The sequence below is a fragment of the Diadema setosum genome, chromosome 5 (assembly GCF_964275005.1).
Source record: "Diadema setosum chromosome 5, eeDiaSeto1, whole genome shotgun sequence".
Lineage (NCBI taxonomy): Eukaryota > Metazoa > Echinodermata > Echinoidea > Diadematoida > Diadematidae > Diadema > Diadema setosum.
This window is the reverse complement of record NC_092689.1, coordinates 38056360-38123016: the sequence shown is the minus strand read 5'-3', so window position 1 is coordinate 38123016 and position 66657 is coordinate 38056360. Positions and strand designations below refer to the sequence as shown.

Genomic DNA, 66657 nt, shown 5'->3' with positions numbered 1-66657 from the left:
GAGTAGGGGACTGTGATGTGTGGGAGAGAATAGAGGGATGAGGCAGGCAGCCAGCCAAGAAGAGACTCTTTAGAGCTTGTACTAAAAACTGTCTAGGTTGTATATATATATATCTGTGTTTTGTGGTCGTCCTTTCATTGTTTTGTGTAAAGTCATAGACTTACAGCTCATTTCCACAGAAGGCTTGCAGTTTGCCATGAAGATGGGAGGGGTCTTAAATTGCGCCAAATACTGGAACCATCTCTCTCTCTTGCTCTGTCTCTCATTATTTTGTTTTCTTATCTGCGCACCAAAATTCATTCAACTGCCATATTTCCTTTTTGCTATGTGTGTGGTTCGTGAGGTGTGGTCAGCATACTGTTGACCAGATCTTGGACATCCAAGGGGTTTGAAAGTGTGATTAATTAACAAATTAGTTCTTCAAGTTAAGATGTTCTTGTTTTGTTTCCACTCGTTGCATTTCCTTTACCATGTCATTCGTTAGTGACCCCATGAAACAAAACCTGGGAAATGTCCTTTGGCACATTTTGAATTTCGCTACAATTTTCCTTGCTAGGGAACAGCGTAGGTGCAGTCTACGCACGCATCGTCCAAAGATTTGGGATAAAACCTGATCGCCTCAAAAGGGGAGGGAAGAGAGAAGTGGTAAAGCTGTTGGAGGTGACAATTTAAGTTGGGCATTGAGATGTTTGTGGCAAATCTAAAGCTCTTTGTGGGAATGAACTTGTATATCATATCCTTGATGGCTATCATTGGAAACGAGAAGAATAAAAATGTCAAGTCATATCTATGATGTTTCCAACTAGAAACAGTGATTACAAGACGTAATGAGCTAGTGATTAACATGTACATTTATTACCTATGTGAATAGAATTACTGTCTTTGTGTATGTATAAACAGAGTTTTGCCAGGCATGCTGGCGGAACTTGTGAAACTGTTGAAAATTGGAAAAGGAAAAAAAAAGACAAAACGAAACAGAAGTAATCATGGTGTGTTGCGTAATCAATATTCAACGTGTTCGTTATCATTTCTATAGCGTTGAGACTTTTTGACGAGAGAAGCAAATATCACAGTACAATAAAATTAAAATGTTGGAGGAAGAGAAGAAGATAATGGAGAAGAAATATTGTTCAAATGATAATAAATATGTTGGTGTTGATGGTAGAAAATTTGTGAATATTTGAGAAACAGATGATAAAGTTGTCAACACTGTGAAGAAGAGGTCCTAGCACTAATTGAATGCCATCCTAGTGCAGCCTCGATTTATTTTTATTTTTGAATGTGGCTTGAATTTGAAAAGAAAATGCCTTTTGCTGTGTCTAGATTGAACATGAAGCAGGGATGATATGATTGGAGTGGGAAAAGGGTCTTATAGGGTTTAATGATGAGGGGCATAACAGATTAGATTATTACATATTTCTTTGCAAAATATTGTTCTACTTTATCCCTTCCTTTTGTACACTGCTTATCATAGTATCCTAAGGGGTGGTGAGTGAAAAATATGATATATGGTCTTTAATGCAAGAATCGTGGAAGAATTATTGTTTTTAGATACCCTAAGTCTCCAGCATTTGTGTTGCATGGCAAGAACATTATAGAGTGAAATGTTAAATCTTTTTATATCCTTGGGGTGAAAACTAACTTGGATCTGATGAGCAGCACGTAGTGTTCTGCCCTGTCTTGGGCTAGTGCTTCAATCTCTGCCAGACTGCTGACAGTGAAATTTTGAAGGGAGGGGGTTTGTTAGAAAATTGGAAGCAACAGACCAGCAAGACCTTTTCTGAGCTGAAGACAAGATGATACAGGTCAGATTTGCTGCCATGCCTGGCAACTTCTGACCCGAGTTGTCAAGGCAGTGGGAAACCTCCATGTGGATCTTGGATAATGACTAACAAAAAGCATGTTAACTTTTTCTAACAATTATTTGAGTGGTAGAGTCAGGAAATGATATCAACAACTCGGGGTTTAGAGGGCCTGCCCAGTGGGACATTGTTGTCATTAATTGTTCATTTTTTATCAGTCTTGTCTTTGAAGGCATTCTCTTGACTCTGTCCTGATCCTCGAGGTATCTTACACCATGGCTGTCCCTGCTTCATCTTCAATCTTGACTCAATCATGTAAAACCTACTTAATTTTGTGAAAAGATAATATCTTCTCTACTTTTTCCTTTGCTTTCCTGCTTTTATCTCACTACTTTCCAATTATGTTTTTGAGACTTCATACGACACTCGTTTTTGAGTCCTAAACTTTTTTCTCTCTCTTGTTTTCATTTTTTCTCCCTTTTTCTCCCAAAGCCTATTCTATTCCTATTTCTTTGTTTTCTCCATACCTTCTTCTCTGTATAGTTTAACTCCTTTTATTTGCAAATTGAAGTTATCTATTTTTTCCAAGGTTTCATTTCCAGCTAACCTTGTAAAATGGATGTAGTGTTGTACAAAAAAAATACAGATTTCATCCTTTTTTGTAATTTATTGGTCGTATGTGAAATACTATGTTAATGTGGTGTCCATTATACTGTTCAAATAAAAACTTCAGTTATGAGACTTTATGTGCATTGATTGTTTGGTTCTGTACTTGTTGAACCATTTCAGTGGACAAAAATTTCCAAGACATAGATGTGATTAACAATGTCTTCTGATTTGCAGTGGTATGTGAAGCAATATGCTCTCAGATGTTCTATATTGTTATATATTTTTGTTTAATCACACACGCAACTGTATAGACACACACAGTGCTATGACACAGTGTCAACTCTAAGATCTGTATTATCTACGACTGATGATAGTCGGGTTCTGCTATGAGATACACTGTAAATAGTACGCTTAAACACTTAGTGAGTTTACTGAACAAAAACTGCAGCTTCTTATGCTATTTATTTTTCCAACAAAAATCCAATAACAAAAAATATATTTTTATAATACTTTCCCATGAAAAAAAAAAATCCTAATACCATTTCGTTCGTATTTACACAAAAAATTATAGAAACGTTCAGGAACAAATCAATGAAACAATTATACTAATAAATCCTAGACACTTCCTAAGCAAATCCTAGACTCATCTAAACCCGGGTTTAACCGAATACCTGTGGTTCCATACTCTATCCTGTGCACATGTGTGATTTCAAGTTATACTGTCTGACTAGGATGGGGGTGAAGCGGGTGATACAATGGTCCGTAACAATGCAGAGGTTGCCAAGATAATCGAGATGTCGCCGAGTTAACGAGGATGTCGTCCGGCTGGTGGGGATGTTGTCGTGTCGACAGGAATGCCACCGTGTGTACCGGAGGGCTACCGAGTTAACGGGAATTCTGTCCAGCTAGCGGGAATTGCCCTCACGCTAACGAGATGCCGTTGAAATAACGGTGATGCCGTCAAGACAACGCTGATGCCGTCGAAATAATGGTGATGCCGTTGATATAATGATGATGCCGTCGAGATAACTGTGCCATCGAGCCCAGCTCGTCGGTGTTGATGTTTGATTTGGTGTTCAGACCCTGAAGTAATGGTGAGGAGGAGACTGCAGCTGCTGTCAGTGCCTGCAACATGTCTTGGGCGTGCCCTGCCCTTATGCATGGGGCTGCTGTGCCATGACTCTCCTGCCTGAATTGCAGCGCTGCGTTTTAGGCCGATCAGCTACCTCTCTACTCTTAGCACCAGTGAGTTAGAAGAGCATGTCCTGCTCTGACAGATGTTCAGATCCAACTGATTTTTCCCTCCAAATTTACTTTCCTTGTCACCTTTAATATAACTCCACCCTATACAGTGCTTAAACTGGTTCCAACTAGCTTTCCCCTTTTTATTGCATGTCCCTTTTCTTTCCAACTAATTCTCCCTTTTTCTTTAAACCTATCTATCCCAACTATCTCCCCCTTTAGAAATAAGTTGTACCTGTTCTTTCCTACCAACTCTCCCTTTCTCAGTTAGCTATTCTACCCTGACTCCACTGAGCCTCCCTCTTTCTTCTACACTACCCTTTCTCACTGACTACTTCTCCCCACCTGGCTTGCCCTATTCTGAATTTCTATGCTGTTTGATTCTGCTGTCCCCATTTCCCACCTGATGGCTTGCCTGAACAAAAGAATCTCACACATCCCACACTCGCACTCTCAGTCACATCGTGACACACAGCTATATTTGAAACACAGGGCTATGCATTAGATACTTTTTGTATTTCATTTACTGTTCGTTGCAAAGAATTATTAGACATTAGTATATACATGTACACACAAATTTTTCAAACAAAATGCTGTTTGATACAATGTCGTGAGATGCGCATAGGGCAATTCAATACAGAGTGGTGTTTGATGAACACAGTTCAATTGAACGCTACATGAACATGTCAGTCTTTGTCACAAAGCTCTGTTCAATACACATTGCAAGTTTGATGCACTATACTACAAGGCATCACCTTTTTAAACAAAAAAACACATTGCTGTTCATTACAAATTGGTGTTTGAGACAAAGTGATGGTCGTACTTGGTGCTACTGAATGCACTATGCAGTTTGATGTGCAGATCTGTGTGGTGCTTTCAGAGACAAGGATTTCCTGTTTACATTTCCAATACCTAATAATGATTCTGAATACCCGGTATCAACATTTCTTTCTGTATGAAGTCTTATCCATGCTTTTTATCTATTTATAATTCATTAACATAAATGCGTACTTGAGTAGTATGTTTGTTAATACAGTAGTTGGTTGATATAATGGAAAAAAAAGGAGATGAGGTAAAACAGCAGAAGGAATAGAGGAAGAGATGGAAAATAGATGAAAAGATAGAAGACAGAGGAGGAAGAAGAGAAAGTTCAAGAATATGTAGAAACAAAGTGAATATTGAAGGAGGTGGACTAAAAGGTTATGAGGTCATATGGGGCAGAGTTAGATGACCTGTTAGTTTTTGACAGATACGCTGGTTACCTTGACGGGCGTCTGGTTGCATTGCTGAGAGGGGCCTGTAAAATCACGTGATCAAACATACCTGATATACAAAGTTTGGATAGTGATCATGAAATGGCGCCCTCGCCAATAAGGCCTAGCTACAAACTGGCTAAATAGTGAGTCGCGGTGCGTGGCTCCAGACTTAACTTTAAGAAAGGAATCTGCATGCGATGACCCACGTTATGTAAGACGCTATGGCGCCGAAAATGCGGGACAACATACAAAATTGTCGTCTGTCTTTCTCCACCGTGCTGTGCGCCATTTTCGTATGGCTTCTATGTCATAAAGATTATTAGAAGTAGTGCGGCTTTACTGTAATGTTTGACAACTCCGATCATGAATGAGGTACCTAATGTAATCTAGCTGACTACACATGTCCAGTCACCACGCGCGGGATCCTGTACAAGAAAGGCCACTGATATCCAATGGATCGATCTTGATCGTGATAACTCGATACTTGGCCGCGGCAAGAATGCCAAAACAACACAATCCTCCCACTGATTCACTTGATCAACTTTTGCATCATGACTGAGACTGAAGGGAACTAAGGGGGAAATGACAAATTACTTGGATTCAAACAATACTACATTCACATATTATTTTTATTACAATGCACATGAAGAATTTGCAAACACAGAAAATATGCACACTTCTTATATCAAGTCCAGTGTCGCCATTCATTTGTTTGCGCATGGGAAAAAAAAAAACAACACAAACATACAAACAATACTTCTCTGGTCGCATTGAGTCTCCCGTTCTGATTCTCCAATGATTTCTAGACAATATAAGTGTTACAGAATCTCATAGGTTATAAAGAAACATCGGTATTAAGCGCCTTATAAATGCATTGTATTATTATTATTATTATTATTATTATTAAAGCAAAACTTTTTGATATAGAACGGAGGAATACATCATCGACAAGTGTCCTTCATTTTCTTTAATTGTTATGTAATTCCCCTCTTGTATAAATTTATTTCCTCATCTATTTGCTGCTTTCTCTCAGTAGTTTTACCTTTCAATTTCTTTTCTTTTTTCCAATTCCTTTCTAGAGATCCCTGTATACCTTCTTGGTCGAAGATGCCAAGGGTAACTGATCAAAAAATACCAACTTGATATGTACATGACTACAAATAACACGAACACAACGAACATGTCATAAAAGCCCAACGTCTTTAACAGCTAAAAAGACCCATCATCGTATTTCTATCTTTCCCCTACAGAAGGTATAATTGAATGCTATCATTCCCACAGCGTTGTGTCTCATCATGATCAACGTCGTCATACAGCACCGTATACCATCGTCATCGTCGTCATAGTGGTCATCATTGTCAACATGGCATTTGTTTCATCATGATCATCATCAACACGGAAGTTGTGAGTCGTGATCATTATCGTGTCCACAACAATATGTGTCAGCTTGGTCATCATCGACAACATGGTGTTTGTGAGTAAACGTTATCACAGCGTCGACACGGCAATGTGTGTCATCTTGGTCATCATTGTCAACACGGTATTTGCATGCCATTTTGATTATCGCTGTCAACAAGGCACTGTGCATCTTTGTCATCATCGGCAGATGGGTGTATGTGTGACATCGCGATTATTACTGTATTGTGGCTCGTAGTCATGGCGTTGATTGTCACAGTGGTCATCATCGTCATCACAACATATTGTGTCATCGTGGTCATCATCGTCAACACGGCGTTTTTGTGTCATCACAATCATCGTTGTCAACACATTTTTGTGTCATCATGACCGTGATTTTTAACAGGGCAACTGTCTGCCATCCTAGTCATCATCGTCACCATAGCTTTGTGTGTCATCGTGATCACAGTCGTCACTGCGGCATTCATGAGCCATTATGTAGTCATATTCGCTCTGACACTGTTTTACTATGAGCCGTTTTGTCACCACGAAAGAATGCATCACTCAAGCTGTCATTTCGCACCAAGACAGTTTGCATCTTTGTGGTCATCTTTGTTCACACGACATTGTTGGTCTTCATTGTCATCGTCGTCACCAGGTGTTTGTGTGTCATCACGGTCATCGGCATCCATGGCATTGAATGCCACTGTTGTCATCCTCGTCACCATGGTACTGTGTGTCACCTTAGTCACCGTCGTCGCAACCATTGTCTGTCATTATGGTCATCATTACTCATCATGTAATCATGTCATTATTCGCATGTTATCAATACAATCATCGTTACCACGGCAACGTGATAGCTAGATAATCATCGTCACCACAGCATGCTGTGTTCTTGTAGCAATTATTGTCACCATATCTCATGGCATTGTGGTCGTCACCCCTCGAAAGTACGTAATCGTCGCCATCATCGCCACCTATGCCATTGAGTTTCTTTGTGGTCATCGTCGTCACGGTAATGTGCTTGAAATGTGGTCATTATTATCGTCACCTCGGTATGAATCCGTGCCAATATTGTCGAACTCGTCAACACATCATTATTATTCTGTCCCTGTGGCCATCATCGTCATCACGAAACTGCGTCACCGTGGTCCTAGCCGCTCAAAAGGATTATCGGGTTTTTTTTTCTTTTTTTTTTTGTAAACTTTATTGTCAACATGGCATTGTGTATTCACCTTCCATGCTGCGGCTGTTTGGCTAGCGATTCCTCTCGTCTGCCATTATATTTCTGAGAAATCACCATTTCTCGCCGAAGATATGTTGATGCTAGAAGCAATTTACATTCATGTTCAAGTGACTCACTGTATGAATACCGTATGTCCAATAGCACCAATAGCTTTAAAAACAGTGAATCAATCCACATATAATTTCAGGATGTGAAACTAACTTATTACTCACATTTTACAGAAAACTCCTTTCGATTTGCTTCAGTGGTCAAAGAGAAATTAGGATTTTTGTACAGCATGTTAGGAATCCCTCCCCTCCAAGTTCTTTCCATTGTGTTCACACATTAATATGTAGTTCCAAGGGCATCCAAATGTTAAACTTGGAAGAATCAGACCCATGGCCTGCTTTACAATGATCCACATTTCTCTGTGACCATTTAACGAAATTGAATAGAGTCTTCTGCAAAATAGAGCTACGAGGTTATATTTTAAACCCTGAAACAGCATGCAGATAGTTTAATCACATCGGAAGTTATTATGCGAATTTTGGTACATACTGTACAGTAAGATCAAGGGTAGTGAAAGAGAAACTTTTCTGGCAGTAGAATGATACTGCTATTAAAAAAAAAAAAAAAAAAAAAAAAATCGTGAAAATGTTTGGGTGCCAAAGCAGCGTCTAACAAATTTCACCAGCAAGTGCATTGTGTCACAAGCCCACACACTATCTGTATCACCCGGGGTATCACCCTTCTTCGAAAATGTGTGTCACATATTTCCCATATTGTTTCCGTTTCTGAATCAAGCATGTCCGCCGAATAATTACAGTATGTAGCCCTTGATTGGAACATCATGTGTATTGAAGTTTCGCACGTCTCATGGATCTACGTTCTTTTTCTCGTCTTCACACATCACGGCGTGGGATAAGATAGACGCGAGTCGTATGTTTCGCTGACACCTTTTCCGCTACATCGACTCTTCACGCTGCATCGAACAGTTGTCGAACACACCAATTGACAGTTGTCTATATATTGGCTATATTCTTGTAGCAGGAGGACTACATCGTTTCGAGGAGGAAATTGTTATCTTCTCGACACGATGCAGGCCTAGTGGTCATTCATTCTGTGGAATTGCACAGAAGAGTGGCGGAGAATCACTTAAACAAAGATCTAGTGTTCCTTGAAAGCTCGACGTAGCAGCTTCCATCACCACTGGATTGCATTGTGTGTGTTGGTATTCTTACCCTAATAATCTAGATTTTACTTTGGGGATTTTTTTTTTCCTCAATATCATACTCTCTATCTAGATTCGATACATAAATCAACCTCTGTTCACCTAGACATAAATGTTACTTTCAGGGCTCGTCATTAGCGGTAGCTCGTTTATGTCGGGCCACCAAGTTTCAGAAAAAAAAATCATCTTTTCGTGGCCCAATCGAAGAGCTAAAATTCAAAACGAAACCTTGCATTTCCTTTTATTTCGGGCCAGTTAGATCCTTTCGGGCCACCAAAGTTGCAGATTCAAAGATTTTAGTGGCCCGAACGGGCCATCGGAGATAATAGCCTATATATGGCATGTCAATGGAATGCAACGTAGGTTTTCTGTTAAACATTATCCTTTGGTTGTTGTTTTTCTTTCAATGCAAAGTGCATACATATCTTTGAATTTATTTTAAGTTTTTTTGCTTACCATGTTAGGTCAGTTTCCGATCACCTTAATCATGAAACCTGAAATGTAATGCACGAATTTTACTTTATGACAATGTCTTCAGTACTCTTCTGTGAATGCTTGGAATGACAAGAAATCATAAACACCGTGCTGTAATTATGGACTCTTAGCGATTCTTGAATCGATCTATACGCAAAGTCCCTCGATGTTATCACTCTTCCCAGTAACTGTTCCCGAGTATTATCGTCATTGACTTCACAGGTAAAACCTCTGCCCCGGTTTGTAATTCGCAGGGGCCAACGTGTAGACTCGTCCGAAGTCTGTTTTCAGTTATCTTTTCTTGTTCCTTCCATTATCGCCTACAGTTCCCTGCCAAGTGTTTTCCAGGAGCATCGACCCTTTGCCAGAAACCCCATATCTTCCACCACCGTCAGCCTTGTTTTTGCCAATTTTCCCCGAGTTGGCGAGGAAAGAAGGCTATCTCGTAATGATTCCCGGAAACTATGCATTTTTTACGATGCCGTTGAACCGGGCAAACCGGAGTCAACAAGGAAATGGGGAGACAAGGAGAAGCGAAGAAGCACTTTTGTTTACAATTATTCATTAGTGGAGTTGCTGTTCCAACTTGGCAGTGGTTTGGTCCCTTGGCGAAATGAAGAGGACATGCGAATTTGACCATCGGCAATATACGTGTCCATGCATAGGCCTACATGCGCCAAACAGTTCTTGGACCCGACAGGATATTTTGTTTTGTTTTGTTTTGTTTCGGTTCGGTTCGGGTTTCTTATGTTTGTATGTTTGTTTTTTGTCTTGTTTGTTTGATGTTTGTTTGCTTGTTTGATGTTTGTTTGTTTGTTTGTGTTTTGCTTTGTGTTGTTTTTGCTTTCGCTCGGTTACCTGTGTCCAATTGTAAGATGGCTTTTGGGTGAAAATGCTTACCTGCATTATTTTTCGTCAGGTAATGAACGTAAACTCCGCTCATAGACTGAAAGAGGGCAAGTCTAAAGTTTGCCAATCTGATCGCATGACATTTTCGGAGAATTTAATTGGCTTGTGCTACGAAGTGTATTAAGATAAATGGGGACTAACGTTTCAAGTTTGCATTCACATCTCGAGAGATTTGTCGACCTTTTTTGTTGGTGTTGTTGTGTTTTTTTAAACGACGCTCTATGCCATAAAGCCAATTTCATCTGGGTTGCAGTGATCGAAGGAGTCTTACTGCCTACCCAAAAATCAGATCAGATCGAAAGGGACTGGCTCTCTACCCTTCCATACACCCCCATACACATTATATACACACATGCACGCACCTTTATAGTGGCTCAAGTTTTCATACGAACATGTTTGGCATGGATTACGCAAAAATACAGCTCTTGAAAGGGTGCGTGCGCAGTAGTGTATTGTCCGTATTTGTCATATACAAGAAGTCGAACTGGGAAAAGAAATTAGAGAGGGTGGAGGACGAATAAGAAAACAAACATATATTTTCCGTTTGGATGTTCTGTTCATATCCCCTCTCCAGTGCGATAGGAGAGGAGGAGGTCATTCGAGCCCCTCCCCCTCCCCATTCCCTGCCCACCCCCCCCCCCCCCTTCAGCTCCTTCCGCCTTTCCAATCATCCCTTCAGAGGAGTAACGTGTATACATTGTGTCTGTCTGTGCAGACCGGTGGTTACAAATGACAACATGTCGGCGGATACACTATCTAGGTGAATTTCCAGGCGATTCACATGCAACTTTGTGCGTGAAAAGGATGAGTCCAAGTTTCGATACAGGTGAAAAGTTCGAGAGTTCCGCTAGAAACTGGTTTGAATTTTGTTGAGGAAACTATGACACAGATATTTACAATATTTTTTAAAGAGTTTTTTCAGTTCATGTGCTCAGCTTTATGTCTTATGCTTTTCCTTACTACTTTCACTTACTGGGAAAGCGAGAGCAGTTATTAAAACCGCAAAACAGGTCACCTACCCGCTTTGTTAAATTTGCTCGTCTGTTTATTTCCTTTTAATGATTTAGTCGGCCATATACCTCTGATACCCATCTTAAACAAGCGTTTGGATAACACTAATGCTTTAAGATAAGACCGATGAAGTGGATTTTGTCCAACTCTTTACCATCATAACATTTTCTTCTTCTATACAGATAATCCTTTTGTTTGTTCTTTCCTTTTCTATACATTTTGTAGGCGTATCGGTTAGTGATTATTTTCAGAGCAATGGGAATCAATTTCAGATGGAACTGTTTAAAGGGATCGTATAGTTTTGGTTGAGACCTAATTTCAGGTTTCTAACATTTTTTGGTGAGATAATGAGAAACCTCTTGTGAAATATGAAAGAGCGTGTAATTCCACGAGGAATTCAATTTTATTTGATGAAAATTGGTTTTGAAATGGCTGAGATATCCAAAACAGAGCGATTCTAGTAAAGTGTGGGACCCACACGATCGCTTCGTTTTACTTTGTTTTTGGATGTTTCAGTCATTCCAAACCCGATTTTCATCGAATAAACTTTGAATTCCTCCTAAAATGGTATGCACTGTACTATTTCGTAAGTGTTTTCTTGGTATCTTGCAAAAAGTTAAAAGCCCAATTCTCATCTCCACCAATACTGTACCATCCCTTTAAGTTCTGTTTTGCCTTCTTTATCTGTTCCATCTGTAAGATTCAAACAATACTCAGTAACTTTGTTCAATTCACTTTATGTTACATTTATGTTTGAAAAATAAATGCAGACATAAAATCAATCATGAGTCGTCAGGAAGGCAAGTATCCATTTGAGATGTCCGTCAGACGCCATGTTGGTTGACACTAATTTGGACACACATTTCTTCACATTTCTACGTTACGTGCTCATACACTTTCTTCACAAACTTTGTTTCCAGCCAAGCAAAGCAAAACAACATAGAAAAACAATCAAGCAAACAAACAAAAACTTTGAAAAAAAAACTACTATCAAAATTCTGCATATCTCAAAACCACCGTAAATCTTAGATAAGTGAAACAGTGTTATTTTATACTGACTGTTGATGTAAACACATCAGGAATACTTCGGCATCTTTTGGCTGCATGCACCTCCGTGAAATTTCGTAGCAAGTAACCATCAATGAATTTACTCATCATGGTAATCTGCAAATGACGGACACTACGAAATCTTACACTGTAACCATGGTAACGAATGTAAGAAGGACTCCCCCCCCCCCCTCAAGAATGTTAACATGAAATCTCCAATCAGGGGTTTTCAATTGACTTTATTGAGAAGGGAAAAGCCAAATAAGCAGAGTAGTCAAATTTTCAATAAATTTGATCTGTCAGGCTTCAAGGATTTTTTAGCCAAATATCAAGAAGATTAATAGAAAAGTGCAAAGTTTACTATATTTTTGGGAAAGACTGATAATACAATCGATCATAATCACATGAGCCGCGGCCACACTGGAAAAACATCGTGAAGTTTAGATTCTCGAAGTTTTGCCATCAGCGTGACCGGGGCTATATTGAGATATGCAAATTAAACCTCCCAACTATCTCACTGGTTTGTCCACAAAATATCATTATAAATATCTTATCGTTAAACATATTCTGTAACTGTGTCTCCCTTCGACGTCACAAATTTATCATCTCTATCATCGTTACAGTTGCAGATCAGTAAAATGTGCACGCTACGATTTAATCTTCTTAAATCGTGTAGAAATTGAAATATGAATAATGGATACTGTGCAAGCGATTGTGAAATGTACGAGGACAAAGCAACATCACTTCATATGGTTTTGTATTGGTGACTATTATAGTTAACACTGTTCACGGAAGACGTAATAAAGATGAAATTCGGTTAATTGGATTATGTCCCATGTAATTTCTTGTTTGTTTGTTTGATGCGCACTATGTACATTAAAGTCAGTTTTTGCGTGGAGAATGTATTCTAATTTGAATACAGAATGATTTGACTTAAATTATCTGTTCTTCTTTAATTGGCCTTTCTTTGTATGAGTTCGTTTTGATATATAAAGACGATTCCTCAACGGAAGTGGTAAATTATTTGGAGGCTAGTAATTTCTATGCCCAGGGCTTCCCATCATATCCCGGATTTAAAATGCGATGATTCCACTTCATATGATTTAAAATAATTTTGACGGCCTGTGAGTTCTACTTGTTTCAGCTACTGAAGAGTTATGTGGTTTCAGCACATAAATAGGTGCCTACTTTGGAAGACCCGTGTATGTCCTTACTGGGAAATTTAAGCTAGCTTCCAATTGGCATACATCGACGACCACGCTAACTACCACGAGACTTCAGCTGTAAATCTTGCTACGTAATAGAACGAAACAAATCCGAGTGAGATGGAGGATTAGCACCTTCTGCAAGTGCTGATTGGTAACAGTTCACTTCTTACATAACGGGCATTTGTCCTTATTACGGAATGACACCAGGCTGTTCTATTTCCTGCATCCAGTTACATTGATCCCACCTCATCCACACAAATTAGCGAGTGGCCCCCTTTTTTGTATGTATCCGGGGCGCGCTTGCATGCACGGTTCCCCGTTAACTGACCTCGTCGCGATGTAAAGCTGATCATTTGTGAATCCGCTAATCCTCTGATTAGGAACAGGACAGTGAATCAACCATTGTCACACCATAGTTAACTGGGATCAGCCTTGTCAGATTGGACTTCATTCCCCCTCCCATCTCCGCTACCAAATATCCGGCCAGATTGTTCATTTCTCCCCGTTTCCTGAAATTATCTGTTCCTGTATCACGACAGACGAATCTACGAAGCCTAATTGACGTTAATACATATCTGCTGCGAATTACTATACAATGCTCTGCATGGAAAAACTCGAACCAACTCGGGTAAAATGTTCAGTTCAACGCAATTCAATGCAGATTTCCAATATCACGTAAATTCTTTCAAATACAATAATGACAAAAAGTTAATGTGATACAAAATATATGAAATATTTGAAAGCAAGTGACATAACTCATATTAAGCTGTTTCAATGAACAGATGAAATCAGTCTAGTAGAATTATGTCTGTAATCAAATGATAGCTAACAGATGCTTTTTGACGTAAGCAAATATTATAGTACATTGTATATTATGTACTTTACAAAATTTGAGTAAAGTACATTTAATCCACAGGGCGAGGCACTCACATTGCAGGTCCTACCTTGATGCAGAACTAGTTGGGATTTACTGCAGGGTGCTAAAACGTCCGTATCTCTGAAGCTTTCTGAAGTTTGTTTTCCTACCTCTCGTTCACTTCTTGTGTTTTGCTTAGTGATCATAATCTCTTTCATCATCGTTATCATTATCATCATCTTTATCTGTCGTCGTCATCATTATTATCATCTTCACCATCATCATCTTAATTATCACCTTTATCTGTTATCATCATCATCTTATCTTTATCCGTCATCACTATCACATCATCATCATCGGTCATTGCAACTGATTGACAAATTGCCCTACATCGACGTAAATAAGCACTGAATTGATCAGTGTCTTAGTAGTAGCCATGATAAAAAATCATGGGCGTACATACTCGAGCAGGATTCGAACCTACGACCTCCTGATCACCGGACAGGCGTCATCTCCACTAGACCACCGAGCTTTCGCCCGACAGCAAGTGTTGGTTCTAATCCTTATAGCATGCAGCGGGTACTGCTTTGTTATTCAAATCTATGAAATTCTTCCGTCGAGATGTTTTCATTGCAACTGATTGACAAATTGCCCTACATCGACGTAAATAAGCACTGAATTGATCAGTGTCTTAGTAGTAGCCATGATAAAAAATCATGGGCGTACATACTCGAGCAGGATTCGAACCTACGACCTCCTGATCACCGGACAGGCGTCATCTCCACTAGACCACCGAGCTTTCGCCCGACAGCAAGTGTTGGTTCTAATCCTTATAGCATGCAGCGGGTACTGCTTTGTTATTCAAATCTATGAAATTCTTCCGTCGAGATGTTTTCATTGCAACTGATTGACAAATTGCCCTACATCGACGTAAATAAGCACTGAATTGATCAGTGTCTTAGTAGTAGCCATGATAAAAAATCATGGGCGTACATACTCGAGCAGGATTCGAACCTACGACCTCCTGATCACCGGACAGGCGTCATCTCCACTAGACCACCGAGCTTTCGCCCGACAGCAAGTGTTGGTTCTAATCCTTATAGCATGCAGCGGGTACTGCTTTGTTCTTCAAATCTATGAAATTCTTCCGTCGAGATGTTTTCATTGCAACTGATTGACAAATTGCCCTACATCGACGTAAATAAGCACTGAATTGATCAGTGTCTTAGTAGTAGCCATGATAAAAAAAATCACGGGCGTACATACTCGTAGGTTCGAATCCTGCTCGAGTATGTACGCCCATGATTTTTTATCATGGCTACTACTAAGACACTGATCAATTCAGTGCTTATTTACGTCGATGTAGGGCAATTTGTCAATCAGTTGCAATGAAAACATCTCGACGGAAGAATTTCATAGATCATCGGTCATTATCATCAACTTCATTATGAAAACGATTCAATGATTATAATCACAATCATTTGTGGCCCCATTATCACTGATATTATCATCCTCATTGTCATCATGATTATTTTCCTTCTTCCCTTCATCATATTTCAACGTCCCAGGCATACTCCATTTTTTTTTCATTCCCCTTTCTTCTCCTGAAACAGTATTTCATTCATTTGTCATCCTTCTCCTTCACAGCCCTTTCTTTTCTTAAACCAACCTTATTCTTTTTCTCTTCGCATTTGTCTTTGTCGTTGTCACTTCCTCCTAACTCCCTCATTCTCCACCTTTACATCTTCTTGTTCTTCCACACCTTCTCTCTCTCCTCTTCCTTATCTTCCTCCTTTCACCTGTTCTTCCTCTGTCTCATCTTTCTCCCCTTGTCATCCTCCTCCTTCTCGTCCTTATTCTCTTCACCCCTTCCTCTCCTTCCTCCTCTCCTCCTCCTCGTCACCATTCTTCTTTCCATCATCTTCCTTCTCTTCTTCCATCTCCTTGCTCCCCTCTCCTCCCCTGCACCCGCTATCCCCCTGCTGCTTTTCTTGAGCCTCGGGATTCTCTGCCACTTCCTGCCCAGGGTAGTGAGTAATACATGGTACGGCAGCCCCACTCCGTCACTAGACACACGGCTGCCTCTGAGTCACGTCAGTTTCAGCATGTTTTACGGGCTGGCCTTAAAGGAGTTAACGTCCTCTTGCGAGCACACTCAATTTCCCGAAAACATTTCGTCCACAGAATGTCGTTTGGTGGAAGAATAGCACGTAAAAAAGTTACGATCAAACTCTCTACTTTTAACAGAAGAAATGAGACATTCCCCAGGTTTCCTTCCTGTGCGTTTAAAATCAGTTCAATCGTGTACAATAACTTTTGACTGTAAGGGAAACGTTAGCTACCATAGGCATGTGGTTACATTTTGGCCTCGATTCAAATGTGTGGAGGTGTTTTCTGGATAAGTCATTATTTCATCTTTTTGTTTAGATCTCCAGGGAAGGCTTGCAAATCACGAACATTTACATATTTTTTTTTTCTTTGTAAATCATTAAACGGGGAGGTGTGGGTAGGCAGTTTTCTCGAGGGAAAGGGCCTTAACGTAGTGTGACAGCTAATCTGGAGCATGTATTGCTGGAATGAACTCGCAGGAATATTTCAAAACGCCTTTATGACATTGAATGATGATCAGAGAGGGTGACAAAATGCCTCACTGGGCAAATTTGCCACTTAGATAGCATCTTTTGTAGGAATTATTACAGTATGAGATATTTAATCTACATGGACAGCAAGGATTCGGATAGATAGATAGATAGATAGATAAATAGACAGACAGACAGATATATAGATAGATGGATGGATAGAGATATAGATAGACAGATGTATGATAGATAGATAAATAGACAGATGGATGGATGGATAGATTGATAGATAGATAGACAGATGGATGGATAGATAGATAGATATAGAGAGATAGTCTTTAGATAGATAGATAGAGAGAAAGAGATCGAGAGGGAGATCGAGGGAGAGAGATTATAAAGAGAATATCTATCTCACACTCATCTATTAATTCTCTTAACCTGTTCCTTCTCATTAATCCTCTTGTTGCGGTCCTCGATCGACCTTGTTCTCATTCCTCGTCTCTGTGAACGTTGCTGCTATCATCCTTGCAGCTCAGTTTGACTGTGTCACTCATTGTCTTCTTCCTCTTTCCCTATCCCCCTTCCCCCCCCCCCCCCTCCTTCCATCTCTCATTATCTTTCACGGGCATGTCAGAGACAGGTAGGTATCTTTGATGATTTCATGTTTCGTTTAATGTCAAGCAAAGTTGCGGCTAACCAGCCTCGTTCAATCATTGCACCGTCGTGTATTACTCATTTTGCTGAATAACTGAATTAATGACTGATAGAATTGAAGCACATACTCGGAGAAAAAAAACACACACACACACCCACTGTCAATAATTCGTCGTCGAACCTGTCAATTGTCAGCCTGTCAAAACCCGCACGATATTTTGATACAACTTTCTTGTGAGAGTTGGAAAACACTGTTCGCATCCGCAATTATATATTCTGCACCACTGGAATTTGCGCCTTTAAAGTGCAATTTACCCAAAATATTATCTATGGATAACTTAAAGATTATACAAAGATGATTCCTCACAGTTTTATTTTCAGTTAAAAGTACACATCATTTCTTCGACTTATTACTGATATTACATTAAGGGTAACATAATCCCCTGTCCTCTATGAAGAAGATAAGTCAAGTGTTCTTTTCATTATGCTAGAAAAGGAAAATATGTGTAAGTTTGTGCATTATTTTCTCATATCATTCTAATATTGTGACATCACGAATTGTTATAGCCTTCCTATGGAATTAACCAAACATTTAAAAAAATACATAGCTTTTAAATGGATTGCCCGATGTTCCTCAAACTTCGCTGATGCGTTATACTAATTTTTCTGTATTCACCAAACCCACATAATTATTGGGGTTTATTTCTCTTTAACTGGACCCAATAAACATTTTAGTGTCATTCAACTTTCTCAACTTTGAATTTACGCAAAGATCTAATAAAGGTACATGATAATTATACAAAATGTATTCGTGGTTCTCTGATAACACTAAACTTACTTAGACTTCACTGGTATGCTGTGAAGAATGGATTCATTTTTTTTTTTTTTTCATTTAGGGAGAAAACGTGCAGAAGAAAGCGATATGACTTTTCTTTCTGTGAAGAAGATCTATAAACCGGACTCGGAATACAAGTTTTGCTATCCGCCATCATGACCATTTGAAAAGTCAAAAGTGGTATAAACATGAACCAAACAAAAACATCCGGCATCGACAATGAAGCTTTGTCAAATGAATGGAGACGCATTTACCGATATAAGTGCCTGCATGATTATAACTGAGTCAAATTCAACGTTTGATGCATAGGCACATAATAACACTGTTCCCCCCTCCCCCCCCTCCCCATCACCTGCCACAGTGAGGTCTGGCACTGTTACTATATCTGGACGCTGCAAAGCCGGGGCTGATGTACCTGTGTGGATCCTCTCTGAGGGTTTAAACCGTCGACGAGTCAGACCAGGTATTAAGGGGGTGGTATAGTTTTGGTTGAGATGGGGATTCAGGTTTGAACTTTTTGCGAGATAATTAGAAACCAGTTTCTTGAAATATCAAAGAGCATGTGATTCTAAGAGGAATTTTAAGTTTATTTGATGAAAATCGGTTTGAAATGGCAGAGATATTCAAAAACGAAGAAGTCCTAATAAAAGGTGGGTCCCTCCTTCTATTAGGACTTTAAAAAAAATATCTCTGCCATTTCAAAACCAATTTTCATCACATAAACTTTAAATTCTTCTTAGAATTGTATGCTCTTTAACATTCTTTTATAAGCGGTTTCTAATTATCTAGAAAAAAGTTCAAATCTGAATCCCTATCTTAACCAAAAACTATACTATCCCTTTAAACATAAGAGATCTACAGACAGCGGGAGAGAAATAGAGAGACGGATAGAGAGATAGATAGAGAGGGGGATAGAGAGAGGGAGGGAGGGTGATAAATACTAAGGGGTGAGAGGATTGACATTAATAGATAGATGAACGGAGAGAGGACAGACGGATTAATTGAAGACAAGATAATACAATAGACAAGACAATAGATGGATGAATGGATGGATGGATGCATAGATAAAGATATATGGATTGATGAAATTATAGTTTAACAAAGATATAGATGGATAGAGGCGAGAAGAGAACGGGCATAAACATAAGATGTCTAGGAGAAGGACCATAAGAGTAAGTTAAGAGAGAGAGAGGGGGTGTGGGGAGGAGGAGAGATAGGGAGGGAAGGGGGGGGGGAGGAAGTGGGTGATGACAAGAAGAGAGGATGATTACGTAAAAGGCTTTTTTTTTTAAAGATTGACAAAACATTTGTCCACTCACAAGGACCACAAAATAGTAACGGTCAAATATGACTTATACTTTCTAACGCCCATTTCAGACCAATATTGAAATTTCAATTACTGATAGTCTGCTTTCATTAGAGTGAAGACAAAATCCCAAAACACGATATGATATCGTGTATTATTCATGATGAAACAGAAACCGTCTGAAATGTAGACCTATATACATTGTTCTTACATAACAAATGAAATAATCAAGACCATTAACGATTCTGTTAGCATGAAATTGCGATATCATTATCGAAGGAGAGTATTTACAAATGTAAAACTATTCAAATAAACGGGACTTGGTTCTTTCACGCTCAGGACAATGGCATGCATTTCAGAGATATTGTTATTGCTATTGTGGTTGTTAAGCTTGTACATTTCTTTCCTTACAATTAGGAGTTAAATCCTGTTTTATACTGAAAGAAAATCGATTGCACTTGAACGCAGATATTGCAAGATAAGTCAGCCTGATTATTTTCAAGGAAGCAAACCAGTGTTGGTGCTTCGATGAGCGGGAAGAAATGAATGTAAGATATTCAGGGCAAGCACGATAAGGGCTATCGAACGCAAAACCACGGTTATCGTTATCATATTTTTGTTGTTGTTCTTTTCTAGCCAAAGAGCTTACCCAGCACTCCCTCTCCCCTCTCTCACTTCTATTTTCCCCTCCCCATTTCTCCCTGTGCACGGGATAGGAAGTGAGCTCATCCTTGTGACTCGGCCCGAAGGAAGGGGTATCTCGACGCAGACGGCATAACGAGCGATAGAATCGATCGATACAGCCTAGCAGGACACACTTGCGACGAACACCGCGAGCTCCCGATACGAGTTGGCCGTCTGAATGGAGATCCGTCCGGACGTACACGCAGCGTACACACACCATCGTCTGCTACCGAAGCTGCCCGTCGTTGGAGGAGAGTTTTTTGCTAGTATCGTGGGGAAGTTTGACCAGGCGTCCACGATGCAACCATTGGCCAAGGAAAGCTAAGCCGTCAGACATTGTCTGTCACAGTCAGTATTTCATCAAGCCTAGCACCACTTTGCTCATTTTTTGGTCTGAAACTGGAGGAGTCAGAATTGCAAAATGATTGCTGACAAGATCTTCTCAACAGACTAGCCACATCAGCTACAGCGGAGGAAATAACTAATGGATGAGGTATATTGCTACATGTACTTCGGATGATCAACGGTGACTACACTTCATTCATACCAACAGGAATTTAACCGTCTGGAGATAACTACCGTTACACTGTCGGCATTATTTGGATTCCTTTCTCGTCAAAATTCATCTCGTTTCAGTGTTGCTGTTGTTCTTTGTCCCGCAACATATTTGAAACATTCCAGTCAGGATAGGGTTTGCTAAATCCATTATACCACCTGTAGCTTGAGAACTGTTGAAATTGCACTAATTGGAGTAACTTGACCACAATGGGACCGCCTTGGAAAGTAACTTCTTGTGGATGTTAAAGAATGGAGCTCAATCTGTAGGTTTTTTACAATATACGTGCGGTACGAGCTGCGCAATTCCCCTTTCGAAGTCGCTCAAAGATATCAAGGTAAGATCTTCTCTTCCGCTCTGGTTTTGAACGTTTCATGTGCTTTATTATATTTTACTATTTCACTACTTTACCGAGTGATTTGAGATAATCTACAGGAGTCATGTTCAAGAAATGTATCAAAGTGTTAGTAATATTTTCTCTGGGCAGCATACGTCAGCAGAAAATTGGATTGAGATTCAAGGAACCTTTATGTATGAACTATCCAAATTTTTGTTTTCTCAAATCTAAATGGATCTGATCTATTGCCATTTGATGGCGCAAATTAAAAAAAGTAGGCCAATTGAATGTTTAATATGTTTTAAAAGGCGACTTTATTATGAATATGGTTATCAAAATCGCAGAAAATGAAAATCACGTAAAGTTAACGACGGTCCACTCTATTCCAGAAACTGCAGAGTATGTTTTTATTGATAGATCGCTTTGCATCATCTGCAAAATATTAGATAGAGGTCTATTTCATTCACATCAATATTGAATGAAAGACATACTAATATGCACGAGGGACATACACTAGGTATAGACAACTGTTTTATTTCCAGTGACAATCTTGCACTGGTCTAGACGCCTTTGTAAAATTGATGCTTTTATGGTCACAATTTAGCTCTCTACATGGTCCAAAACCGTTGCCTGGGGAAAACATGGTTAGCAGCACGGACTCAAATCAAACCGATGACGTACAAACGATTCTCTAGTTCACTAGTCGATGTATACGTGGGTAGGCTGTTCACATCAAAAGCTTTTCTCTTGTACTGGGAGGGGGAAATGGTCGCTGACTGTTATGCCTTATCGCGATAGCTGGTGCGGGAAAGTAGTAGAGGTCAATGAAAAATCACAACTAGGTCTCCAGTAATTTCATGTGTATCTATGCTACGCTGATACCTCACATCTTTATAAATTCGAATTATTTTCTGCTCTTGGTTGCTATCTCGGTTTCCTACTTGTTTGGTGTGTGTGTGTGCTTTTTTAAGAGGCCGACTGAATTGTAACGTTACATTTCTTGCTGTGTGATATCATAAATGGTGCATCGTGATTCCAAGTTATCAATTTTTAATTAGTCTACCTATTCCAGAAAGCATTAAAACAAAACTACGTCGACGTCGCCAATTCATTTCCCATAAATGTTGAAACAAGCGATGATGATGCATCTTAGGCATTAAAATTTCTTAGAATGATAAACAGCAAACAATAGTCCCGCACATATGTTTTAAGAGTAAGACACTTAGCGTGAAATTTTCCCCACAAATCATCCAGGGTCAGGGTAACGCACTGGTGTGAAACAAACGAGAAAAACTCGGTAAGGAAAATCTATGTGATTTCATGCTTTGATGTTGAATTTTGAATGAGATTTAGATGAAATCGAAGGAAGATACCTCAGCTGTGAAACTTACAACGTCATACGAAAGTCCCCATCACGTCCCCCTGTCACTGTAAAATTGTAGTGGCACAAATGATTCACTAGGGCGATGTTTATCCGACGCGCCGTGCTATACGTGGTGCTAAGTGATGAGTAAGGCTCGGCACTTCCTTCAGATCGTGATCGATTAATACGCTGATGCGATGCCGTGATATCGCGGTGAGGCGCGATACAATCTCGTTTGTTTTCTCTCTACCGAAGAATACGTACGTACAGACGACCTCGATATTTTTAAGATGATCGGTCGATCGCTGATAGAAACAGAAAGAGAACAGTGGCGGGGTCGGAGCAAAGTTTGAAGAAGTGCTGATCACTTCTCACACAGGTAAAGTAGCAAGCACAACTCAACAAAATGTTAATGCGTTTTCATGCGCGGTAATGGTTATATGATGGTAAATTCAGCCCACTATTTATGAATCTATGGTTGGAAAGAAAAAAGTTTGTTTATAAGTTGATAGTTAGGGAGGAAATGTGCTTCATATCTATGTGAAACAGGAACTGTGTCAAAAGGAAGTCACTGGTTGTTGTTGTTGTTGTTCATTTTCCATCTGTGAAGATGGCTGGATAGCCCATATTCAGCTACACTAAGCTGGTCTTCCATGGGATCCAGTTGGATGTGGGATGGGACCTCTTCATCGGGTTAGACACCCTGCTCTTTGCGATGAATGAATGAAGCGGGATCTTTTACGTGCATGAGATGTGACTCTCTCATACACGGGACCTCCATTTTATGTCCTATCCGAGTGATCCAGTGATGCAATAATTCCAGCAGTCCTACGTATTGCTTATATTGAATTGGACATTCGAGTCAAACCATGTATAACCGCAATTTTCTGATGTTTTTCATCTTTCTTTAAGGTGCAAAACCTCAGACATGATAAATTACCTATGCAACAAAATGCACGAGGTAAGTCCTCATTCAACCTTGCACTCACAAGTTGCGACAGACTCTACATTATTTTAACTGTTCCAAACCTGAGTGTCGTAAATAGTTATAAATAATATAACATCGTCAACTTTAAGGAGAAGTTACTGGTAGACGTGTGGGAGAGAGATTTTGCTGAAATACGTTTGCGGCATTATGTCAAGGACTAAATCTTTCTCACAATTTTTAATATTGAGTGAGTGTGTACGCATGCGTCAATGTGTGATGGACATTTCGTACATTCAACACGGGCAAGTCAGCAGGTGTTAAGACCAATGAATGATGCGTGACTGTGTATATTATATGTATGTGCGTGTGTGTTTATGTTTTTTTTTTCTTGGAATCTGTTGGTGTGAGTCACGCTTTTCACTGTGACACCTTATAAAGCGAATGAAATGTTTTGGCAAAGTTTCCCCAAAGTTCCCATATTACGTTTTCTAGAACGTGAACGCTTGTGCACTCTTTTGAAAACTTCCAAGATGTGACCTTTATCAAGTCTCCTAGATGCGATCGAGCGAATTGATACGTGGTTAAGGGATAGAAACATTTGAAGAAACAGAACGAAGAAGAAATAATAACCAGAACGAAAACAGCTACCTTATAGAGAACCTCACTACAGGTTGTATTTAGCAAGCAACAGGATCATGTTTTCACCATCATTTTGCGTTTCAATGTGCAACCTTCTGCAGTGTATAATACAGTAAGCGAATTTTAAGCATCAAATTTGTAAGTAAACGCCAGTGAAAACCTCTTAGCACAACACGTGGATTTTGCTGGTTAACGATTAAACCCACTAACCTCAACCAATTTCCACCATTTTGTTCAAACCTTTTGCCCCTGCTGAAAAGCTCATTGACACTTTTCTCTGCTCAGTGTGACAAACGTAGCTAGGCCCTATTATAAAACAATCATCTAACTCAATGCAATGAAAATACAGGTAATAAAGTTTTAGATTATGCACTTATCGAATAATTATGATAAAACTACATTGTATATTACGCCAACTTTACGATATACATTATTATAATTAGTATCTGTTTTGAGATGCTTGATCCAGTTTATAGTGTGCTTCGTGCATTCGTATGTTTGTTTTCATAATTACAGTATATCAAACATTCAAAGTAACATTTCTTATATTGAAATTACTGTCCACATACATTAAATCTATCTAGCGATATATGTCCCTATATAGCCTTCATGCCATTTTACGCAGATTATTTTCTCTCTGAAATATTATTTCCATTTCATCAAGTAGTTTCGTATGTGTAAAATGAAGGAAATTCAAATCAATTGCAAATGAATCAAAGTCAAATGAAAAGCTTAACCTATAATGGTGTGCAAAAACAAATGGATAGAAACAATATTTTTAGTCATTCAACTCGTATGAATGTGCTATTAAAAAAAAAACAAAAACAAAAACAAAAAAACCCACCCACAAGTGGGGTTACTATAATTTTCGGTATTGTGCACATATTTTGTAATGGTAAAAAATCGTGCAAAGTTTGCTCATGAATATAGAAATAGATCTCAAACAAGGTAAAAAGTTTGCGCATGAGTATAGACACATCTCGGACAAGACATAGTTAATTCAGTTCTTATTTAATTCGATATAATATGGATTTAAGGCATTCTTTGTTAATCAAAACCATGCCCATGGAAATGTGCAACCTTTCTCGTTTACGTCTTCATGAATGTATTCCTCAGATAAGCTAGGCTCATTCAACTAAAGTTGGACCATTTTAGATTTGATATCCTTAGTATGAAACCCCTCGTAACTGCGCAGTAGAGGGAGAAAGACCCAGTTCCAAGATTTGCGTTCAATTTCTTCAAAGAATCTATATGCATTATTTCTTGAATTCGTTAATATTGACACGCATTATTTCTGTTACTGAGGAAAGTGGGATTTACGTTTGTATACTATTTTACTGTGGAAAGAACGAAATAGATTTGAACTTGAAGTTGAACTTGAATCTACGATTTTTTACCCAGGTGTTCGTGCAAACCTTTAACGAAATAGTGACATCATGTCGCGTGAGTCATATCAAAAGGTGAAACTTAAGACTTACGAATCAAAGTCAAGGGAACTGCGTACCTGACACCAATCAGGAGGCTGAGAAACGGAGAATGTGGTTGAGCAGCACAGGCTTGAACGTTGCCACTTGTCACAAGACAGGTTACGCGAAAAGAACATTCAAATAAAAGATCTCCAATTTGGGAATGCGAAATCCGCTTCTCCTCTTAACCATTTCGACAGAAAGGTCTTATGAACACCTTGCATGTGGTATCATTCTTTCATCTCTTTCATTCTTGTTTTAGTCAGAAAATTGACGATGCTCAGTGTGCAGTTTTCTTCTATCTAATTTAATGTAATCATATTGGTTTAGCGTAGGATAAGCAAGTATCAACTCAATTGTTGATTCATATGTGACAAATGAAATCATTCAGTGAGATGAAATGATATGAACGTGAAGTGATAAATGTGAACATGCACGTCTAGTCCTCTGGATGTATTCATCCTTTTTTGCTACACTTGCATTTCCTGTTCCCATCATGCACTGAGGTCGAAAGCACAGAGACAGAGAGAGAGAAAAAAAAAGGTGGTGGAGGGCAAAATGGAGTGACAGAACAACGAACTTATCCACCACGCTTTTATTTAGTCCCGAAACATTTAGATCCAGGATTGCTGAGTACTACTCTTTAAGCCTTGCAGTCGTCCACATTGACTCGATGCTCTAACTTACATAATGCATCGTATTTGCAAATTACTGGAAGCAAAACGGAGCAAGATGCAAGTAAGGATTAAAAAGGTTAACTTTCGGCAATATTATTATTGCAGTATATTTGTAGGGACCGTTTGTAAGTACAGATTCAGGGGGTTAGGTAGCATGCAGTTTCTGACATAATTGAATTCAAAATCGATATTGCGGAACTTGCAGAAAACAATAACATGTATCTGCTAATTTGACGTTCTTGAATATCTTTCGTTCAGGTACTTATAAGATTTGATTTATCACACTATAAAAGTACAGTCGACAAGAAGATAAAGATAAAATGAATGTGCCGTCATGTTTATCCGAACGCATGACGGACGTGACCAACCGTGGAGTTGTAACCTCTTGAATGACAGGCTTTAAAGAGCTCATGCCTCCAAAACATATTTTCACCTTCTGAGAAATAAGACTATTGTTATATTCTGCTTTAACGCACATTACCATGTATGTTATCAATATGTTTGTCACGCTAGAGTACATAAAGGAAAATAAATCAATTAGCGTTTGAAGCGAGAGCATGTTCAGGTTTAGCATAGGTTTAGTATAAGTTTAGCTAGTACCTCGGCATTTCTGCTTTGTTCTTCAGGCATGTATATATCGCTTTGATATCTTTTGTTTGGTTGCTGATGGTATTGGCGGCTTTGCAATCAGGCGTGACACATCCAGAGCAAGGAGGAATTAGTCGAAGGCGGAGCCACTTGTTGCCGCACCTGTCTCACAGTCATCACATGATTACAGGTGCCAGACACATCACATCACTTGGCGACCGTGCGCCAGAGGTGTGCTCTGTATGTGCGTGTTTACGTGTGCTATGATCGTGTTTGCCGAGATACGTATGTGTTCAAAAGTGTATTCTAATGTGTATGTTGTGTGGAAAAAAAAAAACAACCAAAACCATAAAAAAAATAGATGTGTTGGCCATATCGATATTGTTGTCGACTAATCGACGGCTTCAATAAGTTTACTTTTCTTAGGGATTAAAAACAAATAAGCACATGATGTGTCTTCTTGCTTGATATTTCTGATTTCATTCTTCAGATATGTAATGAAGTCATGATTTTTTTTCTTCTTATCAGTTCCCAGTGTAATCCATAAGTCTATGACCAAGGTTACATTGCAATTACCACACCGTGCACAACAGGATAAACTTTAATCATTCCTGGGAAATACAACTTTGTCAAAATACTTTTCGTCCAAGTTTTATTACTTATACAAGAAAAGAAATATAGAATTGGATAAATTTGTTGATTAAGTACTAACCTTTCTGCCGATGTCAACGAACGAGGGATACAAGAATCCTTTCAACATGATTATGCATTGCATGAGACACTGATTCACGTTGGATCATGACGCTAATCCCATGATTAAATCCAAAGTCATTAATCTGACGAGCACGACACATGTATTTCGCAAATCCACGGACGTTATTCTCTCTTCTTCTTTCTCATCTCTCATTTGCGACAAATCACTACCTTACCAGCGCGTGAAAGCCATATTCAAATGTGGTACTTTTCTGCTCAGAGCATGTTGATCTCTGATAAATCGTCCTTGAAGAATCATCTTTAATCACCTGAGACTGAAACATTTACTGTTCGTGATTTTAGTAGTCAGCGCTTTGACTTGTAAGATTTATTTGGAAAAAAAAAATCATCCCTATTCGTTCATTAATTTTATAGAGGAAGGATGAAGTAGAATTGGCATGCAGTATTACATTAGGTTCATCATCAGGGGAATCCCATCACGTCATAAGTTGAATAATTGACAAAATATGCGGCACATGATTTTTTTTACCTTTTTAACATGAGTAAGGAGTGATCGCCAGCCAGATATCACGACTGGATAGCCAAGCCTACGCAGGAGTGTAAGTCACGCGTAGAGTGGTGGTTTAGCGGTTTGTAACACTCGGCTCTTCCGAATAGTACGTCTTAGGTCATATGGGTTCATAATATTCTTATTCATGTACTCTGTTCACTCGCTATTCATTACTCAGTTCAATTACATTTTTTTTTCTTTTATACCTTTTAACGCATGAATTTTTCCAACTCATAATTTGTCATTCTTTACAGCTGTAATCTTTTGTCAGTGTAAGAATTCACCTTAAACTAGCTTATTGGCATCTATACGCCACGCAAGCAATATACTTCTTTGAAGCTTCCACATATTTCACATGTACTAATTGTCTTACTTGCTGTTTCCGAGAATTCACACATTCAATTATTTCTTATTATGTTAATGGTTTGAAATGTGGAATAGGGATCAATAAAATCAAACAGTAACAAACAAAACAATGTGTATAAAGAAAAAAGGAAGAACTGTTGTAAACGGATCGATATTGTAATCACTGAATTTTATCTTATACTTGTCTTGACATTATTCGTATCCTCAATTACATCGAGTCAAATGCATTTGTTTTTAAATCACTATATTGAATAAAGTTTGGAGTTTCTGCGCGCGGTACATAATTACTATGACTAGCGAATGTGTTATATAATCTTTGCAAAGTTTTTGAATTATGTAAGTGGTTGTTTCTTCATATCTTAATATTTTTGGAACTTTATCGAAAGTTCCTGGTAACCTTTAGACCAGTGCTTAAATCTGCTCTCAAGCAATTGGATTCAAAACGCAAGAGAAAGAGAGAGAGAGAGAGAGAGAGGTGGATTGAGGAAAAAAATGTCATGGTGTCAAGAAAGAGACATTAAAGGGATGGAAAGAGACATTAAAGCGATGGTATAGTTTTGGGTGAGATGGAAATTCAGATTTTACTTTTTTTGCGAGGTAATTAAAAGCTACTTATGTGAAATATTAAAGAGCATACAATTCTAAAGTAAACTGAAAGTTTATTTGATGATTTTTTTTTAGTAATTATCAAAAAAGTAGTCCTAATAAAAGGTGGGACTTTGATGGAAATCAGGTTTGAAGTGGCTGAGACATCCAAAAACAAAGTTTACTTTATTTTGCTTTGTTTTTGGCTATCTCAGCCATTTCACGACCGATTTTCATCAAATAAACTGTAAATTTCTCTTAGAATTGTATGCTCTTTAATGATTCTCATAAATGATTTCTAATTATCTTGCAATAAGTTTAAATCTGAATCCCCATCTCAACCAAAACTACACAATTCCTCTCACGTAATTCTCATAATCAGGCATTCAAATAGAAACAAATTGAAAGTAGACCTACTTAGATGTATTATTAGATTAGTTTCATGTCAAAATTCCGCATGAATGGTGCCATAGTGAAATGGTTTGAGATAGCCGGGAAGGACTCGTCACGGAACATCGTACGAAAATGTACTTTCCATTTAAACTGCAAAATTATTTCAACAACAAACAAATCTATGGCTTCCCTTTGATATACAATTACAACAATGCTGACATTTCTTTGAAAAATTTTATACATCTTTCTTCGTGATCCGCTGAGATCATTTTGAGATCTTTTTGTTTATAGAAAAATATATATATCATTTCAAGCGCAAATACTCAAAATATCTGCAACATGTATCTTTAAGTTCGTACTAAATTTGTGCGTTTGCAATGCAAATGATGGAAAAGCAAAAACGAAGAAGAATATTTCGCTGTTCACACGCGCAATCCATGATACACTCTGTTATGGAGAAAACACATGTATAGGGAAACCAACCTTGGGACCACATTCGATAAAATACCGAAAATGACAAAAATGAATTAATGTTGTCATCATTTTTTGCTACTTTTATTTCAGTTTTCGTTTCCAGGAGAAGCTCCACATGATACTAAACTAACTATTTCTGCAAGATACCATTATCCAATAAACCGGAAAATATGACCTTCATAATTTTGTTTTACAGAGAAACAAACCGTTTGCAAAACATGAACGGAGGGAATCAATGATTAGCTGATTAGTGCATCAGGACTCAAACTATCAAACGACTATTTCCTCACCATTCATTACAATTATTATTTAGCGTCAATCAAAGAAGCATAGGTTATAGTATGTCGACGGAGATATAAATTTACTTTCCAGCTATACGAAACTTTGACCTGCGATGTAAACGCCGAATCCAATTTTGATAGGAATCCATTGCAGATGTGAACTTGTAAACGGCCAGAGAAGGAAAAAAGAAGAAGAAAGAAATCGTGTCCAATCGGTCAACAAGTAGTGCGACACAAACTTAACTCATGATTCAGTGTGGATGAGCCCCTCTCGATAAATTGGGCCGAAAGGTTTGACAGGTACAATCTCTGTTAGATAAATTTGGAGCTTGTCTTCACTGTCGGATGTTCTCCTTACTTTTATTGATATCAACGCAGGTGCTGTGGTCACGTGGTAAGCATGAGTCTGTTAATCACGGCTTGAGGTTTTCGGCTAATCAAGACTCCCCACGTTTTTTCGGTAATAGTCCGAATTGTTGCCCTTTAGCGAATGAATAAGACGTGATAAGTCTTCTAGAGTCACACCAGTGGTGAAACGAAACTCTGTGAGCACACAATGTACCCCTTCGGAGAGACGAATTGGCAATTCACAATGTATGGGGTGGATATGGATTCGTTGGACACTGAGGTATTTCAGATTTCTCTGATTGTTGTCTACAAGCAATTAGTCACACTGTTTCGTTTGCTCATCATTCCCAAATCTCTAGATATGTCTGGTAAGATATCCCTCATTGCAATTTTATTGGAAACGTGGTGATGGCGATCATTCTTAAAGAAGTCCAGGATGAGGATGGCGACCAGGCTCCCGGTGATGACGAGTACGGTGATGATTACGTCGATGACAATGTTGCTGAAGATGATGGTGATTCTATGTATGATGTCGTTGGTGATCATTTTGATACTATCACATGTCTTTACCACATACATCTGACCAGTACCGTGATCTCCCCTCCCCCTCCCCTCTCCACTTCATCCAGCCCCACCCCTTTCAGGAAACGATGCCGCACCACATCGACAACCCTCCCTTCAGCCGCAAAGATGCCATCTGGTCCGGCTGGCTCATCAGTCGCATCCCCAGCCTCATCCCGTTCCGTCCGTGGAAACAGTACTGGTTCGTGCTCGCCGACGGCCGCATTCACTACTTCAAGCACGCCGGATCCGTGCCCCTCCACGGCTGTCGCATGATATCGCGAACAAGCAACGACCCCGAGGAGCCGCTTGGATTCGTACTGGAGATCAACCCTCGTAAGTGTTGTCATATCCTCAAAAATATTCGATTTCCACTCGGAAGCAATAAACCTTCCTCACAGTGTCCAAAATTACGCCTTAACTGACAACTGTATAATCGACGTCATATCTGAGAGATGAATATAGTAATCATACTAAATGAATTTTCCTTCCGTTATATTTATCAAAAATGAAATACATTCACTAGTTTCCTTTGAACTCAAAGGATTATGGTGTATGTGATATATTAGTGCGCTTTTCCATTGGCCTGAACGAACAAGTTTACCAATCTCGTTCATGTCTGTTATGATATCAAATGGATGTGTGATGTCACAAGTTGAGAAGTAGAAAGACATTCATTCCATATCAGTCTACCAACTTTTTTTCAGTGTTCCTAGTATTTTACTTCTCAACCATTAATATGTCCGCGTGCTGTTATTAGAAGTGTCATAACGCTTCAGCCAATAACATTTTAAAATAACAATGTGTGATTACATTGTATCGACGATTAAAAACAACAACAACAACACGTACTTACATTGTAATGCAAAGACCGCTGAACCTTTGTGGGGGGGGGGGGGTTAGGGTCAATGCACAATTTATTGTTGTTGTTTTTTTTAAATTCTTGAATGAAGCAACAGTGTTTGTGTGTGTGGCGGGGGGGGGGGGGGGGGGTGGTAGCTGCAGCCCCCAGCCCCCGGCTTCGCGGCCCGTGTAGTATAGGGAGTAAACCTGCCAGTCTTTAACCATTTTATGGTTAATTGTTGTACATGACAGTGGTCAGCCCTGCGTTAAATTTCATTGTTCTCTGGCTACCTATGTATCTTTACTACTTGTATTTCTTGCTGGAGGTTGCTTAGGCTAATTCTTAAATGGTACTTTTTTCATGTCCTGTAAACATGAAAACAAAAAGGTGCTAAAAGTTCGCGTCTTCCAATGTTTCCAAACAGTTGCGGTTTTCCTTCTTAGCTCATGCTTACAGTGCTAGTTCCTCGAGCTCCGTGTTTTCATTGCAAGGAGGATACCGTCGACATTGTGCTATATTTAGACACGACTGGGAAGCGTGACAGGATATGGGTTGATTGGGGGACACGACGAAGAGGGAATCCTTCCGACATCTTAATTTCGCAGCGGGCGAAACAGTGAAGGGCGAGTCAGTCGTTGGCAATCTCGCGTCGTATCGCATTCGGAACTAATGATTGTCGGGTCGCAGGCAATGAAAAACAAAACTCCGTAAGACTGACGTTTATCAAAAGTTCAATTCCACTTAATGTCTAAATTGACTCTTAAGAAATAGAGTGAAATCAAACAGATAAAGTCGTAAAAGTTTCATCGGAAATCAGAAGTGAGATGGAAGGGTTACGTAATCATTAAAGAAGTAGGAACCTTTTGAAATTCACATACTTTCGTCCCCCCCCCCCCAAAAAAAAAATGATATCAGTTGGAATTATTATACGTGAAGACATGATGTCGGTTTACAAATCTCCTATTCGCTTGTACACAAATCTTCATTGAATTTCCTGTTTTGACATAAATTCAATAGGACGAAATTACATTCCTCGGATCGAATTGCTTTACAATTATGACGATTATGTAGCTCTGACGCCATAAGTGGAGAGAGGTTATAGTTACTGAATTATTGAGAAAAAAAAAAAGTTTGGTGACAATTTCTATTATGTGCATATTAGTAGGACATTGATTATTAGACAAAAAGACAATAATAGAACGCTCATTTTGCTTGATTTTACCTGTTTATTTTAAAGTCAACTTGGACAAACTGGCTTTTCACTTTGAGAGGCAATATAAAGCTTTCTTAAGCTCTCCTATTATAGAGAAGTATCTAAACGGCACTAAGCAACCATACATTAAAGAGATGGTATAGTATTGGTTGAGATGAGGATTAAACTTTTAACTTTTTGCCAGATACTAAGAAACCACCTATGACATGTTACGCAGCATACACTTCTGAGAGGAATTAAAAGTTTATTCGATGACGATCTGTTTTGAAGTGGCTGAGATATCCCCCAAACAAAGCAAAACAAAGCGATAAGGTGGGTCGGACCTTTTACTAGCATCCCCTTATTTTTTATATCTCAGCCAATTTTCATCCCTCTTAAAATTACATGCTTTTTCGTGTTTCATAAGAGGTTTCACATTGTGTTACAAAAATTAGAAACCCCAAGCCCCATCTCAGCCAAGGCTACACAGTGTCACTTTCTTTAAGGTTCGTGATGACCTGAGGCATGCTTGAGGTATAGTACCCACCAAATCTGAATGCAAAATAAAAGGGAGACCGCCAGGATGGACGTTTTGTCCTACCTGCGGAGATACTGATCTGTAACAAATGTCATATTCTTACAAACAAGAACAGCCATCTCTGTTTGCATTTACTGCATATTTTGAAACGCTCTTTTGCTGAAGGTGGTTTGAAAAACGTTTTGCCCCATTTACGCCACTACTTTACTCATTAAGCAGCACCTGTCTATTTAAAACGCAATGCGAGCACACGCCTATGCGTGTATCGAACATCTCCGACATCGGGCAGTGTAGACCAAGAAATACCAACATGCCGTGGAAGATTATTTCCGATCTACACCTGATGTAAAACGACTAATCCCTCAGCCGCATGCAGCCTATACCAATCTATGATCGACATGAAATCAAGAGATATAACTGAATGTTGTGCGGTAGTAATTAAGCGTATTTTGCAAGTCTTTCCGATATCCAAATGAATTTCGTGGTATATGTGGTACATTTGCATCAAAGTGTCATGTGTTAAGAAACCGTTTGCCCACTAAAATCGACAGGCAGATATTCAAATTTTCCTCGAGCTTATTTTTTTTTTCAACTCACTCGGAGATTTTCTACTCGAATTAAGATACGAATTGAAGTCTACCACAGAGACCATGAACTGCCTCCTAAATGTCTTCCCACGAGTCTCCAATTGAAGCTTGTATAGGGTGCCTTTTCTCCTATCAACAGCAGTTCTCCTTAATAAGGCCTACCACGTACAACGAGTCACTGATATAGAAATATATTGATACCCCTCCCTTCATACATCACAGGATGATGACTCTTGTACTTGGTATAACAGAGCACCGAGACCAATATACGATACCAACGAGAGTGTCCTCTGAGATCCAGCGACCTATGTTGCATTTTAGGAAAGGTATAGTCGTCTTAAACTAGTGTGAGAAATAAAAACGATACTTGCTGATCTGATAGGAAGGCCTACGTTTTCCTAATCATCAATGCCGAAATTGATATTTCGTTTTGTCTTTTTTAAAAATAAATTAAATGTAAAATAGTATGTCTGCTCAAAGCTCATGGTATATTAATATTATAACGATGAAAGACGATATAGTAACAATGTTATCAACCTACTAACATGTTGATGTTGAATTTATTGATATTCAATAAATAGGCAACATTGGTATAAAAACGTAGACCAACTTCATTCACATATTTTGCTTTTACGCAGTCGTCCAGTCTGCTGATATACCTTCTGGCTCTGGGCTCTAATTTCAGCGGAAGACATGTGACGTGTCAAAACTTGACCACAGACTTCAATGCCTTGAGCTGGACTTGTTGACTCGTTCACACAAACATCATGACTTTGCAATCTGATGCTATCACTGGGTACGTTCGTGTATTAAAGGGGCGCAGGTCCGCTATACGAAACTCTTTATACTGGAACGGAATAGTGGCTGTTGAACTGCCTTGTAATGCCGACTGTTGGATGACTGTTCAAGTATTACTCGTGCATCCAATACGCTGCCTCTTTTATCTTGATGGGCTGCGACTTTTCCTACAGAAAAGGGAAGGGTGTGTATTGACTGTAGTAACGTATGGTTGATGTGTCATTCTGGAGGGGGCCTAGATTCTACGATACTTTTTTTTTTTTTTTTTTTTGGTTTCCTTCCTCATTATATACGTACTGTGAATCCTGTAGTGTTCTGACCTGATCTGCTTTTGATTGCGGAAGGGGAACGGGTGGCGGTTTCGTTCATTTATCATTTCGGAGTGATTATTTTTTTTTTGTGGAAAATTTCTAACATATGATTCATAATTTGTAGCAGGGAAATGGAGGGCAATTACATGAAGGTTGACGACGGGTAAAGTGAAGCTACAGGAGGAGGGGGAAAGAAAATTATCAGTCGCAACAGGAACAGTCTGTCGCAGATGTTGGAGCAGGGATAAGGATGGTGGCACTGAGAGGGGGAGAGAGAGGGTGTTATTAATCTCGAGTTTTGAAAGATTAAAGCAGGATGAAGGACGTACAGATGAACAAACGAACTTACAAATACATGGACATTCAGAAAGGATTCGAAGAGAAGTATAAATAGACGAGAATAAGAACGAGGAGAAAAGGGATGAAAAGAGGTGTATATATAATAAATTGGTTTATATCCAAAATCGAAAGCAAAATACAATTGACTTTTCTCTTGTTTGACAAGGCTATGTACGCTTACATCGGCTTATTCCTGACCTGATGAATATTCAGAAAGCGAAAACGAAGAGTATACTGAAGAAAATAAAAAGAATCAGACAAAATAAGAGATAACAATAGATTATGCTGACAATAAAAATAAGAGGTAGCACAAAGAAAAGAAGAAGAAGAGGAGGAAGAAGAAGAAGAAGAAGGGGAGGCTGCAGTCGAGATCAAGGGAGATGGAGTGAACAGCTAATATAGGTTACAGAATTCTAGTGTATTCTTGCATGATATTATGTTCGCTTCGACTCAGTCCCTGAATTGTCAATGTTTCAGCAGGGAGTTAACATGGTCATCTCAGCAGTGTTCAAGTCCATTTTTCATCGCGGTGTAACCGTCTCCTCCCCAAAGCATGGCCCCGCCTTCCCCGTATCTTATCTGAATATCCGTTCCGCGAGATCGGCTTACTCCACAAGGGACTTCCGAGCCATCATGAAGCAGGTCTCAGGTTCGGGACGGCGAACTTCACAAGACATCCTGTCCACACAGAAAAGCCCGAGCAGCCTCGCTTGCGATGATTGAGAGGTGGTGTGGAGACAAAATGAATAAGTTCCCCTCGCTTTTGTCATCGGCCATATACATTATGATTTCCTAAATCTGCCAAATTGCCCGAATAAGCCTCTGTCGTCTGCGAGCCTTCTTGAAAACGAAACACCGACTGCGATAAATTTCGGTGTCTGCGGAGGGTAATGGCATATCGTCAACAACCCCTTTCACACATTTTGAGAATTTATACGTGAGTCAAGAATATCATAATGACTTCTATTCTTCTAACAGCATGTCGTCAACATCAATTGTCTGGGTTTTTTTTAATTCGATTTTCTTCTCATGCTAATACATTGAATTTGCTGAACAGAAGACTTCATTATATTTGTTTGATGATAATCAGCATCTTCGTAGATAGATTTTCGCGTCACTTTTGTAATAAAAAGATTAGGCAAATGAAAATACTTTCGTAAAGGGATATGAAAAATAAACATCCTAAATCGGAGTAATAGCCAAATATTGCGGCCGCAATTAAAGAGGAACTGTAATCCGATTGAGAAGCATTTGTGGTTTTTGACAATCCGTATGATCTTGGGGTGACTTGTAATCCACGTGGGTCTACACTGACTAAGAGGTACGGTTAGCGCCAAAACAACAGTTCGCAAGGTACCTGCCTGAAGGGATATAACATAATGTTGATGTTGTTGTTACAAGCACACTTTGTGATGTAATCTGAAACTTCTTATGAGTTCGACTGTGCAAGTGTGTTTATGAACATGTATTTTGTGTGTATAGTTGTGCGCATTTCTCTTTACTTTATAAAATGTGTAACGTGTGTTCGGGTCTCATCGTTGCGACATTTGACCTCGTATTTTCAACCTCAAACTGAAGTGCAGAGATTTGTAACCTCTGTCTTAGCGGTTGTAGACCTTTAAGACTTCCCCTTGGCAAATCGACTGCAAAGCTGCCTTCAGACTAACTTAGTCCTGCTCGGCGCCAGTGTGGCGCCCGCTTCTGTCCGCGTCGCTTACTCGACGGATCAACACTAGTTCGGAATCGCAAGCCCATGACTAAAATGTGATTTCTCATATCACCCCCAAAATTTAATGTTAGGCAAACAAGAATTACGGAGAATGATCGAGGTCTTACGCGGCTTTTAAGCTTGGCGAGGCTCCAGGGTACTCCAGGTTCAACTGTAGCCGGAGAAATACACATTACCACAAGCTCGTTCTGTTATGAACGCGACTTGGAGAGTATGTAACCAGGGTATAATGAACAGAGAAATTCTCGTAGACATTTCAATACCATTAAAAATCAGTTACAAAAGTAGCAGCTTTATGATAACACACTCACACTCACACTCACAGAGAGTAACATGGCGCGAACAGATTGGAAAGAGTTTTATCAGAATCGAACAGTGAATGTGAAAGTTATGGAATTGTAAAAGTTGATTTAGTTTTGGATATGTGATATATATTTTTGTTTATCGAGTAGTGACATCGGCCAGAACTACAATTAGGCAAATCAACCATGGAGATGTTGTCATCAATAAATAGTCATAAATTTTCCATCGGTTTGTGCATCAAAACATTGTAAGAATAGTGTTTTTGGTCGGTAATTTAGCAGCTACAACTCTTTAAAACTATAAGCGTTGTCATCATTGATGATACTATTACGATCCCTGAGAAGTCTAATGTCTATCAGTACAATCTGCTGTAACAATCATCTCGCAGTCGTTCAGGAGTGTGAGCACGTATGTATGGGTGTACGAATGTGTGCGTGTGTGTGTGAGATGGAGAAAAACAAAAAGAGAGTTTCTTGGTCACTTTTCTTTTTTCTCAACTCACTTTATCGCCAAGAATCATGCGATGTCATCCATGCTATTTGAGTCGAAATTTGGAGGGCAAGAGTTCATCCGGGCATTTATTGTCCTACACCCAGTCGGTCGTGCTCACAAGGATGATACGTCAAAATGTTCAAACCTTACCATCATCATCATCGTTATCGTCATTATCATCACCATCATCATCATTATTCTCGTTATCATTCCCGTCATAGTTACATTCCTACGCGCAACCCAATATTCATTTTTACGGCACCATTCAAACAAACAAAAAAGTATGAAACACTCACCCCGACAATTTAAAAACAAAGAATTAGATGCAGTTAGTAAACGCTGAGCAAATTGATGAGATAACATCAGATAAGATAAGACGAAGCCGCAAAACAAAAGGAACCAAAAGTGAAAGTAAACCAATAGAGAAGTACGAAACTAAACGGAGGTCATCAGTAGACAGTGTCTATACCCACATGCGATATTCCCGATCACTGCCATTATAAAGCCTACTTAGATGAAGGAGTTCAAGACCACTCTTAATTCGTGATAAGTCGATCTTACGATCTCGTGAATGACAGGACGTGACTTCTGAAAGTCCAAAGCTGTGTTATTTATCTTCTGTATATTAGTTCCTTTGTCGTATTCTTTTTCTTCCTTTTTTTTTTCTCTCAGGACGGGGTTTGGGGATGGAGAGAGGAAATTGTTCATGTCGGCTAAGAACATCCGATGTTTATTCATAATAATTCAGAATAGGCATCACATATGATGAACTGTGTAACCATCCTTCAACACCCAAAACGAAATCTTTCCATAAATTGTTTATCGCAACATCCATCCCCGTTCTAAATAGATTGCATTGATTTGGGTTGAGAAGATGATTATACGCTTTAATGCAAAGCAGGTGTATGGGAGGCCTCGTTTTTCCGATATGGACCAGATCGACTTGATCTAATCGTGACTTTGCAACGTCACCGTTGCTGGATCTATTGTAAGCTAAAAGTGACGGCTTAAACTTCCTCGGGTAACAACAGCTCTTCCTTCTGTTCTCTCTCCCAAAATATGCAGGCAGACAACTCCACCAGGAATGTTTTCCCCTCCGTTTTATGCCTCGTCACGATATGTGTCCATCCAATGAGGCCACATTTCTTGCCCGGCGATTCACTCTCGACTCCAAGATAGAAATGCAGCGACACTTAAAACTGTGCACGGCAGCGTGTGCGATAATTGATCGGAAGTTTTCCGTAATCAACGTTCCCAAGGGTTTCGTTTATCAATTATAAGTTCGTTGGCCGGGGCTGGGCTGCTCATATTTTCTGTTGACGTCACTAGTTCTCATGTCGCTGAATCGAGAGATAAGATGTCAGCTCTAGCTGTGCTGCCGACCACTTAACAAAAACTGTGCAACTTAACCTGTAAAGTATCTTCTAGTCACTGAAATTTCCTGGAAACTTGCGAAATGTGTTCATTGCGAAAGAAGCACTTCCACCTTGCCGCCAGGGTGATCTTATTTAAGTCTTAATGTGTTGGTCTGAACATGTACATGCTGGTGTTACCTTGTTTGACACGTAGCATCATTCCTGATGATGAATCATTAATGATTAAGATGACGAAAATCGAGCATGAATTGGTGTTACTGCAATATCAGCATTGACAAAGCAGATGACACGAGGAGTGACAAAGTAATACCAGTCTACCGAGTGCCAGAGTGACATGCCTGAATACCCGTACGACAACTCATACGTCCCAGATGACTAGATGCCTTACACCAACTGTATTTCAGACAGCAAAGTGTACCTGTTACTGTACACACTTACCCTAACTTTGTCCAATGATCACAACCCAACTTATGATAGTCAACAATTCATTCATATTCATCTCGAGGATTGTATGACATCTACGATAGGTTACGGATAGAGCATTTCTTTCTAATCATCTGCTAAGATAGGAGGTGCTCTTGAATGTTTTTCTTTAAGATGACTTACAGTATTATGGAAGCTGAATTCCAGTCTTAGTCTGTGGCACATGTAATATCAATATTGTGATTACACATCTTAAGTAGATGGCGACTCATTTAAGCTCTTCCGATATTGTAACTGGCTTTGCGCTTCTAATCTCTATCTTTTCATGTGTAACTGACTCTTACCAGGGTTGCCAACGTGATTAGAGAAAGATGATGACGCACTTGGGAAAAATTTGTATGATATGAGCCCAAAGTATAGAAAAATGTAACATCGTACCTTCGACAAGCATCAATACGAGATTTTGAAATTCTTGAAGACGAAATGTTAAATTTTCAAGAGAACCCAAACAAAGCCTGATAATGACCTGACCTCATAGATTTCCTTTTTTTATGGACGATTTGTCATTTTTCCTTAGAAGATATCCCGATTAATATAAAACAGAAATCCATCCATGTCGAATAATCCCTCTTTGTGACCACAAGTGATAGGAAATCCCTTTCAGACATAGAATATCATGTGTCTTGTCGAGCATATACGCGACAGAGACAATTACGCATGATGAGTAACAGGCAATTAATTTCACAATCGGCTGGTTGTACGAGCACTTATACTGAATCTCTAGCCCACTCTCTTAAGGAGCGAATTAATGTCATGTGTTACCCTCCTCCCCTCCCCCAGACATAGAACTGGCAATTTAGTTCATGTCCTACATGTGATTTCTGATCACATTTAATATCCTTGAAACAGCCATTATACTCGAAAACCTCGTGTCTATCTGTTTCAGATGTCTTGTGCACAATTCTTCTCCTTTTCGTGTACGAGTTTGAGTTTTATTCCTCTTCCTCCATCACTTTCCACCCCCTCCCCTTCCTCCCTCTCCCGTTTCTTCTTTGAAAAAGGGGACATGTTACTCATCGAGAGCTGTAGGGAGACAATAGGAAGTAGGCAATGAAGGACAAAACTTATCAAGGTCACTTCGGCGGGAAGCTATAATATAATGTAATTCTTCCGTGGTAAAAGCGTACAACTATACGTTCACGTTTTGTCGGATCTTTTTCCTAAACTTTTCCTTGTCTCTAAGTCATTGTTTCCATTTAGCGAGACCTGTCAGATACGGACCAGATTATGATATCAAATCGGTTTTTACACCGTGTCTTTAATCAATTGGCAAGTGTCTAACAAGTCGGTTTTGGCAGTTGCCACAGTTTTGTTTGTATCTGATGTTATAACCAACTTTAAAGGTACAAGTAATGTGTCAAAACTGTGGATCTGGAAGTAGAAGTGTATTGCACTTTACGATATCGTGAGGACAGTCATACACTTTCAGTTTTACCGCCGGCATACTCGTTCCAAACTGTCGTTATGATGTCAAGGTGTCGTTGCATTGCTCGTACAATTGTACATATTGCAAAATAAAAGTTGAGTCGTCTGAAATCACATCTTGAAGGCTGACGTGGCCAGCTTATTTCAAAACTGTAGTTAGTAATGTTTGCTAAATCTTTTTGTCATGTCCCTTTTTATCTTATTTTGTATTTGTCAGGATAAATATTATTCACAGGTTCCCATGAGTGTTGGTGAGTGTTGATGGAGTTACAGCTGATGATTTGTCATCAAATATTTATCATACTTTCTCTCTTCAGTCTTCTTTCTCTTTTTAAGCTTGTTTCTCCCTTGCCTCTGTGACACTTCTAACTTTTCTCCTCGAGGGTCTGAATTGAGTCGATTCCAAACCAAAATACCCACAATGCCGTCAAATATTCCTTACATTAGCCTACATGTGTCGCAGATCTCGACTGAGATGGTAGAATCATTCCCGAGTTGGACGGCTGACAAGAATGAGCTGCAGGTAGAGCGCAGCTCTGTAATAGCATGCCAGCATGACAGAATTAAAGAGATCGAGAGATCGAGGGGGAAAAAAAAGCCGATGGCTTTCGATTAAACCCAATAATCCTGGTGCTAATTAGCAGGTTATGGGCGTTGTCATATTAGACGTTGCGTATACATGACTTTGTCAACTAATGAATTTCAGATGACGAAAAATCGCGGCAATGATCAAGCATATTACAGTATATGACATTATAGGGTGTCTTTCTCATATTTGCAAGCACTATTTCATTTCAGCCAAAGTCGCTTTGTGCGAGCTAACTGATTTCATCATATAATGAAGTAATTTACGATGTGTTATGTGTTCTGCTGTTGTATGTTTGAGAATGAAACACACTGTCGAGACTAAATAGGTATTCCGGTCTCACTCATGAAAGTGACTGTCTTCAGAGTGGTGGATCTCTTTTGAGAAATCCTTCACATATTTCCGGGTTGTTGTTTGTTTGTTTTTTGTCTGTGAGTGTTTGCACGTTTGTTTGTTTTTAATTTCTCCAAAATTCCTGACCATGGCAATATTAGAGTATCTCACGATTAACTCTGATTTGGAATAACTTGAAAGGCTTTAGGGAGAAACACACTGTTAAACTGAAGAAAGCCACTTAACAAATATTAAAGCCACGGTATGGATCTTGTATTAGATGTCAGCCACGTAGTCACTGACAATAGACCGCATTTCCCCTACTAATCCTGGTACTTTGATTCATCAACGAACAGTTCCTGAATTGCAAAAGCAATGACGATGATAATGATAACGACTTCTAACACGCCCTATCCTTTTAGATCAATAAAGGAACATTACATAGTGCATCCTAGAATCAAGGTAAAGGTTGACATGATTATATATTCTTTTCTTCTTTCTTGTTATCATCCAGGTAAAAACCCCGATCAGCCAGATGTCCTCGGCAAGTCCTTCTTGTTATGTTCTCCAAAACAAGCAGAACTCGATGTGTGGGAACGAGAAATCAGGAAACTCAGAGGCGGTAAGAAAAACAAGTCTATATACAATCATTCTCTTCGGGTTTTTGCTGATCCTGATGGGCTTTGTGATGATGACGAAGATTATCATAATGACCGATTGAAATTCATGACATTTAGCGACGAAAACGGCGATGATGACGTCGATAACATAATGGCAGCAGACGTAAACTTAGAATCTTCGTATATCCAGATTGTAACCGAATATAAGAGCAACAGTGAGGCGATCATTAGATATGTGTCGACAATGGGACCAATCAATGGAACTTCCACTGACAAAATTGACACTTACCTTTTCTCAAGCCGGTGAAGCGTTTTCAGTCTTGTTTCGGACAGTGCTGGCAGTAAGGGCTCTTGGGGTTCATTTCATGTTTGGCAAGGTGTCTTGTTGTTTCTTTTTAAATGTTTAATTGTCATGTAGGAAGTGGAAAATACGATACATGCACGTCTTTCTTGTTCAGTCTACACTACGGAAACTCCTTTGCTCGTAGCAGCATGAAGCTTTTTGGTAGCAGTCATCGTGTTCGTAGCTGTCGGTATATAAGTCAAAGCTTGTCTGTCGGCGTGCGGTCATGAGTTACAGGCAGAGAGTTCCAAAGTGCCCAATTTGAGGATGACATGGTAGTGGTGAGATAGAATCGTGATGCTGATATTAGGGCCAAGGCTAAATGAGAGGGTCCTATACTCGTTCTATTTCCATTGAAATACTGTTTGTGAACGTGATGCAAAGCGGATGTTTAAGATTATGGTCTATGCACCCTTCTGGAAAATCATTACAACGGGCAAATATCGCCACGTTTGACATCTTTGTCATGGGACGAAGACATGATAGTTAGGCAACAAGGTCACTCATTTCCAGTGATAACGGAAGCAAACAACCATGCTTTTCACAATACTATTGGACGATGTGACGATATGTGCAACATATCTTCAGACGTTTTTCGTCCATATATCCTTTTCACTTATTGTTTTATTTTTGTCTTTGTGAAATAAAGTACCGGTTATCATCAGTCAAGTTTGTGGTTATCACATGGTCTGCGGAACCGGAATGGGGGGGGGGGGGGGGGCTACGCTTGCCAATCAGTCCCACTCTCTCCCCCCCCCCCAAAAAAAAAAAAAAAAAAGTGGTTTCACTTCATTTGTTGAAAGAAGCAATGCCATGTTTTGTTGCGATTTATCGGACCAAGTCATCCTGGCATAGAAAGCTAACAGATAGTTGAAAATGCTGCACACCGTGCTCTTCGGTCCCTGGTTTTGTGTTCAAAATACAATAATCAACGACAATCTTTAGCTGACGTGTTTCGGAATCGAGGAAGTGACAAATGGGAACAATGTGGTTTTAGGATTATGAAAATATTAATGTGTCTTCGGAGAAAAATGTACAATTCTGGGATTCATGCAATCAAGAACATGTTTCACGTAGTCACGCTTTCTTCCGAGAGAAACTAAAGGATCTCACACTAATTTATACCACGTAAATATCTCCACAAATATTTTTCTTTAAAGTAGGAATAGCATATCAAAATTGCTACCGAGAGAAACTAAAGAATCCCATACTGAAAGTTATACCACACAAATACACAAATACCTTCTTTTCTTAAAGTAAGAATAGAAAATGCGATAACTGAAAATTCACTGGAAAACTGCATTGAAAAGATCTGACCTAGAATTTTCGATTATCAAAGTAGGACAATTAGGGAATCACCCACTAATGAGGATATTAGGGATTCTGTTCTTTTTTTTTTCTGAAGTCTGTTGTTTTAGTAAGTGTAACGCAAATGTCTAAATGGGGAAATAATTGCAGGTGCAAACTCTGAGTTGAGTTGTACATTGAGCGCAGTTTCGTGCAGGAAGTGAAGTTGTCCTCAGTTCGTGGTTAACCGCACGGCGATCACACACCATCCTCATTACGGAGCCGTGGGACCAGATAACTCTGTACAGCTGTTGATTGCGACGCTTGGAGCATCCTCGTTGCTAAATTGGGGCTGACCTGATCTATATTTAGGACACTGGCAATCAAAACAATGCCTAAATATAGCCCTGGTTAATGTATTGTATACTCGAGTGAGTTGCAGAAACAACATCAACTGAGAAGGAAGTGTGAACCTTGAATGGGTTCGTGTCCCAATGAGTTTGCTTGAAGTGCCCGGAAGATGACATCGACGAAGGAAGAGCATCCAAAAACCATCACGAGTGTTCTCAAAAGACACCTACTTTTGTCTGGTAAACATGCCAAAACGGCCAATTTACGACCGAAGCGTTAAAAATTCAACAAGTTCCGTCGTTCCGCGCGTACCCGCCAATTCGGTCCTCTAAAGATACAGCGTTAGGGAAGTCCGTCGTATAGTTCGGTTCTCGTGTAAAGGAGAGGATAATCGAGAGCCTAATATCACGTCATCTTACTTTGTGGACATCCTGTTGCCGACAGTTAGTACACCTGCACGTCACGCACGATCACATCAAATCCTGAAACACTTGCGCGCTCTGTAACGCCACTCAGCTTATAGAAAACTGAATTATGCAAACTTTAGGTAGTGACGATAGCCCAGTTGGACTCTACTGAGGACGTGTGGTACTGAATTCTGCTTCCAATTCCTCATGCATCACATGTCCATCTATGTCGACTGAATGAATCCTCAATGCAGCGAAATGAATACAAGAGAAAAAGATATCCCCCTGGTTGAGAAACCTGAGCACTCTTTTCACTACAAGAATTTAATTATCATGGTTTACAATGACTGCAGCTGCCAATGAATAAACTGCCCACATTCTGTTTGGTTGATTTCATTTATCATATCCTTCAATGACAGCTTCAAAAAAAGTTGTAACAGCTGTGCATGAGTTTTTTTTTCTCGAAACGGAGCGAAACGTACGCGTGAACATGGAAATAATTAATTAAACAAAAAAAAATGGTGTGTTTGTTTGTGTGTGTGTGTGTGTGTGTGTGTGAGTGTGGGTAGATTATGAACTGTCGTTTGCCATATCTTTGAGATAATGATATGAGTTGTAACGACGTTATTTTATCTCGTGTAAACCTTACATCCGTTTCTTGTTACTTTGTTGAAAAATCTCACATTCATTAACATTCATGTTCAAAGGATTTTGTCGACTAAAAGGTCGTTGTTGTTGATCTTTTTTCGTCACCCCAGGAGTATTCGGCCAGAGTCTCGAAGACACGATCGTCAACGAGAGCGAGGAATGTACTCGGGAGATTCCAGTGGTGGTGGAACGGTGCGTGTCGTACCTCCGAGAAAACGGCCTATACGAAGAAGGGATCTTTAGGTGAGTTGAACAGTGACGCCAATTCCGGACGGTGCTCCTGATGGAAACTATGTGACGCCTTACCATTGAAACTCGCATTCTTGAAGAAGTCGAAGGTGTCTATTTGTATGTGCGTATGTCTGTCCTACGTGTGTGTGTGTGTGTTGGAGTGTTCTCAGTAGGACGTTGCGAACTTCCCCCCCCCCCACCTGCATACTTCTTCTGATATCTGATTTAAAACGCAGGCATGCAATAAGACAGTGCACTCGTGCTTGATGTAATGGATTCGATAAGATTTTTAAAAGCGTATCGCAATGTGATATGACGTCACAGAATGCGAAATTGACGAAGGAATATTGTCAAGTTTAGATGTATCTTAGCTGATTATAAACTTCATTGTACCCCAACAGTTCATAAGCCTGATATGAGCACGACGTATAAGTGAATATAATGCACAGAAAAGAAAGTAGGCCTACCCTGTTTTCATGAAATGCATTATAAGGAACGGGGTCATAGGCTTGAGATTTGTTGATGCGCAAAAGCTAACCACAAACTCGATAAAAAACCCTCTAGTTTCTCTTCATCTTCTAAACACTTATTTGCGTTATTCCTATTTCTCGTTGAGTGGATACTTTAATGGTTATAAAGCACCACAAGACACCAAGCACAAAGATCCCCGGCGAGTTAACATCTTGATGTTCCACTTAAAGCAGACGGTATGATGGCTATCACTACATGGGCGTGAGTCACCAAGACTAGACCCGCTGTTTCGGGAGACAGGGCATCCTATGGGTCTATTTTTACCCTCCGAGCGGTGCGCTTACAAGAAAGGGCGTGCAACGAGTCCCTTTGCACTTCCATTTCACTTTGCATCAGCTATCTTGTTATAACAAACAGGCCGCTGGGAGGAATCGGTACTGACCTTTACGCTCAGCTGTTCAGAATTCTTGAAACTGTCACAATTTGTGGAGCTGAAACTCGCTTACAGATTCCCTTTCAAGATAGATTATCGATCGAAGTCGAAAGAGTAGTTCGTTCGCATGGCATGAGCCACTTGCTATTTGGAGATTGTCATGCCACTTTTTGTAGATACACATGTATCTTTATGCCTTTGAAAATCTTCAGAGTCCTGACAAAAAGAAGAGAAAGAAAACAAAAAGAAAAACGAGATTGACTTCATCTTGTCTTTTCCTTTCGTGTAAAGATTTATAGATTACTGTTGACATGATGTCGACTGAAAGACATGCCAATTTACCTTTCATCAAACTTCCTATTGATTTCGCCCCCTACAACTACTTGCTATGACTCATTCACCGAAACAAAAATTGCACTTTGCATACATAAACTCGTCGTGCCTGAAAATCGCCCCCACACCTCAGAAGAATATTCATCGTAATCTATAAGCTTTCGCTCTGTGAAGCTTTTACTTTTTGAAGTTGCGTCCCTGGGAATTCTCCAGGAACATTATTTCATACTTAAAGAGAAAATAGCCCATCCCTACGGAAAAGTCGACAAACGTTCATCCGCTCGTTTTTAAATGCCTTTCTGTCGTGTTCTACGTCTGCATCCCTTGCCCAAGGCATCTCCGGGTCGCCAGGAGGTTGAGTCACCAGTTACCTTGGCAACACATGCTTGTAATAATTCCATTTGTTGCGTATCTGAAACCATATCTGGGGGAGACGCAAGGGATAGCTGCTGGCACAAACCTTATGACAATAATCTGTTGTTGTTTTTTTATGTGGGACTTTCCCATACAGGTCTTGGTTGAAACGAATCGTTTTAGTTACTTCAGGTAGATAGGATGGATGCGTAATTGAAAGAGTGAGTGAAGAGATTGATAAACAGCTTATAAAATGGATCAACGGTAAACGATGTGATGACTAAACAAACGACAGAAAAGTTTGCTACACAGATAGACAACCTCAATTGATGAATCTTTTCATGATTATTCAGGATGATGTAAAGTGAGTTGATAGTCTCCTCGTCTCAAACTGACAAAATCAAAAGTTACACGAATTCACATAAATAATATAAATTATATAGTTTTAAATTATAGATTTGTCCATATCAGAACGCACATCTAAATGGGTTATCAATTTCCATTCTCCTGAAAAATACCCAATATCTAAATTTTCTCATGAACCGCATGAACTACCCTGAAATCCAATCGTACCAGCTTCTTCATCTGCAACAGAAACAAACATAAACTAAGGATTTCCCCTTTCTCTTTCTATGCTGTCTGATAGGCTGAATGGTCGTAGCAGTATGGTGCAGCAACTCCAAGACATCTTTGACAACGGAGAAGTCCCTGATTTCGACAGCTATGGCGCAAGTTCACACACCGTCGCGTCGCTGCTTAAACGTTACTTCCAGTACCTCCCGGAGCCAATCATCCCCTGGAGACACTGTCGATACTTCATCCCTGCCATGCAGCGGCTTCAGCAGTGCGAAGATGAAGGACGACGACAGTTGGTCATCCAACTCGCTCTCCTACCCAAGGTCAACTACAACCTCCTGAAGTTCCTCTGCCGCTTTCTTCATGAGGTGCACAAGTTTGAGGCCCACAATAAGATGGGATTGGGTAACCTCGCCAACATCTTCGCGCCTCACATCCTGCGTCCGCAGCACGCAGAGGGGTCGTTTCTGCTGGGCAGCACGGCCCTCAGCCTCCAGCTCGTACACTACCTGATCCGGAACCAGGACAAGGTGTTTCCGCCCATTAGCACGATTCAGATGCATTGTGCCCTCACGGCTAAAGACTTCATCGCGCACGAGAAACTAGCCAAGGAGTGTGCAAAGAGGGCGTCCCTCCAGGAGAGCAAGTACCTCAACCACACACCAATGGGCACCCCAGAGGAGGAGCCTAGGATGGCAAAGAGGGCGCTCCGACCTCGAGAAGTTACCCAGGAGGAAGAGGAATGTGGAGAGATGTTCAACTATGTAAATGGTGAAGTAACAGACGGGGACATTGAAAATGGCATCAATGACTGTTCCGTGCACAGCATTTATGAAAATCTAGAAATCCCGACGAATTCCACGCAACATTCAGTTTCCTTGATAGAGTCGCTCAAATCCAGGATATCGGAAGTACCCAGCAAACCAAGGACACAAACTGAACACAAGGCGAAGCGCTATGGTGTATCATACCGTGATCCATCATCTATAATGTCACCCGCCTTCAACGGACCAAAATCGTCGTCGTACTCAAACGGGACTTCGCAGGCAAGCCATCCAAAAGACGAGGCTGTTGGTCGCGGTAAGAAACCCAAAGTACTCAAGGGTGATGTGCACAGTCAGTTGCCGCATGGAACCACCTACCAAAACATCGAACTCGGTGTCTCCTCGATGCCTAACGGGAAGGAATCACGGCACACAAACGGCGAAGTGCTTTCCAAACCTTTACCAGAGATGCCGCCAAAGTATGGCGAACATATTCACAACAGCACGCCGAAAATGGTGGGAGACTACTCGAACGAGACTTTTACCACGCCGTATGGGGTAAAAATGGCACCGTTGATCAACGGAGAAGGTCCAGGTCACATGCAAAGTATGCGGAACAGATTAAGACAGAAGGATGACGAGTTGAGCAAGCTGCAGAAGTCCATGGAGCGGTTGAAAAAGGAGTACGAGTCTATGAAATTGAAGTTGAACGTTGAGGTGGGTTCCGTTGATTTTATTGTTTAATCTTGATGAGTATGTAGAGAAATCTAAGGTAGATGTAAAGTAAGGATTTTCGTTTGTCACATGTACCCGGTGTGCATGAAACGCATATTTCACGAACTGCCTTACACACATGTACACGCGTGTGCGATAGTATACGTACAGTGCCGTGTGTATTTGTGTTGTGAGTGATCATATATTCGTGAGGACAGAAAAAAAGGGAACATTGCGCTGGTTTAACAATCTACTTGCTCATTCCATCCTACATTAGGGCAGACACTGTACCAGACACTGTAAATTACTTGAGGACAATGTTTTTGTGCGTATTTTGTTGAATCAAACAAAGTTTTTTGACTTCCCATAATTATCACTGATTAAGGAACAATGCCGCGCCTTTGGACTACATCCCTTTAAAATTTCATTGTGTTGACATTGGCCTGAAGAAAAAAGTCAGACTCTCTGTCAACTCTAGAAGAACTAAAATTATCTAATTTCCGAGTGCCAAAAAAAAAAAAAAAAAAAAATCCTTTATTTCACAGGTGGGCTTGACTTGCCATGTCGTAGAAATTGATGTGCATGTAGTCAAGTTGATAAGACGTCATTACGTTGCGTATCAAAATATGCAGTCTTCTCACTTTGTTTGCACTGATCAAATTCACACATTGAAGGAGCAAACAGAAATGCTTGAAGCAAACTCCCAATCCTCTATCTATCGTCCTTGATCTGTCTGGTGTTCGATAATCCCTTCGAGGAAGTGATATCACCTTGACAAGTTTGGAATTGAGAGGGTCTCCCGTCATAACGAAACGTCGCAGACTACTGCCGGCGCTCAGACCGCTGCCTGTACACTAAAATTAACGAATTCACCCTTAAAAATAGGCCGTATGAATTAATGACATGATTAACACTCCCGTAGGCGAGAGTAGCGGAACAGCTGAGGGGAAGTAATGCGGTCTCTTCTCGGAATATTAAGTTTATTTTAAAATTGTGTGTCAAACCGCCACGAAAACTGGTTCCACATATATCACTTTCCAATATTACCCTCATTGATTAATGCGCCTCTTGAACAGAATGAAAACATCAATGAATAATTAGAAAATATATAGGAAGAACCATCGATAGAAATTCATAGCCTTAAAGAGCACTTTGAGAAAACAAGTCATGTGATCAGATTTAAAGGGCTTTTCGTAAATGAATTAGCCTACCACTTTTGTTAAACACTGTATATTTCACTTATCATCCTCTTTTGCAAAATATATGATTACGCAGAAGTGCAATTTATAGTTCTTGTTGTTAGGAGATTGCAAGTTAAGCTCTATGTAAATACATTCATGTCCCTCCTCCGTACATCTACGAAAAGAAGTTTCTCAATCATGCATGGAAAATGAGTGGTACGTCATATCTTTTATCAATATGTATATCAGTATACTCGAACACCAATGACCAGGATACTGCAGAAGTATCAGTTCCAATACATAACCGATAATCGAGGACTAAAGGGTGGTTATTTTCAGAACAGTTTTAGATTGCATATCGACGGTATGCTCTTGAACATGTAGGGTGCGCCCTTTGTGTGCAGCTGCCTGTTAGTGTTCAAGGTTGAAGAACTCTAACACTGATGGAAAAATGAAATCAAACAAGAAAACACAACCTCAACATTCATATTTTGTAGAAAACATTGGAGTAGACAGGTTACACCTTGACGCCTTCAACCTCCCCAACAAAGTCGGCGTGACTGGGAATCACCGTCCCGCTCAATATCCGGCGCTTGGCTCTGAAGCTAATCCCCAGTGTTTACATCAAGTCATGACATGTGCCCTCTATTAAGAGATAATGATCCATCATGTTCCCCAGCCCATTCAGGACAAGAAAGAGTCTCGATAAATTATACCGCTTTTGTGCAACGTGCTATTAATACTCAAGTGTTCAGCGAACATCACCTTTAGACTACCTTCAACTCTCCGGTACCTTCGTCGATGCAAGCGCAAATACCTCTACAGACACGGAGGCAATTACAGGTCATAATGTTCAAGGGACATTGTCAGGATAAGGGAACTGTTTTGAAATGACGTAATGAAGAAAAATAGCAATAGAGCGAAAGTTTCAGCAAAATCACAACTTCTTAAGAATCATTCAGGGATATTCCTAAAATTTTACGTCATCTAGTATATCTTCATCAATGCCTACCTATAAATACCAGCTTCTGACATGGGAACATCATCACATAACTGACATAACAATTTGACACTAAAACAGAACGCTAGCATGATGATTAAAAAGAAAGAAAGATGAGAATAACTGGTTATGATTGGTTCGTCTTTGTCATTTAAATCTCAGAGATTTCAATGCATCTATTCTTCTATAAACTTTGGAGTAGGGAATGCGTACCAATAAAAGACAGAGAACATACATCAGAATTAGATTCAGTGGAAATCGAGTTCGTGCGTGCGTGTGTGTTTTTGATATGAACCGAAAATGAGATCCACGTCAAATCTTGCGGAGCCAAGATTGTCACAGACGAAACAAAATCGAGGTTGTCAAAAAAGTTGCTACACTCGATTTTTTTTTATTTACTACTCACCGTTGTTCACGTGTCATCTGGGAGCTTTCAAGGCCACCATAGATAAGTCACATCAGGAAGAACTTGGGTTAAACAATGCCACATAAATGGTTTGTCGATGTAATTCCGATATGAACAGACTCGTGCTATTATGTCGTCTGCCAGCAGGGCGTGAGTCAGAGGGGGTACCTCGATCGACATCTAGGGCGAGGGGGTTTGAAGGGCGTATTTCCTAGCCACGTCTGAGTGAAATCACTAAGTTTTAATCATGGCTCTGGTAGCTGTAGTAAAATTAGTTTTTTTTTCTTTTAATCCACCGAATTAAATGTAAATGTATCGTTCAAAGGATTTCGCTAATGCTTAGATATTGTCAGTCTTTTTAGCAAAGCGCCAGGGTCTTCAACAGAAAAAAAAAATAGGATTAAGGAACACACTAAACACAATACATCGTCACATTGCCGTAGAGACAAGAACTTAAGACGCAGTTTATATCAAGGTGACAAAAAGAGAAACAATATAGTGCATTTCTTTTGCAAGTTTACAAATTTTCATTATATTTTGTCTACAGTTTGCTCAACATGTAAACTGCGATGACTGTGGTTCCTGCTTATTTCCCCACACTAAATAAAGAAGCATATCAAGGTGGCAAAAAGAGAAACAATATAGTGCATTTCTTTTGCAAGTTTACAAATTTTCATTATATTTTGTCTACAGTTTGCTCAACATGTAAACTGCGATGACTGTGGTTCCTGCTTATTTCCCCAAACTAAATAAAGAAGCATTACCTCTTGCAGTATAAACCTGAAACAGCTGGATTTGTTCTTAATCATACAATCGTTACATTAATGTCAGAATGGTGGCAGATATATAACAGTTCATGAATGTATATATTCATTTGCAGAAAGACTATACTGTGGAGGAAAATGATGTGATATTTTCATAACGGTGGCGATGTTTGCCATTCTATGTCATTCTATTAGTCCAGAAGGCCAATCCCTCAATGGAGAGAAGACATGCTAGTAAGGGCATATGCAGGCTAGATTGCATTTTGATTCTATTTCGTGATTGAAAGAAAAAAGCAAAGACTGAAGTAGGAACTTTGCTTCACCCTTTGCCCGTAAGCGTGACAGAAAATTGCTTGATTTGCTTTTGTAGCACTACAGGATGTTAAAACTGAGTAAGACACCACCAAGAAGATGGACACCACGCTCAAATTATATCATTATTGACAACTTTCAAAGAAAAGGCGCAGCTTGCTCGAGCCCTGTCTTTTTTAATTAGCATTGTGTTCATTATAGCTGAAATTAACAATGCCCATCACATCAATGTTTATAAATGTCTTGGCTTTCTTTCTCTTTCATTGTTACATCTCTGCAGGAATCGGCACGCCTAAATGCAGAGGAGGAGAATCAACAACTTCATATAGAGCTGGAATACCTGAGGAGATGCCTTGCCAGCAGATAGTTGGAAATAAATGTGTCTGTTTGAGTATCTAGACAAAGTGGCTGCCTTTCTTTGTCACTAAGTGCTTGATAATAATTGACAATATGAGTGTTATATTTTCTAAGTTTCAAATGTTTTATAGGGCCATTGTTTTAACAAGGCCCTATGTGCGATGTGCCTTATTAAAATGTAGCTTACTTACATCGGGCCAGTTTTTTTTTTTTTTTGGTATAGTTTAGTAAGTATTTATGAATAATGAATATTTACCCGTTTTAGATGTTCGTGTCCATGGAAAAAATGATTTTCCATAATGGTTTTCACTAACACGTTACTTTTAGGCCAATGACGTTAAAGGCATGTCTTCCCTTCAGTGTGATTTTCATATTCCAGATTGCATTGTGGTAAAAAAAAATGAGGAAAATAGAAACTGGTATACAATGTTAGTTTGCTTGCACTATACCAGTGGACATAATGGGTGCCAAACATTCTGAGGTAAGATAGGGACAATGCTTAAAGCAGGAGAACCCGAAGAGAAAAGGGAAATTTACGAACATTGTTTAAGTCGAAATTTTATCACTCTCAGAGGAAGAAGCAGAATGGCAGTATAGTAGCAGTAATAGTAGTAGTGGTATAGTACTCGTGTAAGTGACAGATGCCTAATGATGTTTTCAGTGATAGCCGTGATTAGTGAAACAAAAGAGTCAAACTGTTTTAAGGGTGCGGTTAATATTTGTGTTTCATCGGTCCCATTACAATTATAGGTGATTTACCTACCTACCCATCCCCCCCCCCAAAAAAAAAGAAAGAAAGAAAGAAAGAAAGAAAGAAAGAAAGAAAGCAAGCAAGAGAGGTTTGGTGAATTGTCAAAATTGTAACAGAGCTTTCATTTGCATGTAAAGTCTTATAATGTCTACTTATTGCTGCAAACCATCATACTGACTTGTGAATCTCTATTCTTTTCCAATGAACGGCCAAATCTTTGGCAACATTTTTTTTTTTTTGACTCTTTCTTGTTCGTCTTTGCCAGCTTATCTAGGAGATTCTTCTTTTTGAAAGGAGAAAAGAGCTCATTCGTTACACGCCTCTTGCGCCACCCTTTTTCTTTCTGCTGAGTTAAAGAAAAAAAAAATAGTATGAGTTTGCACAAAATCTTAACAAGACATCTGTCACTTCTCTCAAATGTCTCTCTGTCAAGATACGATCAGATCCTGCGAATTAAGATACGAAAATAGGGAAATTAGCCGAGAAACCACGCGCGTCGGGGAGGATTTACGAGGTGTTGCAGACAGAGAAGGGTTAAATGGATAGAAGATGAGGGGTGGTGAGGGTGATGGGGAGGGTAGTGAGTGTGAACACAAGAGGTTTGTTTGCTTGTTCTGTTGTAGAAATCACGCGTGTGAATCCCTTAAAAGGTAGTCGGCGTTGACATTCCTGTACCAGACCTAAAGTGTTGCCAGCGATTAAAAGAAAGATAAATGAAGGGAAACGGTTCTGTATGACTCAGACGATGTTGCTCAACAACACTTCATTAAAAGATCAAACTGTATCTTCATGTAATTCCAAATGTTGCTGTTAAATTTGCCCCAACACCAATCGAATCAAATAAAGTATATTTTTGTAACCATAAGTATCTCGTAATAATGTATTCAAAAAATGTATGTCGTATTGCATTTCACGCGTAAACTCTGCCTTTAATCCAGAGTCCAAGGTTTCCAAGATTTCAGAAAACATGCCTTGCTGGTAAGATCGTGTGGGGAGGCAAGCTCAGACTTCGACGTTCCGTGTACCGCGTAGGATGAATCATTTCACGCAGACTTGCATGTGTCTTCCGCGAAGCCCCTAGCTGAGCCAGGGTGGACTTTTATGCCAAATAATTCTTAAGAATAAGACATTTTTTTTTTTCATCTTCTTGCAGTCGTGTGTTAGCTGTCTTATCATCTATTTCGGGATGAAACCACTAGGAAAGGGATTTGTTGCAGCTGCTAAATCCTCGTTTTAATCGAGTCTGCTCTATGGACCAACTAAAAATCACGCTTTCTCACATTTGTTTAGTCTGGTTTGTTGTTGTTTCGTTTTAATAAGATCAACATGTCAGGATGTTTAATCCTTTAAAAATAGAAAAGGCAGCTCAGGAAGTCAAGATTCGTTGCCGTGTTTATGTTTTGTTTTTTTTTGTAAATTCATTTATTCAAGATATTGAAGGTTTCATCACGTACGAATGTACATTTGCTAAATCGATTATGTTTCAGAGTCGCTGGCTATTACATTAACTTGCATAGCAAGCAACGGAGAAAGAAATGTATTATATAATGTATTTTATCAATAATGTTTCTTTGTTTGTATTCTAGCCTGGTGAATCATGTCTTAAGCAATAAAAATTCTCACCTTCCGGACTGATGAATATTAAATCCTGCTACTTCCTTTTATACTAAGCCAGCTGATCCAGGTGATCTTTAATCGACAACCACACGGGGAATATCGATCGTAATTGCAGACATGAACGCGATCTGTAGTGTTTGTCTTTGTGTTAATATGTTTGTTTGTTTGTTATTTATCATCTCCTGTTGTGTGGCTACCGACAACCAAGAGAAACTGTCGACGCTTCACGGCAGTGTGCGTTTTACTCATATCCTCTGGTAACACACCGGGGGAACTTTTGACAGTGACATAAAATGAGAAGGACGCGTTTACAAGCCGATAATGGGTAACATTTGGAGACCTTTAGTTCGTCAGAACAGAGGTGTATCGCTGGTCGATAAAGCTGACCTATTAAAGGAACATGATGGGGCAAACCGAAGCACGTGGGGACTGCTCAATCTCACCAATTTACATAGGCCTATGCAGATTTTTATCCACCCTTTTTAAGAGGACATCCCTCAACTTCGTTCTGTCATCACTTTTAACTGTATGAATAAATAAACTCAAGGCTAAATGAATACGATTTTTTAGTGATTATAATATAGGTTTGCATTGATCCACCAAGCGATGATTTGCAGTGAGTTGATGTCATCAGAGTGTGAAACAATCTTACACACCTCACAGGAAAAGAGTTTTGTCAATGTCAGACATCTTACATCCGTATTCCCTTCGAGTTTGTGGCAATATTGACATAACGGTTTGATGGTCTAAATGGTGCTAAAGTTTCTACGAGCTAATAATTCTTTTTGTATAGTCTATTTTATGTCATTGATTGAAGAACCAATGGGACTGACTGTGAAAAAGATTTACATTATTGTGCAGAAGATACCATCTCGAGAGAGCATTGATAACACATCGAAAACACAGCAACCTGTACTGTTTAATCGGATCGAAGTAGGTCAGAACATTTAAAACGGCATCCAGTGACTCTGTGCAAAGAAACTATTGACAATACTCATCTACTGGAGATAGCGTATGTACTCACATGATATTACGTAATAGAGCTGTATATTGAGATCAAACATATTGGGGCATTTATAACTAATTCCATGAAAAATAAACATTCTATGCAGACAAATGAAAACAATATGCTTTGTGTCTCAGATAATATTATATACTACTGCATCCAGGTAGTTTTCAAAGTATGTATTCTTAAAATAGAAACTGAACTAGCATTATACATAAAGATATAATATTGTATGTATATAGGACGTTATGTAATTATTTTGAATTATATAGCATGTATATCATTTTGAGATATAACAATTTTGTATGTGTATAAAAGTGTAGATACGTTTTCTTCCAGTTCCCTGCCATATATTTGTTTATCATGAATCTTGATGGTATGTTGTACATACAAAGCAATGTAAATGATCTAAATATATTTCTTGTATAATAAATTGACTCATCCCAAGACATATCAAGTTTGCGTGACGTCATTATCAACGTGACCGTTCCATTTCATTTTCAAGTGTAAATGTCGGTATAAAGTGACATTCTGAATATCAGTCATATCAAAGTCATATCAAACTCTGCACGTCAGAGTCCAAAGATGATCTTCTAAACACTCGTGATTACCGTGGAAACAAGTCTGAGTTTAATCCGGTCTTAGTTCACTGAGGAATTCAACGTAACAACAGACAAAAGGGAAACATAAGTTAAAGATCTCGCTTCAAATCAGTCAATTATGTCTTATGCGTTTTTCCGGCGTTATTTCCCATTTTGTAATACATTATGAGGGTGAAAACGAAGTCTTGCCAAAATCTTGCCAGGGTAACTCTTGAAGTAACTGCTACGCAAACAACCAATCAGCTTTTCAGATTTTAGCTTGCTGCCATGGAAACCTCTATTGTTTTGAGTTACTTACATTATTATCTCTCTGCAAGGAGGACCCTCGGCTATTCATATTCCCTTTGGACCATCTGTATATACTGCGAGCCCACCTCGTAGAAGACATAACACATTGTAATTCCAACTTCGGGTAATTAAAACTACCATAGCAACAGCCAATAAGCTACAAGCACTTTAAGCCGTCACCGCGGTAGTTGTATTAACACTAAGTTACACTCGTTGGGACTTGAAAAGGTGCCCTGTCGCACATGACTCACATAATATGAAAGTCACCGCACCGTAACTGCCTCCCCCTTTCCTTTCTTTAATTTCTCCTCCCAGTTATAATGGCACATCTCGTGTTATTGAGAAACATGGGCTGTTAAACGAGAAACAGGCGGACAAGCTGAGTCAGAACGAGTGAGAAAAGTGTTCGGCGCAAGAAATTGGCGGGGGGGGGGGAGGGGGTTCGAGACCAAACAAGGGACAAAGATTGTGAGCAATGCATGAAAATAACTCATTATGCAACCACAGTTATTAGATGAATAATGACGTAACCATGACCGAGTAAGAGGCTTGACAAAAAGGCCAAGGGACTGTATATAGGCCTTACCAGACGAGACGAGAGTTGAAGCAAGGGGCAGTGACATTATAAAGCTATGTACAAAATTTACCTGGTTTCGACATGGCTGATGAGGAGGGTTGAAGTTTGCCAGTCTTGACAGTTTGTTGCGTTCAGGAGTCATTTTATATTAATGTGTCCCGCCCTTCATGGCTCATATTTCTCGTCCTCTTCCACTCTTGCCATATCATCTTTTCTTTTCTTCTTCTTTTTTCGTATCCTCAAATTAAGCTCCTGCATGGAAAGAGCTGCCATAAATGATGATCGGATTAGGTTAATACAGCCCGTATAAAACATTATGTTCTACACTTATCAGTAACCCTAACCATAACCATAATGTATAGACTGCCTACATGTATATCAGTTATAATGGGACAATGGGAAACCATAAAAATCTATTATACATTTGCACACCCCCTACACACACACATATGAATAAATAATTAAATAAATATATATATATATATATATATATAAATATATGTATATATATATATATATATATATATATATATATATATATATATATATATACATATATATATGTGTGTGTGTGTGTGTGTGTAAATAAATAAACATAATTATATATCTACACACACACAATTTATATGTGTACATATATATATATATATATATTCTGTTGGCTTATTGTATATCAGAGGTTTTCATTTTGCTACAAGCGATGGGGAATTCGCTCTGATTGTGTGATTTAATTTTAGCAACGCGTAGCGAGGCGTCGACGTATGGTGTACAGCAGCTGTTTGGCCCGAAGATATCTTACTAACTCATTGGCGCACCTCTCACTCCCAAACGACCGGTATAACTGGCGGTCTGGACACTGACCAGGGACTGACCAAGAGAGAGGGCCCCATCGTTTGACACGATTGCCAACAGCGCTGGTGGCCAAAATTAGGGGGTGGAAAGGGAGACACACACACACACACATACACACACACACAGACGAACCCCTGAGGACTAGATCTATTCATAGACTTGACGCAAAATGTATGAACCGAATTACTATGCACTTTATTGTTTGGCCAGTTTCCAGCGTAAAATTACGCCGGTCATACTCATCACTTAAGAGTAAGAAGTTGGTCGATACGTTGTGAGGGTGAAATATTTTCGATTTCAGACATGATGTAATCATGTCCCAGTGTTACGTTATTATTCTCAACTTTGGTTGGTTTTGAAAGGCATTACGAATGAATGAATGCATAGATGTAATCTTTCATTTGCATGAAATGGGAGAACAATAACAGTTGTTTTGGAAAGACAACCCCCCCCCCCCTCCAAAAAAAAAAAAAAAATGCCTATAAACCTAGCTTGTATATTCACAATCGACTGGGCTTTTAAGGTAAGATATTGATGAATACAATCATTCAGTCGGAAGATATCGTATGAATACGAATTTAAGCATTTTAAATCTGTCGTGTGTGCTTATCTCTCACCCTTTTTCTACAAGCACTAGGAGGACAATTTATACAGAGATTCTCTTCACGAAGCTCCACTACACAATACTTACAATCGCTGGTTATTGCAATAGTTACCATGGCAACAGCAAGGTATCGTCTAATCGGCTGTAAGCATTATAGTTATTGATATGGTTAAAAGTTGTAAATGACCGACGAAATGATGTAGGTCGCTAGATAGTTACATTGTGTGTATGTGTGAGTGCTGTCACTGAATAAAAATACGTACACATGGGTGATCCTCACATTCGCCATTTGGTTTTACTTCTGTTTAGTTTGAGATACCCTTTAAGTGGCGCAAACTCATATTCATGCCTAAAGAAAAGAAGACACACAAATATAAAGATTTACGTAAACCCCATTAAGCGATTTCTCCGCCATAAAAAAACGAATTAACTGGCAGAGCAAGTACTTAAAGTGAACATTTGCCTTTCAGAGCTCAACAAACTGATCGTTGCTGTGGCGGCGAAAAACTTTGCTACAGCTACATAAACGCATGCCTCGTTTGTGTGATTAAAGCTACAGTGACTTTAATCAACACTTTTTACGATGAATTCCTGACTGATGTAAATGTATGTCGAAAATAAGATATATTCTAAGCATTTAATATAATGGATCATAAAACAAATACAATTTCATGGGTTGGATTCTTGCACAGACAACCATTACTACTCCTGTTATATGGATAATCAAGCCCATTATTAAGCATGTGTGTGTAATTTACTTAAAAAAAAACAATGAGAAACGTTTCCGTCATTTCCGTCTTATTACTTGTATAGAGTGTTTTTTTTTTTCATCTGATTTGTTTGTATAGTTCCTTTGTTTTGTCTTTTGCCGTTCGAATATACATAGTCCGTCCACTGCTAACTTTACTGTTGAAAATGAAAGAAAGAAAAAGAAAGAAGGAGAGGGGGAGGAGAGAAGGAGATGTAGGCATCTACAGATTAAGGGATCTTGAAGGTGAACGCAATATCATGCAAGTGTCTCCCGCAGGCAAAATAGATTCTCACGCGCCCGAGTACCCTCTGCTTAAAATTGATTCACCACTTCGAAGAATTCGACGAGAAATAAACATGTCGCAGGTTATTATACGACCTCGGTTATAAGTGTGATATCCGCAATAGCTGAAAGATATCATGCTCTGGAAAAACATACAACCATGGAGCTACATAGCTCCATGATACAAGTGAATGCATTTTGATGACGAACAACTTATTGGATGGACCGCGTGGGTCATTTCCATTTCGCGCCATCAAAGTTTGACTCTGACTCTTTGGCTCAGAGCATGTCTCTGCTTGCTCGTCTTTAAAAAAAAGAAAAACATCCTTCTTAATCATTAATTTGCGTGTCTGTCTATCCTTACACCGTATTGTTACATCTATCTACATAATCATGGTCCCCTACCTATAGGGTAGGAGTGTGTGTGTGTGTGTGTGTGTGCGTGTGCGTGTGTGAAAAACGAAGTTGGGATAAGTGTAAGATTTCGTCGAAAGTTTTCTCAGTTGTACTCTTGTGTCACAATACATGTCTATTATTTTTGGAAGTCTTGCCAGCACACCTTGGTTTTATAACTTATCGGTATACAAGTATGTACATAAGGGATGCGTTATCGTGATGGTGGTCCGGACACGTAGTGTTCATCTCCATATACAATATGTTTTATTGTTGTTTTTGTAGCTCGAAAATATGTTGATCGTTATCATAGAGATTGGAAGTCGATGTTTTGCTGAGAAGCTTGTAAACATGGGAATAGCTCAAGACAAGTTCAGCATAATTCATCTTTGCTGATATACAGGAAACTTGTTTTATCCAGGTTTTGATGACTCTCTAGCATGCGTCGAAACTTTTCCAGGGTCTTGCAACAGACGACAAAGCCCAGAACCATATATGATAGTGCATTGTATTATTTAGGCCTATGTGTGTGGGTGTGTGTACGGAAATGCAATACCCCCTTTATGTTGCCCCATTGCATGACGAAAACGTGATGGGTCATCTCAGTTTTATATTCCCCTCCCTATATGTCGACATGGAAAGGGGTAGAACGTTTTTGCGGTACCACGAGATCCATCAAAACCCGACTTTAAAACAAGCAGCCTCTGCTGCATCGCGTACCCCCTCTGACCGGGCAGGTGACAATTACCAACGAGACAGGTGCGGGCGATCCACGCACGTCCGCTCCGCTCGATGACTCAGTCCCGAGTTGGAAGTTTGAATCACATGTGGGTCTTAGGAGAGCCTATAGTCCGAGGAAATCTCGGTATCTTGGGCCCCGCCGTCAAATGACTTCCCACAAAGGCGAGAGGATAATCGAAACGGGCTGGCAGCGTCGAGCTTAACGAAGCCAGCTAGGAAATGCGGCTCAAGTCATGTTCTTGAAAGAAGCCGCGAAGTTTAAGACGGGTGCAGAGCTATACAGACAGCGGGAATTATAGTGTGAAGCTAATTGTGAACCATAAAAACCGCTGACGTGTCAGCGATATCCGGGATGGATTGTTACTTATTAGTCTTGAAAAAATAATAATAACAATAATGCGATAATGCCGAAAAGAACCTGGGAACTGGTTATCCTTACAGATTACACAATATCATTTAAATTATCAAGTATTTTATTTTGGGTAATTCATGCAGATAGGGCCATGATTTACCATGAATCCACATCATATTTGACCCCAGAGGTAGATTCTTCATCTCCGCACTCGATGTTTATGTCCATGGCTCTATAGGACGAGAGGCATTAATCTTTATTTTTAGGGATATTTCAGCTGTCACAACGCCTCAGATATAGATGATATCTCTGATATCTGATGGTGCTTATCCGAAAGGATGACACGACCAAAAAAAAAAAAAAAAAAATCTCCCTCAATCCCACTTAGTATAATTTGTCCATTCAACTTCAGATAGGTCTCTTTAAACAAGGTGTGTTTGTCACTCAATGTATCATTTGCTACAGGAAAAAACCCCTTTGAAACAATTCATAGAAAATATGCTAATGATATTCAATCATAGTGTGTTGTGACTTTTTCCCTGGACAATGCTTGCCAATATTAATAGATGTTCCTCGTTCAATCTGAATTTAATCAGCAGATTTAAATTAAGACCTGACCATAAGTGTTCTATTTTAGAGATGTCCAGAAGTAAGATTACACAATGAGCACTATTGGGACAAAATACAACAGCATGGAATAGAACAAAGCTATAAAAAGAAATTGAGATGTTATCGAAAGATGTTTATTTCTTTTTACTTCATTCCTTGGCTGGTGTTAAAAGGTATCAATGATGTATATCGTCGGCAATCTAATGACTATGACCAATAAATTAATAATGTCAAAAGAACAACGAAATAAATTTTGTTAAAGTCACTGGGTCGCGGGCTTGGCTCAAGTGCACTTTGGCAGATCCATGGACAGTCTGCAGTCGAACATTCCTGCGACGTGCGACGCTTGATACAACACAGAGTGTGATGATATAACATAATTATCTTAAGACCGGTTCTAGAATGTAGCCAATAGCAGGTGCGTATCAAAGTCACATGATAGTGGAAGGATTTCAAGCAGCAAGCACTGGCGTTTGGTAACCACAGCTATCTAGCCCAGGTCAGTGCAGGGTTTATGTCTGAAGAAAATATCGTTGACGTATGTGATCGTTTGCTCGTGAAGCTCAGCACAGTGTAGGCCTATATACGCGTACGGCAGACTATCGATTCAGACCGCAAACATGTATAGTACACTTACTCTAAAGATTCAGACTCACAGACATGTGGAACGTTAATATACAAATGATGCAAAGGTGCGAGGGCACTGGTGAAGATGCAGCGCACTCTAAGGGTACTTACAATGGTGCATGTCGCACGACATAGTGAATAGACAACACCCAGCGATTACCGGCCGTGTTTGTACTATTATATTGAATTTGGATGCATCCATAGATGCTCAATATTGGGATGACAGTTTCGTGGATAATGATGTTTCGTGGATTTTTGCAGTTCATTCAATAAACTATAGTTGTAAATGCGGTGAAAATTTTTCGTCCTTGGGGTCTGGAGGCAGCCAAATGCTCAGTATTGATTTGTGACTAGGCTTTCAGACCAGTTCATTTGTCATAAATGATTGATTTCAAGATTTATCCTTTGAAACGCTGTTTTGAGACAAATTTTCATGGTGAGAAAATTGTTTTTACACTCAAATAAAAACTCTTATAAAAACAAATAATGCACAGTGTAATGTTCGTGACGTTGGGGCAATGCGGCGCACTCGTCGTCGCCTCGGTGCGTTGTGGCATCTTAGAGTGTGCCACACCGTACCAGCGCACTCACCACTTGTGCATTGTGATTTTGTTTACTAGTAGCACTCTGCGAGTTACATCACTATGATCTATGCACGAGCTGCATGCGCCGGACGTATATGCCAGTCTCCAGGTACTTATAGAAATGGACCTAAGTTTATGTAACGCGTAGTACATTTCATCAGCTTAGCTTATACGTTCGATAAAATGAAATCCACCGGAATCACATTTGGCAAGAACCAACCAATGATATCATATAACTATAGAGTATATGAACAAAAGGGACTCTAAGGGAGGTCTCTTTTCCACATTCCATACCTACAACTACATCGTCAAGAAAGTTTTTGAGATCGTCCGACCCTTGTGTTGACATTTCAGGAGTTCTTTGACGTTCCGTCGGAACCGTGGATCGGTTAGGGCATATAGCACGGGATTGATGGCAGAATTGGCCCATAAAATGTTCTCCGCCACGTCCCACGCCAGTTGATCAACACAACCGTTGCTACAGAACGCATTTACAATAGAGAGCAGCTCGTAGGGTAGAAGACAGGCGCCAAACACTGCAACCAACAAGGCAAGCCTGGAGGCTAGCTTGATGCTGGATCGAAGTCGGGCTCCGGACTGTGCTGTTCCCAAGTTAGTGTCGTCACGACCAGTGCAGACCGTAGTCTGAGAGATTGTGAAGACCTTAGGTTGCTGGTCGTTTGTCGCTTCGCCTTTGGTAGAAGCACATACAGTCCTTGAATTGCAATCTTCTTTGTGACCCTCAGCGCCTACTGTACAAGAAGGTTCGTGGTTTGCTTGACGACTTTGAGAAGAGTGTGTGATTTTGTATCTGTTAAAAAGCGCCATCTGCTTTCTAATATTGGCAAAGATGAGAACGTTTAGCACAACCACGCCCGCGTACGGAATCAAACACATTAGAGCGCTGGTAGACACTGTTGCAGAGGGATCGTCCAAATATGGTAGAAAACAGTCCCGCGAATAGTCTACGTCGCTTTCCGAAACTCCAAATATGGGCCATCCAAACACGACGAGGCACCAAAATGAGGCAATCCCAGTCCAGATGAGACCTATCGCAAGTCTCACTCGCCTCCTTGACATGAAGACGCGATACTTGATGTGCTTTGTGACCAGCCAGTATCGATCAAGGCTGATGAATACGATCATGGCACCGGAGAAATTGACAAGGACGTAATCCCCCATGCAGAAAAGTTTGCAGACAACCTCACCAAACAACCATTGACCACTCACGATCCTTGACAGGTTGATCGTAAGGGAAAATACCCCAACCAGAAGGTCCGCGATGGCAAGGTTGAAAATGATGACGTTTGCGCCTCGCTTTTGGAGTTCCTTGTCGCGATAGTACGACAACAGAACAAGTAGATTTCCAGCGATGATGATTACAATAAAGATACCATAGCCAATGGTTGTAGGCCTGACAGTATTTGACAGGTTGCTATCTTCAGTAGATGTATTGACCGTCGTCCCTAGCGTGTCGGAGAACGCTGAACTTCCTTCCATTACATTCTGTTTGAATGATAAAGGGACATTTTTTAAAGGTAATGATGGGTTGATTACTATACGGAAACAAAAGTCATTTCACTTCCTGAATTTACTCTTGCTTTTCCGCAAAGATCGTATAGGACAGAGCCTGTTCAACGATCAAGGTTGAGTTATTTTCTGCTACGCTTCTTTAAATAAACATGTGTGTATCCTGCGCTACTATTTTTTTTTTTTTTAGACAGTTAGCAGTTTACGTTTATTTTGGAAATGGTTTCTTATCCTTTAGCCAGTAATCAGCAACTCCGTCTTGAATCGAACAGGCCATATTTTTGACAGCTTTGTGTAGAATGTTTCCGCTTTGCCTTTTGGGGGCGGGGGTGGGGGTGGGTAGGGAGTAATTGTGAGGAATCATAGCGCCAGTAAAGGCTTAATTAATCTGTAATGGGGATGAAGACGTTCAGATGGTGTAATTTAGATTTATTTATAAGTCTCCTTTCCTCGT

At 39.6% G+C, this 66657-nt stretch overlaps 2 protein-coding genes across 3 annotated transcripts; one reads left to right on the top strand and one right to left on the bottom strand.

Annotated features, from left to right (window-relative positions):
- Positions 1-21084: 21084 nt before the first annotated feature.
- On the top strand, positions 21085-54106 carry LOC140229353 (uncharacterized). 2 transcript variants are annotated; one of them, XM_072309638.1, is made up of 6 exons: positions 21085-21216; positions 31218-31485; positions 43000-43107; positions 46252-46384; positions 48610-50020; positions 53961-54106. In XM_072309638.1, the coding sequence occupies exons 1-6, from the start codon at positions 21121-21123 to the stop codon at positions 54045-54047; spliced, it is 2103 nt and encodes a 700-aa protein (XP_072165739.1). In that variant the 5' UTR covers positions 21085-21120; the 3' UTR covers positions 54048-54106. The 2 variants fall into 2 exon arrangements, with proteins under 2 accessions (XP_072165739.1, XP_072165740.1); XM_072309639.1 differs by lacking the exon at positions 43000-43107.
- A 10867-nt stretch (positions 54107-64973) lies between these two features.
- Positions 64974-66173, bottom strand: LOC140228895 (histamine H3 receptor-like). The gene has a single exon (XM_072309165.1). It carries the CDS (start codon positions 66171-66173, stop codon positions 64974-64976), a length of 1200 nt encoding a protein of 399 aa, XP_072165266.1.
- Between the last annotated feature and the right edge of the window lie 484 nt (positions 66174-66657).

Bases quoted from the DNA above. Each gene is read 5' to 3' on its own strand.
- LOC140228895 (XM_072309165.1), bottom strand. From the start codon at position 66,173: ATGGAAGGAAGTTCAGCGTTCTCCGACACGCTAGGGACGACGGTCAAT.
- LOC140229353 (XM_072309638.1), top strand. From the start codon at position 21,121: ATGTTAAAGAATGGAGCTCAATCTGTAGGTTTTTTACAATATACGTGC. The intron at 43,108-46,251 runs GTAAGAAAAACA...TCGTCACCCCAG, and splicing joins AATCAGGAAACTCAGAGGCG to GAGTATTCGGCCAGAGTCTC. The intron at 50,021-53,960 runs GTGGGTTCCGTT...ACATCTCTGCAG, and splicing joins AATTGAAGTTGAACGTTGAG to GAATCGGCACGCCTAAATGC.